The 72,089-nt window shown below is 37.8% G+C and overlaps 1 protein-coding gene across 1 annotated transcript; it reads left to right on the forward strand.

Moving 5' to 3' along the window:
* Nucleotides 1-17,709: 17,709 nt before the first annotated feature.
* CUNH13orf42 (chromosome unknown C13orf42 homolog) lies at nt 17,710-45,795 on the forward strand. Its single transcript, XM_045821183.1, has 4 exons — nt 17,710-18,126; nt 42,344-42,491; nt 44,498-44,738; nt 45,621-45,795. Exons 1-4 carry the CDS (start codon nt 17,710-17,712, stop codon nt 45,793-45,795), a joined length of 981 nt encoding a protein of 326 aa, XP_045677139.1.
* Nucleotides 45,796-72,089: the final 26,294 nt, after the last annotated feature.

Raw genomic sequence — 72,089 nt, forward strand, 5'->3', positions numbered from 1 at the left:
GATCCACAACCATAGCTAGTGTACCCAGTAATGATATCATTCAAAATTGAAGGAGAAATAAAGAGATTCCCAGACAAGGAAAACATAAAGGAGTTTGTTAACACCAAACCAGTATAGCATAAGAATGTTAAAGGGTAGTAAAAATGGATCTGCCTTTTGACCCAGCAATTCCATTGCTAGGATTATATCCTAAGAATCCTGAAACACCAATCCAAAAAAAACCTATGCACCCCAAAGTTCATAGCAGCACAATTTACAATAGCAAAGTGTTGGAAGCAATTTAGGTGCCCATCAGTAAATGAATGGATCAAAAAACTATGGTACATTTACACAATGGAATTCTATGCAGCAGAAAGAAAGAAGGAGCTCCTACCTTTTCTGACAGCATGGATGGAATTGGAGAGCATTATGCTAAGCGAAACAAGCCAGGCAGTGAAAGACAAACACCATATGATCTCACCTTTAACAGAAACCTAATCAACAAAACAAACAAACAAACAAGCAAAATATAACCTAAGCCACTGAAACAGAGAACAGGCTGACAGTGACCAGAGGAGAGAAGGGAGGGAATTTCAGGGGAAAAGGGGAATAGTATACAGGAACAAGTATAAAGGACACATGGACAAAAACTAGGGGGGTGGAAATGGGAGGGAGGTGGGGAGGGATGGGTGGGTGGGCTTGGAAGGGAGTAAAGGACAAAAAATTGTACTTGAACAATGATTAAAATAGAATTAAAAATAAAAATAAAAAAAGAATGATAAAGGAGAAGAAGAAGAAGAGGAAGAAGAAGAGGAGAAGGAGGAAGGGGAAGGAGAAGGAGAAGAATCTAAAAATAAAATGGTACCGAAAACATATCTATCAATAATTACCTTAAATGTAAATGCCTTAAATGCTCCAAACAAAAGACAAAGTGTAGTGGAATTGATAAGAAAACCAGACTCATATGTATGCTACCTTCAAGAGACTAACCTCAGATCGAATGATACACACAGACTAATAGTAAAGGGCTGGAAAAAGATATTTCATGAGAATAGCAAGGAAAAAAGATGGAGTAACAATACTTATACCTACAAAATAGTCTTTAAAATCAAGGCTATAGTAAAGGAAAATAAGGACCCTACATCATGATAAAGGGAATAGGGAACAATACAAGAGGATAAAATCCAAGTAAACATTTACTCACCCAACATAGGAGCACCTAAATAATTAAAGCAAATCTTGATGGACATAAAGACAGAGATAAACAGAAATACAGTCATAGTAGGAAATTTTAACACATCTTTGACTTCTATGGATAGATCTTCCAGGTAGTAAATCAACAAGGAGATAGCAGTTTTGAACAACACACTAGATCAAATGTATTTAATCAATATCTTCAGAGCACTTCACTCCAAAGTAGCAGAATACATATACTTTTCAAGTGCACATGGAATGTTTTCTAAGATAGACCATATGTTAGGGAACAAAACAAGTCTCAATAAATTTATGAAGATTGAAATCATATCCAACATCTTCTCTGACCATAATATGATGAAACCTGAAGTCAGTCATAAGAAATTCACTGAAAAAAAACACACAAAGACATGCAAGTTAAATAACATGTTATTAAACAATGAATAAGTAAGCAAGGAGGTCAGGGAATTAATCAAAAGATACCTTAAAAAATAAAATGAGAACATAATCCAAAATATATGGAACACTAGGAAAGCAACCCTAAGGGGGAAACTCATAGCATTGCAGGCATATCTATAAACAAACAAACAAACAAATAAATAAATAAATAAAATAATAAAAAAATTTTAAAAACCTCATGACAAAGCTCAAATAAACAATCTAACTTTACACTTAAAGAAACTTGAAAAAGAAAAACAAATAAAACCCAAAGTGAACAGAAGGAAGGTAGTAATAAAGACCAGAGGAAAAATAAATGAAATAGTGTCTAAAATATTATACAAAATATCAATGAATCCAAGAGCTTGTTTAAAATGTTAAACAAAATTGATAAACCTTTATCCAGACTTATCAAGTAGAAAGGAGGGAAAGTCAAAGATGGCAGCTATGTAGGTGGAGGCTGAGCCCACTTGCTTGTGCACCCAACTGGAACACTTAGCTGATCTGAAAAACAAAGTGAACAACCAACAGAATCATAGCTGATATGAAGTTTGGAATCCAAAATGTGCAGAGGATGCTTTCAAAGGGGCTGTAAGAAGGTTTTATAGGCCAATGGGAAAGTCTGCTAGAGATGGTGGCTGCTGCAGGTACATTGGAGGAGAGCCAGGTCAGTGATAACAGCCTAGCTGCTCCCCCCCCTCCCAAGGTATGGAAGTCTCAGACCCATGTCAAGAGCGACCTGGATGCATAAAGTCACTTATTCTTATTATTTCTCCTCCATCCATTTTTGCATAAGCGCTCTTCTTTCTTAAGTCAGCTCACATTCTTTTCCCCCTCTAATAAGAGTCCTATCACCTTTCCACCTTTTATAAACAGTTGCTAGTTGGGTGCACTAACATAGTTATTGCTGTACTACTTCAAAGGAAATCCTATTTCTTCACTATTTGTTTGTACTTTAAATCCCACACAATACTCTCTTGCTGTCTTACTTCATTTCACCTTTCACCCTGCCCCTCATCAGTTGAATGAAGAATATTATTTCATTGTTTTTTCTCTCTCTCTCTTTTAACTTCTCTCAACCTGAGTTTTATTTTTTACTCTTATTGGGTAGCTTTCCCCATCCTGTCAAAATCACTTTTCTTTACTGTAGACATCTCATATTTACTTTCACTCTTCTAAAATATTCATATTCTTGTTCCACCTTTGTTACCCTTCTTTCATCTGTTGTTTCTATAGACCTCACTGTAGTTTTTCTGTAACTTTGTTCCTGTTGGTCCAGTACTTTTCAACTTTACTTCAAATCTCATAGTATACACAACGCTTTTCATATCCCATTGTTCCCATTGCCCTTTTGTATTTTATTTACATTATAAATTTTGTCCTATCCCTTTCTTCACCTCTTCACCTATTCAACTCTTACTAATTCTCTTCCATCTTACCACACAATAACATTTTCCCCTCCTTTGGTCATTTTATGTTCCCTTTGATATACCTCATAATAACTGCAATCTCTTTTCATCTTTATTAATCTTAGTTCAATAGCAATTGAAATTACTGATGTGGTCAAAGGAATTCTTTTTGTTGGCATAGGTTTGGTTATCTGCTAATACTGCTTTGTTAAACAATTCCTGTACAATACCATACAAGACAAGGTAGGAATTGAGATCGCACATAAGCCTGCTGGAAGGAAGAACCTACCAACAAAGAAGCCACCAACAGGTAAAGCCCATGTACAACAAGAGAGCCCACACACATGGAGGAAAGGGCAACCCTAGAGCATCCAGATAAGGAGATCAAAGAGACTGCATCACTGAGCCCCTCAGAACCCATACTAGAAAAAATTACCCAACAAAGACAACTGATAAACCATAGAGTACAGAATTGCAGGAACAACAAAAAAAGAGTCACCTAAAATGAGGAGACAAAGAAAGAACATGCAATCAAAAGAAATGGAAGAATTCTCAGTAAAAGAGCAAAAGGAAATGAAGTCAAGCAAACTATCTGAAATATAGTTCAAAAGACTAGTTATAAAGATGCTCAAAGAACTCAATGAACACTACAAGGAACTGAGTGGAAACTACAATGGCATGAAAAAGGAAATAGAAACTATAAAGAGGAACCAGAAGGAATTAATAAAATTCCTAAAATAAGAAAAATACACTTGAAGGAATTACAAGCATCTGGAATGAAGCACAGGACCAAATTAGTGAGCTAGAAGACAGGGTAGAAAGAAATACTGAGGTAGAGGGTCAGCACAAAAAAAGAATAAAAGCATATGAAGATAGTGTAAGGGAACTGAAGGACAACCTGAAACACAACAGCATTCAAATCATAGAAATACCAGAAGGAGAAGAAAACAAAAATGGAGAGAAATCCTGTTTGAAAACATAATGACAGAAAACCTCCTGAACCTAGAGAGGAGAAAGTTATGCAAGTTCAGGAAGCACAGATGAAACCCAAAGAGGCCTACTTCAAGACACATCACAATTAAAATGTCAAATTTGAAACACAAAGGCAGAACCTTAAAGGCACCAAAGGAGAAACAGAAAGTAGCATGCAAGGGAGCTCTAATATGGCTAGCAGCTGATTTCTCAACAGAAACACTACAAGCCAAAAGGGATTAGCAATAAATATTCCATGTAATGAAAAACAAAGGCCTGCAACCCAGACTACTGTAACCAGCAAGGCTATTAGTTAAAATGAAGGGTGAAATAGGGAGTTTTCCAGAAAGGAATGCTACAATGGTGGAATACACTTCCACCAAACCAGCATTGGGAGACATACTAAAAGGACTGCTTTAAGAAAATGAAGGAAAAAAGTGAGAAACAGAGGAACTAGTATGCAAAGGGGGAAAATGATAATTAATTAGTTCCTATCAATAATTAACTTAACAGTAAATGAATTAAATGTTCCAATCAAAAGACATAGGGTGGATGAATGGATAAGAAAACATGACCCACACAATGCTGCCTACAAGACACCCACCTCAGAACAAAAGATGTACACAGATGGAAAGCAAAGTGTTGAAAAAAAATTCCAAACAAAGGGACAGGAGAACAACTTCCATAGGAATATTTATATCACAAAAATAGATTTCAAAACACAGGCCATAAAAAGAGACACAGAGGGACACTTCATAAATTCAAGGAAAGAATCCATCAAAAAGACACAAACGTTGCAAATATATATGTACCTGTAGGGAGCCGGCAAATGTGACTCAGCTCTGGCAAATGTGACTCAGCTCTGTATAGAAAACCTACAGAAGCAAGGTGGGGGGCAGGAGCCAGACCCTCAGACCAGGTTTTCCCATGAGAATCAGGCCTAGAAAATTCATACAGACTGTTATGGCTTGCTCTTGCTAAAACTCCCTCACCCTAGTCTAAAACAGTAGATGTTTATTGTCTATCTTCAAGGTAATTTCCAAAGCCTGTGTGAATTTTCCCAAGGATGGAGCTAATCAGATTGTTGTCTTTCTCTTCTGCATTTGTTATTTTTATTTCCTTGATTGTACCTAAAATGTAGACAACAATATTCTATGTAATAGATAATAAGTCCTGCTTTGATGTAAGACCCAAGAAAAATGATAAAAGCCTGTCCAGGCAAGGGTTGAAGCCCTCTCCCCTTGAAAGAGTGGCCAAGGTACTCTCCACTTGAGAGAAGTGGCCATAGGACTCTCATCTTCAGAGAGTACCATACTGTCCCTTTTACTCCACAGGATTGCTGTAGCCTGTGCATTTGTTTTCATTTTTAGTCACAACACATGGAATCTGCCGGCTAGAGTCTGCCACATGCACCCAACACAAGAGCACCTAAATATATAATGAGAATCTTGGAGGACTTCAAGAAAGATATCAACAGAAATATAATTATAGAAGGTGATTTTAATACCCCACTGTCAAAAATAGATCCACCAAACAAAATATCAGCAAGGCTATAGCATCACTGAACAACACCCAAATGGATCAAATGGACTTAACTGACCATATATATATATATATATATATATATATATATATATATATATTCTTAAAGAACAAAATACACTTTCTTATAAATGCACATGGAACATTTTGAAAGACTGCATCATAAGACACAAAACAAGCCTCAACAAATTCAAGAAAAAAATGAAATTATATCAAGCATTTTTGTGGACCAAGAGGGCCTGAAATTAGAAGCCATCATCAAGAAGAAAACTCAAAAACCACTCAACTTCATTGATACTGAATAGCATGCTATTAAACAACACATGGGTTAATAATGAAATCAAGAAAGAAATCAAAAGGTTCTTAGAAACAATGAAAATGAACCCACAACAGCCTAAAAGCTATGGAAGATACCGAAGGCAGTCTTGAGATGGAAGTTCATTGCAATACAGGCATACCTAAAAAAGATAGAAAGATTTCAAATATTCAACCTAACATTACATCCACAAGAACTGGAGGAACAAAAGCAAAGCCCAACTGAGCAGAAGGATGGAAATAACAAAGGTCAGACTACAATTAAATAGCATAGACTAAAAGAATAATTCAAAGGATCAATAAATCTAAGAACTGGTTCTTTGAAAAAAATAAACAAAATAAATATGTCTTTTACAAGACACATCAAAAAAAGGGGGAGAGAGGATCCATATAAGTAAAACCAGAAATGAAAGAGGAAAAATTAGCACTGATACCACAGAAACAAAAAGAATTGTAAGAAATTACTATGAACAGCACTATGCCAATAAATTTATAACTTGGTGAAATGGACAGATATACAGGAAAATATAATATGAAATGAATCAAGAATCAAAGATAGCCTGAACAGACTGATAACAGCTAATGACATTAAAGCAGTGTTCACAAAAGTCACAACACACAACAGCCCTGGACCGGATGGTTTCATTGGAGAATTTTATAAAACATTTAAGGAAGAGTTAACCCATATACTTCTCAGACTATTCCAAAGGTGCAAGAAGAGGACAGGCTCTCAAATATTTTTATGAGGTCAGCATCATCCTAATCCCAAAATCAGCTAAAGGCACAACAAAGAAAGAAAACTACAGACCAATATCTGTGATGAACATAGACACTAAAATCCTCAGTAAAATATTGGCAAACCACATCCATTAATACATTGAACAGGCCATACATCATGATGAAGTGGGATTCATACTAGGAATGCAAATAGGTTACAATATTTGCAAATCAATAACTGTAATATATCACATAAACAAAGGAAAGGCAAAAAATAAATGATAATATCAATAAATATGGAAAGGGCATTTGATAAAGTAGATTACACATTTATGATAAAAATACTAAAAAAAAAGTGTGAGTAGAAGGAGCATATCTCAACATAATAAAGGCCATACACAAGAAACCTACAGCCAACATCATATTCAACCTGAAAAAAATTTAAACTTTTCCCATGAAGATCAGGAACAAGACAGGGATGTCTGCTTTCACTACTTCTACTAGTATTGGAAGTCCTAGCCACAGCAACCAGACAAAAAAAAGAAATAAAAATCATTCAAATTGGAAAGGAAGAAGTAAAACTGTCACTGTTTGCAGATGACAAGATAGTGTACATAGAACTCCATCAAAAAACTACTGGACCTAATAAGTGAATTTGGCAAAACTACAGGATACAAAGACAACATTCAAAATCAAAGGCATTTTTTCTACACCAACAATGAAATATCAGAAACAGAAATCAGGGGGAAATTTTCATTTGATAAAGCAACGAGAAAAATAAAGGACCTAGGAATAAACCTAAGCAAGGAAGAAAAATACCTGTACTCAGAAAAGTACACAATATTGAAGAAAGAAATTATGGAAGACACAAATAAATGGAAGCATGTACCGTGTTAATGGATTGGAAGAATTAACATCATCAAAATGTCCATACTACCTAAAGCAATTTATAGATTCAATGAATCCCTATTAAAGTACCAAGGACAGATTCCAAAGATATAGAGCAAACATTTCAAAAATTTATGTGGAACCATAAACAACTATGAATAGCTACAGCCATTTTGAGAAAAAAGAACAAAGTAGGAGTGTTTACAATACCTGATATCAAAATGCATTACAAGGCCACTGTAATTAAAACAGCCTGGTATGGATGTAAGAACAGACACACAGACCAATGGAACAGAATCCCAATAATAAATCAAAGGCTCTACGGTCAATTAATATTTGACAAAGGGGGCAGAAGCATAAAATTGAGTAAAAATAGCCTCTTCAACAGATGGTGTTGTGAGATCTGGAAAGTCAAATGCAAAAAAATGAAACTTGATCACCAAGTTACACCATTCACAAAAGTAAATTCAAGGTGGATAAAATACTTAAATATAAGTTGTAACAGCATGAAAGTTCTGTAGGAGAACATAGGCAGGAAAATCTCAGATATTCCACACAGCAATATTTTCACTGATATGTCCCTTAGAGGAAGGGACATAAAGGAAAGAATAAGCAAATGGATCTCACCAAAATAAAAAGCTTCTGCATGGCTAAAGAAAACAGCATTAAAATGAAAAGAGAACCAACTGTATGGGAAAACATTTTCCAATGACACCTTGGGCAAGGATTTGATCTACAAAATAAATAAATAACTCACATGACTCCACTCTAGAAAGACAAACAACCCAATTAAAAAATTGGCAAAGGACTTCAACAGACACTTCTCCAAGGACAACATATGAAGGGTCCAGAGACATATGAAAAAATGCTCAGCATTGCTAGCCATCAGGGAGATACAAATTAAAACCACAATGATATACCACTTTACACTGGTAAAAATGGCCATCATAAACAAATCAACAAACAAGTTTTGGAGAGGATTTGGAGAAAAAGGAACCCTGGTGCACTGTTGGTGGGAATACAGACTGGTACAGGCACTGTGGAAAACAGTATTGAATTTCCTCACAAAATTAAAATTGTAACTGCGTTTTTACCCAGAAATTCCACACAAGAATTATGTCCTAAGAACCCTGAAACCCTGAAACACTAATCCAAAAGAACCTATCACCCCAATGTTCATAACAACACAATTTATAATAGCCAAGTGCTGGAAGCAACCTAAGTGCCCATCAGTAAATGAATGGATCAAAAAAAACATGATACATTTACACAATATAATACTATGCAGCAGAAAGAAAGAAGGAACTCCTACCCTTTGCAAGAGCATGGATCGAACCAGAGAGCATTATGCTAAGTGAAATAAGCCAGGAAGTGAAGGACAAATATCATATGATCTCACCTGTAAGAGGAACCTAATAAACAAAACAAACAAGCAAGCAAAAGATATCCAGAGACATTGAAATAAAGAACTGACAGTAACTAGAGGGGAAGTTGGAGGGGATAATGGGGGGAAAGGAAAGAAGGGTTTTCAGGAACAGCCATAAAGGACACATGGACAAAACCAAAGTAGGATGGAATCAAGGAGTGAGGAGGGGATGGCTGGGGTGGGGAAAGAGTGGTGGTGGTGGTGGTGGGAAAGAGACAACTATACTTGAACAGCAATTAAATAAATAAATAAATAAATAAATAAATAAATAAATAAATAAATAATAGCAATGACCTGAACAGATACTTCTCTGAAAAGGACATACAGATAGTTCAGAGACATATGAAATGATGTTCAGCATCACTGGCCATCAGAGAGATGCAAATCAAAACCACAATGAGATAGTACTTCACACTTCTGAGAATAGCCATCATAACCTTTTCAACAAACAACAAGTGTTTGAGAGGACGTAGAGCAAATGGTACCCTAGTGCACTGTTGGGATTGCAGACTCGTACAACCACTATGGAAAACAGTATGGAATTTTCTCAGAAAACTAAAAATGGATCTGCCTTTTGACCCAGCGATTCCACAGCTAAGATTATATCTAGGAATCCTGAAACACCAATCCAAAAGAACCTATGCATCCCAAAGTTCATAGCAGCACAATTTACAATAGTCAAGTGCTCAAAGAAATCTAGGTGCCCATCAGTAAATGAATGGGTCAGAAAACTATGGTACATTTACACAGTGGAATTCAATGCAGCAGAAAGAAGAAGGAGCTCATACCTTTTGTGACAGCATGGATGGAATTGGAGAGCATTACACTAAGTGAAATAAGCCAGGCATTGAAAGACAAATAGCATATGATCTCATCTATAAACGGAACCTAATCAACAAACAAGCAAGTAAAGTATAACCAGAGACTTTGAAATAAAATCAAACTGACAGTAATCAGATGGGAAGAAGAAGAGGGATAATGGGGTAAAATAGGGGAAGGGTCATCAAAGAGCATGTATAAAGGTTTTGTGGACAAAGCTAAAGAGGGGAAGAATTGAGAGTTGGAGGTGGTTGTGTGGCATGGGAGAAAATGGTTTCAGCAAAAAGGAGACAACTGTATTTGAACAACAATAAAAAATAAATTCAGAAATATAATAATAAAAAATCCAAATAATTTAAAACCACATTCTATAAAACTTCTAGGAGAAAACATATTCAGTAAACTCTTTGAATAGGTCCAAGAAATATATTTTTGCATGTCTTCTCAGTCAAGGATAAGGATAGATAGAATAAAGGATAAAATAGAAAAATAAGCAAATGGGACTAATTAATCCTAGGAAGCTTTTGCACAATGAAGGAAACCACAAACAAAATGAAAAGGCAATATTCTGAATGGGAGAATACATTTGAAAGTGTTATAGTTTATAATGGATTAATATCAAAATTCTATAAAGAACTGCCCAGGCCAACATGGTTTGTTTGGTTTGGAATCAAACCAAAGTGAAAGTGTTTGGTTTGATTCCTGGTCAAGATACATGCCTGGTTTGTGGGCCAAGTCCCTTGTTGAGGGCACGTGAAAAGCTATGAATCTGTATTTTTCCCAAGCATCATTTCTCTCCATCTCCATCTTCTTCCTATCCATTCTCACTAAAAATAAATAAATAAAATCATTATACATATAAAGAACTGTATAAAGAACTCATACACCTCTACATCAAAAAAACAAATAATCCAATTTAAAAGACAGAAAATATGAATAAACACTTCCCTAGAGAAAACATACAGGTAGCAAATAGACACATGGAAAGGTGATTAACATCAGTAATCATTAGGGAAATACAAGTAAAAACCACAATGTCAGAAAGGCTATCATCAAAAAGACAAGAAACAGCAAGTGTTGGCAAGGAGATGGAGAAAAGTGTACCGTTGTGCACTGTTGGTGGGATTGTAAATGGGCAAAGACACTATGAAAAACAGTACGGAGATTCTACAAATACTAAAATAAAACTACCATACAATTCACTATTCCAGTTCTGGGCATTTATTTGAAGAAAACAAAAACCCTAATTTGAAAAGGCATATGCATTCTTATGCTCTCTGTAGCATTAATTACAAAAGCCATGATATGGAAGCTACCCAGAAGATGAATGGAATAATGAAGATTAAATATATAATTCATCAATGAAAAAGAATGAACAATCTAGCCATTTGTGATGACATGGATGATTCTAGAGCAGCAGTCCCCAATCTTTTTGGCACCAGAGACTGGTTTCATGGAAGACAATTTTTCCATGGATAGGGTTGGGTGGGGAAAGAGGAGGCAGAGCTCAGCCAGTAATGGGACAGCATTCACAGATGGAGAGGAAGAAGTTTAGGGACCCATGATCTAGAGGGTATTATAATAAGTGAAATAAGCCAAAGAAATGCAAATACTGTAACATTTCATTTATATGTGATATTTAACAAACTAAACAAATGAACAAACAAAATGGACTCATAGATACAGAGAACAGATGGTTGCCAGAGGATTGAGCAGTGAGAATGTGGATAAAACAGGTGACGGAGATTAAAAGGTACAAACTTATAACACTGATGCAGATACTGGCCAGCAGTATCCGCGGTGCTGTGGATGGACAAGACGTGAGAGAAATTCATATGAACTACCGAGTCCTATGGAGGAGAAAGGATGACACAGCTACCCTCTCAAGGGGAGGGTGACTCGGAGTGGCTTGGCAACTCTCAAGAGGAGAATGCGCTGCGACCCTGCCTGAACAGGCTTTTATTAGGTTTTGGGAGTAGGAATACAGATACAGCTTATTAATCATTGTCTGGCAGTTAGGATCAAATGAACAGATAATGTTGAAAGAACTAAAAGGGCTCATCCCGAGTCAGGGTCTATGACCTAAAAAGCTACAAAACTTAAGAGACTAAACTCATTTCCTGCCCTGGCATTTATAACCTAATTAAGGGCATCCTCCACAAAGCAAGTTTCACAGTATTTTACATATCCTTCCTCAGGCCTAATTACCCTGGGAAGCCCGCTATTTCCAGAGCAGGGCTGCACCACCCCTTGTCATTGTTACAGGCTTGAGTCAGGCAAAGGAGACAAGGCAGCTGAGAGATTTGGAGACTCCTCGAAGGCAGAATGAGGACTCAGGCTTTGTCAAAGCTGAGGGGCAAGAGTTCATCACCCCCTTTTTGCACAGCCCCCCAAGGCTTTCCCTAAGGGCCTTCCCACATGATTGTGCCTGTCTTAGATGGCCCCTCCCATGAGGGATCTTACCCGTCATTGGCTAACCGACCAAGCAATGGGGGCCAGGCAAGGAGCAGAAGCAACGTTCCTTCGAGGGAGATAAGCTTATCTCTTTAGTGGCTTCTGGTCTTGAGGTTTCTCACTCAGCCTTAGCCATGGGGAGTTACAGCTCCTGAAACAAGGCAGGGTGGTTCTCAACATAACACAAATAAGTCATAAGGATATAATGTGCAACATAGGGACTATAGTCAATATCACAGTAACTTTGTATGGTGGCAGATGGATACTAGACTTCTCATGGTGATCTCTTAAAAAGGTATATAAATGTCAAATCACTATGTTGTACACCTGAAACTAGTATAATATTGTATGTCAAGACTATCTTTTTATCTGAGAATCCTGATACATGCTGCAGTATGTCATTATGAAAATAATTCAGAATAAGATTGTGTTCCTAAAATGATCTAAGTATTACATAATTCACTTTTAATTATCCACATTCCTTTTATATTTTGGCAAAAACAAGACCTATTCTTATAGTGATTTATGACACTTGTTTGGGAGTGATGCACTCTATTTTGCCATTAATTTTAACTGAATATACTTAGAAAGATAACTCATGGGGTATATAATATATTCCAAGTCAAATGTAAATAATTTGGAGATCATCCTTAAAAAGAAAAATCTATTCACTGGTTGCCCTCAGTGAGGTCCTCAACACTCCACCTTGATGGCCTCCATATCTTTTTAACAGACTGTGGTCCCTTTACACTGGTGGCCTCAGTAAGCCATGTCTTCTAGTATTCATACCCTGTGTAGTTCCCTCCCCTTATTCTGGTCTTGTAATTTGACTAAGTCAATAAAATGGGCCAGAAGACTAGGCGTCTCATTCTCAACTTAAGCCTCAAGGCTGGCAGTTTCCATCTTTGCACTGTTGGAAGCCCTAAAGAGCCATGTGAGAATTCTGGCTACTCCAGTAGAAGGACCATGTTGGAGAGGGGGAGTCCTGCTGCCCCTGCTCTCTAGCTGGGATGGCTTTGCCTACACATCAGTTCAATGCAGGCACAGGAATGCCACTTACATGTCCAACACAACCCCAGTTACCTTGTAGAATTTTGAGCAAAAAAGTGACTGTTGTTTTTAACCATTAAATCTTGAGATGGCTTGTACATAATAATAGATAAAGCACTAATTTCATTAAATCTTACAGAGCTCCTTTTTAAGGTTTCTGAGTGGAATTTTCTTCTTGTCCCATTTGCCACACTATTCTCTGCTCTGAAGTATTAACAAGTCAGGGTTGTCATATATAGTTATAAGGGTTGTGCACAGTACCAGGGCACCTGCCAAGGCAGTCAATGTAGACTCCTTACCTGTCCTTTGCCTTGAGGGGACATTTTTTATAAATTGCATAAATATGCTTAATTGTCTCCCAGAGCTCTTACAAAAAGTATTCAGTTCAATCAAATCCAAAGTGTTTATCTGTCTTCTAAGCTTCCTTTAACTAATTGCCTGATGCCACCTTTGCTTCCCTTCCAACTCTCTCCAACCCAGTCTCTCATTACAGATCTCCAGTCTTGGCCCAGTGAGGTTATTCTTTCCCACCCACAGAAGCGTCCATTCTTCCTTCCAATCAGCAGCAGTTCTTAAACTGGGCATGTGTTTTCTAAAGAAGGATACAAATGAAGCCATCAGGGTTCTGTATACTCAGGCACCAGGACAATTTAGTCTAATAAACCTCAGATGATCTGATATTTTCTTACAGGTACATTTGTGCATGTGGGTGGGTGGATTTCCAAGGGTGTTAAAATAAGAAGGTGGGGGCTAAACCATCTGTTATTCTATTTTCAGTCTCTAGATATGGATGGCAAAGCCCATGGTATGTGAGTTACTCTGCCCCAGGGAGGCTGTGCTTTATTAAACAAAGGTACAAAGACATAAGACACTGTGCTTGAGCCAGGGAAACTGGTCTATAAGGGAAATTCTTTTCCTCACAATTCATAGCACAACCAGAAAGCAAAATGCTCCAATATGCTGTGCAAATGGACCAACATGACATGAAATACATGTTGTCGAATTTTGTAATCTTATTCTTCATTAAATATTCAACACAGAAAATTTGATCTCTCCCTTTTCTCTTTTCTCCCTTCTTTCTCTATATTCCCTCCTCCATCATGCCCCTTCTCCATCTTACCTGCCTTCTTGGAAATGATGACTCAGAGTTGTTTTCCTGTCAAGGACACAGCCAACAGGATTTCTAGATGCAGATGACTGCACAGATTGTTTTCTTTGACTCTAGATTATTTACGGTTAGTACAGGTGTGGCCTAGTGGGTCTGAAGGCAGAACTACCTTGAGATGGGTGTCCTTCTGAGACTACCCCAGGTTATACCACAATAATAGTCAATGTGCCATTGTGAGGGAGAGAAATAATTACATTCTCACTTGATTTCATGCTGGAAGGAATTGAAATGCCTGGCCATGTGCCCTCTCAGCAGGTCGGCTATTCAGGACAACCAGTATTTCAGGGAAACTCAGAATCATGCAGGGCAGTGGGCTAAAATGGTCATTTGTAAACTACCTACAAATATTGAAAGATGAGATGCTTGGATGCAAAACATTTGCTTGGGACAATATTTTAGCAACCATATGCTGGGAGCTACAAAATAGAAGTAGTAGTAATAATATTTTATATTATTATAAAATAATAACTGGTATTTTGATTAAGCTAATCTGACATGGTAAGCACTATTACCTCATTTAATCATCACAATTCTATGAAAATAGCTAATACTTTTGAAGAGGAGAACACAAAAATTCAGAGTTTAAATAACTTTCCTAAGCTGATAGGTGACATGTCACTCTGCCCTGCCCACCAGACCCTGAGCATCACTGCAGCTCCAGCAAAACAGACCAGGCTCACCTAAGAGCAGACAGAAGTGTGATCAGCCTGCTCCAACCCTACTGCTCATAGCTGTCAGTGCCTGGCATCACTACAGAGCAAATTCCCTGGCCTGCTCTGTCTGTGCCATGGAGCCTGCCCTTTAAATTTGAGAAATTCTGTAATAAAGCAATATTTGTTATGTTGATTCTCTGGGGTCCTGCTCAAGCCTCAAGGCTCTTAATCTACACAAACCAGAGGTCTGGTCTGTGTAAGTGAGAAGATCTCCATAAGCAGCTTTCTTTCAGTACACAGTAAGGATGGTGTTGGAGAGCTGGGCTGGAGGTGGCAGTGAGGATGAAAGCCCTTCTCCTTTCCCCATCTAGGTGCTTACCCAACATTCTCCATGAGATAAGGAAAGAGGCAAGCCTGAGTGACCATTTTGGGAAGTAATGGACATTTGTAGTGTTCTTGAAATCCGACTTTTTAAGACCACAAGTTGACTTCCCATGTGTTCCTTCTAGAGAAGCCATGCAAAAATCTAAATAAGGTATAAAGGCAGTTGCCACTAGGAATAAATTTTCTTGAGCAGAGATGACTAGTAATTTTACAGGGAGAAAGTATTTTTTATCTTCAACTCCTTCAGTAGGAGCTCTGGGCTAGGCTGGTACAGCAGTTGAAAGAGGCAGTGGGCTGGCTTAGTGTTCATGAAATGCTCTGCAAGTGATGTCACTAAAATTGTCTTCAAAAGTCTGGCTCTCTGGAAGGCTCCAACAGGGAGGTAAGGGTAGAGTGGAAAATACACAAGAAATAGTTTTATTCTCTTTGAGATCAAGAGATTAGGTTCTTGTGACATTCTGCATATGGTATGTTAGATTTTAGTTTTTTTATCTATTTGAACTTTTTCTAAATCTATGTAGAGTAAGTATCATTATAAGTCCACTGGCAAAGCTACAGAGAAAGGCTGTGTGGTCACAGTTCCTGGATTCCTCTAGGAAGAAATTCAGTAAGCTTAGAATTCTGGGTGCTTAAATATTGTGCTCATGTGGAGACAAAGAAATTGGCTGGATAGAGGACCTCCAGGAGACTTCAGAGCACATGGCTTTATATGTCCAAGACATCAAGTTGGCAGTGGGACCAGTTTCCCTGGAAACTGGAACATTGGTCTGAGAACTAATTTCTCACTCCGATTTAGACCTTACGCAAATCTCCTAACCTCTCCAGAGCTACCTTCTTCACTAGTGAATTCAGGATTGATAATGATGACAATGAAAATGATGCTTCTCTTCCAAGAAAGCCATAATGTTTCAATAAATTAATTTATGTGGGGAAGTTCATCACCCCTAAAGCACTCTGCAAATGTAGAGTTTAAATGCTTCTGCATATTTGCAGCCATCTTGCCACAGTGACTAAGAGAATGCCCCATGCAAAGAACGTGCTCAATGCAGATGTATTAAAAATGTCATTTTTATTTTATATTTTAAAAGCAAGGTTAGTGTTCTGGAATGGTATATAAACATTTTTTAATTTAATTTTGTAATTATAGACCTCTGAATTTCTGATAAAACCATGGACTCTCTAAAAAAAGAACAAAAATAAATTATGTTAATATATACATCCAATAACATTTCACAAATACTTTCTGGTGGCTCATATCTCCTTTAACATCCACCACAACTTAAGAAAATGCCTATGTGAGAGATATGCAGGCTTCACCTTTCTGAGCAAAGAAATAGACAGTGTAGAAAATATTAGAGAGAACATCCCTGAGATTCTAATGTATTCAAATGGTGCTCTTGAAAAGGAAAAAATAATTTGTGCCTGATCACAACTAGTCTATTTAAATGAAAATGTACTCCAACTGAAAAGAAGAGGTCTGCCCCATATACGTGGCAGCACTCAGCTCACTGATGCTTTTATGAAGAAAGTTGCGGTCTGGTTACCTGAATCCTTCCATTTCCACAATGGGCTGCTATCTGGTGACAGCTGTGAGGTCTTGTTACTTTACAGTGAGGCATCTGCAGGGCGCTCAGATGCCTGCTCAAAACCCAGTTTAACCAGTATCTGTGAGCCAACTGCCAATGGCCCTGGCTTTGTGCATACAGGCCCAGCTACAGCAACTGGATTCTACCTCAAGTAGCACACTGTTTTTGGCTGAGTGTGTTTGGCTGTGTCCTTGCAAAGCAGGATTTCATCTGGATACAGGAATTCAGGATCAGGGCTAGCTCAGCAGAATTGGAAAGGTAAAATTTCACAGCAAGATCAGATCAAGCCAAAATCACATCCAGAAATGGAAAATGAAAAGGAAAGGAAATAGTTGAGTGGGAAAAGAATTGTCTTGCTTTCCCCATCCAGCCAGGGCCTTTGAAAGAATAGCACAGAAGGTATTTGCACCAAATGGTGCTTAGAACTAGCCAGGGTGTTTGCTTTTAAGTTGACAGGACACTCACTGTCTCTTCTCCTCAGGTAGTTTATGGCATCTTGGTTATTGGGTATAAATGTATCCCTCCCCACACATAAGAGATGTCCTTGTTTTCTGCCTGACTGAGCCCACACTTGCTATTGGGATTCCAGAGATCAGAGCCCTCCTGGAAGGCAGATGGCCTCTGCAGGCCTGCATGTTGGCTTCTCCACCCCCAGCTAGATCAAGTGGCACAGTGCAGGCAGCTGGAAGGTACTCTCGGAGAGAAATCGAGCACCATGTTCAGAAAGCTCCACTCCATCTTTAACTCCAGCCAGCAAAGGAAAGCAGAGGTGGCTGAGGGTTCCTACTACAGTGGAGCCAGCCCCACAGTGCAGCTGATCCACAGCAGCTCCATGTATGTGGTGGGGGACTACGGGGAGAAATTCAGTGAGTCCTTAAATAAATACAAAAGCACCAGCAGCATGGACACAAGCCTGTACTACCTGCAGCAGGAGGGAGACCGGGTATGGATGTTTTCACGCACTCAGGACTGTCTACAATACCTACAGGAGCTTCTGGCCCTGCGGAAAAAGTACCTGAGCAGCCTCAATGACTTGAAGGCCAAGCCCACCCAGGGTTTCTCCATCACCTCTTCCAAATCATCCAAGGGAGAAAAAAAGGCCCGAGGCCAGTCCACCACCAAAGAAATAAAGGTAAGTTCCATGGAGAAGCACAATTGAGATGGGAGTTGTTCCAAGAGCCTTTGATGCCTCATTGAAACCTAGCTCATCCCTGAACAGCTTAGTTAATGTGCATGTTCTAAGCAATGGCTCAGTTGTCCTCACTCTCCATTGCTATCTGTCAGCCTGGGAAGAGTGATTAGTCCCATGCTGATTTTCTAGGTTGAAGCAATGGGAAGGCCAGGTTCATGATCCCAGAGAAGCCTGGCGGGGGGGAGGGAGGGGTACAGTATCAGGCAGCACTGTTATTGTATGGTGCATCTATTTTAATTTAATGCCCATTTCATGGATGCGATCATGCTTGTTTGATGTTTGGGTGACAGCAAAATCATTTCTCAACAAATTATTGCTGTTATTTTTTATAATTGCAATCACATCTAAAAATCCCAGTAAAAGTGAAATCTTCATGTGAACAAGATGTTTTCAAATATCTGGCTGCTTAGCCCCATGTGAATCAAATAACTGGAGGCTTTGCTCCATCAGGACCCTGGACCCTGATATTTTGGAGACTTAGGCACAGCCACAGAGAGTTTATACCTTGACAGAGATTGCACAACAGATTTGCTGGCATTGGAAGCTTCAAGCCAAGGGAGACTTAACAGGAAATTAGCAAAGTAAATAACTTGAATTTATCTGATCATTTTTACCCATTGCAGTGTTTGTGTACAGTACCTTTCTTTGAGCATTTTAATGATATCGGAAAAGAAGTGGGGAATGGCTCCCTCTGTATCACAGAATCGCAAGCTGAGGCCCAGTGACCTGATTCAGACAGCACCCCTAATTCAGTCAGTTACTCATTTCTATATTTACTCAATATTTTTAATGCCTGAGGTTTGAGGTTGTTTTTTTTTAATATATTTCCATCAATCATTTTCCTGATGACAGGACTCTAAAGTGTTCAAAAAAGGCCTGTCTCTCACATTCTGGCTGTCTTCCCAGAGGATTCCTCGGGCCATGCAAGCCCGATTAACTTTGAATGACTGACTGACCTACTATCAAATCTCCAGGGCTTGGCCTTATCCAACTCGTTTCAATTCTTGGCATTCCCTCCCAAGTGAGGGCAGTTTAAGTAATCAATTTACCTCCAAAAGTGTGTCATGTTGGGGCCTATACAAAGGGTCCTACTCTTAAGTACCAGTACTGACCCTGGGCCAGCTAACTGTAGATTTGTGAGTCAGTCACCCCTCTTTTGGGTCCACTTCTGATAATGAGGAGGCAGCAGTGGCTTCTGGACTCCCTTCCAGCTTGAGTTTCCTGTGTTCCAGGCTCTGGTTAGATTCCCTCTAAGCACTACATTTTCCTGAAAAAAATGGAGTCTCTTTTGTAAAACTGAGCTTCCTTCTTCTATGCTCCCTTCTTAGTTCAGTTGTCTAAAGACAGACAGGGTTAGAGCCAGAACAAAGAGATCTGGCTGAGTAGGAATGGCCATGAAGAGGGTTACAGACACAATGCAGTGTAAGAGTTTCTTCTCACCATGGTATAACTGGAAAAGAGTTTCAAAAGGACTTCAAAGTCAGTCAGAACAAGATCCACATTTTAACTCTTTATTTATAAACAAAAACTTTGTGCCTTTGTCAGACTAAGTTTACTTCTCTGGTCTTTTATTTTTGTATCATATAAATGGAAATAAGAATCTACCTTGTGAGAAGAAAGCAAGATCCTGCCTGTGGTAGGACCTGGTACATATAGGTAGTCCAGTGTTTGCTGACAGTGAAATGTAAGATGCAGCCTTTAGACAAGAATCTCTCCTTCATCACTTCAAAAGAAAGAGCTGTATGCTGAATGTAGCCTGAGAAACATTGGGCACAGGCTCTATATCTTCAAAAGGACAGTCTGGCAAGGTGGCTTGTGCCTGCCTGACTGTCTGAGCACAGAAGGGGCAGGGAAACAGGAGAGTTCCTTCCTTCTGGAATGTTATCACCTTTCTGCATTGGTATAAAATGATGTTTAGTGCTAACAATATATTTTTTTCTTGACCTCCTCTTATATGCTGAATTGTGTCTCCCCAAAATCAAATGTTTAAGTTCTAACATCCACTACATCAGAAGGTATCCTTATTTGGAAAAAGGGTGATTAGAGATGTATTTAGAGAGTTAGGATGATTGCAAATTATTAGTGTTTGCCCCTAATCCAACATCACTGGTGGCCTTATAAAAGGGTACACTAGGACCCACGCACATTCACAAGGGAAAATGCTATGCGAAGATTGTATTTATGCTGCCACAAGCCAAGGAACTACCATAAGCTGGAGAGGGGACTAGAACATCCTTCCCTAGTACTGTCAAAGGCAGTATGGTCCTGCTGACACTCTGATCTCTGATCTGACTTCTGACCTTTAGAACTGTGACAGAATAAATTTCTGTTGGTCTAAGCTGCCCAGTTTGTGGTATTTTGAAATAGCAGCCATAGGAAATGAATACGCCCCTCTGTAGAATCAGCTTTGGTTCTTCTCAAACATTAGTCTAAACGCATCTTTATTCTACCATTTGTCACATCCTATTGTGGTTGTTAGCATGTGCATCTCCCTTGGTGGACTGCAGTGAGCTTGGTGAGTCTGATGAAGCTGAAACAGTATCTTTATCATTTTCTGACCCCCAAAGCATTACAATGACTATGGTCACTTATGAATGCTTTATAAATGTAAAAGTCTGCTGTTTTTTATGCTGTAGAGCATGGGAGAGCTGGCCTTCATGTAGAGAGTGAACAATGTTCCCTGTAGTTCTGGACACTATGGCAAGCCCTCTCTCCCTCCCCACAAATACCAGCTACAAAACCCAAGTTTCCCTGTTTCTTTTTGGTGGAAAAGATAATGACTTTGAACCTTTTTAAAAGTGGTGGAGGGTGGAAGAGGGCAAATGGGGATAAAATGTAATGGAGAAAGATTTAGGGTGGTAAACACACAATACAACATACAGATGATATATTGTATAATTGTATACCTGAAAACTATATAATTTTTATTAACCAATGTCATCCCAATAATTCATTAAAAAGTAAGTTAAAACAAATTAAAAATAAACTTTTGGTTAAAATTCTCGGTAAGAAATAGATTTTATATATTAACCCAGTTTACAGAAACATATAACCAAAACAGAAGTTCTCTCTTTGGTACTCTAATATTTTTCAAAAAATATTCTGTTTTTTGTTTTAGTTGTTATACCTTACAGCTTTAAGGCCTTAAATTTATGTATGTATGTATGTATGTATGTATGTATGTATTTATTTATATTGTTGTTCAAATACAGTTGTCTCCATGTTTGGTCATGACACACTAAATTGATCTCATAAACCACTACTAGGTCAAGACCCATAGTTTCTCATATCCTCAAGTAAGGCATTAGAATAGGTCCAAATGAAATGTTAATATGTACTAAGGCATGATGCACTAGGATGACAAATGGTATGTTACCCTAGCACTCCAGAGATGCTGATAACCTGGAAGAGCACCTACATGGGATGATGGAAAGAGGAAGTGAGGTGAGCCTGGATTGGATGTGAGAAGACCCCTGGGCCCTGTATGGTGGGTCCTGGCCAGGCCCTGTGACAATTTGCTTCTCCATCAGAATAATGGGTTATTATAAAAACAAATAAAAACAAGCTTTTTGTAACATTTTAAAATCAAAACAAACAAAAATTTCATATTTGAAGAGGTTTGTATTTGTCAGTGTTGGACATGAGCTATAATTTGGGACTCATTGTTTGGATGACCAAATGTTATAATTTCTGACACAGTAAAAAATTCATGTGGAAGAAAGATGATATATTTGAAATGATCCTGTCCTAGAACATATAGTTTCTGAACCTATAGGGAAAAGTAACCTGATTCCCTTGCCCTGAGCACCTGGGGTGTTTCTTCCATCAAAAAGGAATGGTGGGTCTCTTTCACACTTATCTCCTCCCGCCCCTGAGCTGCAGCCCAGGCACAACGAGGAACAATCAATAGTTATTCCTGACTTCTAATCATTTTCCAAACCAATGTATTGACTATTAACCCCACACTAGAGATTAAAAAAAAGCTGGGGCTCAAAAATATTAAGTGATGTATGTAAAGCTATGCACCTGATGAAGAGAGAATCAGTCTCTATCATGCCAGAACTCATACTCTTCTTGTTCATGGTACCTTTCAATTGGACAATATATTCTGAGCTTGTATAATATATCAGATGTGGTAGTGTGCAACTCAGGCTGCTCTATCCTGCATATCTGGGCCAGGGAGAGTCATTCTACCCTGCATGGATTCTGTGGTTGGGTTAAGCTCCCACATGAGGTTGCGTGGCTTGGGCTCTCCTTGTCCAAAACAAACCTGAACCAGAAGCATGACTGGAAGACTCTCTCCTCTCCACAGTTCTTGAGTAAAAATTCCCTATGTCTTGACACTTTCTCTTCACATGGCTAACTCAGATTCCACTTTTACTCTTGGTATCCTTAGAATTTAAATATTGAGTTTCCACTACCTACTTTTGCATTAGGAAAAAAGCTAGGTAGTGAATGGTGTGAGCACTGCTGCAATAGAAACTTGGTAATGAGTGGGTATTGTGTCCTCAAATCATTTCAACAGAAATATTTTTTTATACTTCCCAATTCATTCTACAGAATATCTGAGTGAATCATACACTAGCAGAATAAGGTAGCAACAGATGTTGGAAAACAAGAGAAAAACCATCAACAGAAAATTAAAAGAATATGCAGGTCATGCCACTAATTCAGCTGCTATAGATGAGTTTAGATTTGGCTCTGCACTTTCTGGAAGCTACAATAAAAATAGAGCTGGGCTTGTTTCAACATTTTGATCTGACACAAAGAACCATAACCATTGCTTAAGGAAAGTAATATTTTCCCCAGTTTTAAAATTTAAAATTTCTCTTATGAAACTTGATGCAGAGAACCATGCATTATGTGGCTGGTAATTTCCTTAATAATATTTTAATAACAATACATCATTAATTCATTCTTTGTTCACTAGCATATTTATTGAGTATATACTATGTGTCAGGGACTATTCTAGATAATGATAAGCAAGTTAAAGTTGTCCTCATGGGTGATCATTCTTCTGGGAGAGCAAGACAGTGCACCATAACACAGATTTCTAGTTCCATTATCTTAGAATTCCTGCTGTGACAACCAGGATGCAGCATTACACTGGGTCTTAGTGAGGGCCTAAGGAATGGCATGTAGTAGCTTCTATGAGTGAATTCAGATGTCAGAGGCATAGATAGACCTTATGCTCTTCCAAGATCTTTGTCAAAATCCTCTGAATATGTAGCTCATCCTTTGAGAGTAAAAAGCCTGTAAAAAGTAAAAAGAAATACTTCCTGTAATTCCTCCTCACTCCATCCTAGCATCTCAAAAAGATATAACTGGTACTTGACTGGCCTTGGCCTCAGTGTGTTTTTCCATCACCTTTTTCTTTCCATAGTAATTTCTTCACACTACTGGGAGGCGTTGTGGGCTATCTCACTGTTCTCTTTTCATTCCTCCTCATGAACATCACTTCTCTCAGCTGGGCTTTCTTTACTTTTTTAAATAACATGTTTAATTCACATGTGATAAAACTTACCCTTTAAAGTGTATACCTGAGTGGATTTTAGTATATTCAGAATTATGCAACCATCAACACTATCTAATTTCAGATATTTTCACCCATTTTAGCTTATTTTTGTTGTTGCAGTAAAATAAATATAATATAAAGTTCACCACTTTAAAGATAGCACTTGAATGAGTGTTCCTTAAAGATAGTTCCTTGAATGAATACTGTTTGGTGTCTCCAGATTATGGGTAATTAAGTTCACCACAGTTTATGAATTCTTAAGAAATTAAGTATTGGGAGATCTGGACACCCAAATGCAAAAAATGAAACTTGATCACCAAGTTACAACATACACAAAAATAAATTCAAAGTGGAGGAAAGACTTAAATATAAGTTATGACAGCATGAAAGTCCTATAGGAGAACATAGGCAGGAAAATCTCAGATATTCCATGCAGTAGTATTTTCACCAATGTGTCCCCTAGGGCAAGGTACATACATAAAGGAAAGAATAAACAAATGGGGTCTCATCAAAATAAAAAGCTTCTGCATGGCTAAAGAAAACATCATTAAAATTAAAAGAGAACCAACCATATGGGAAAACTTATTTGCAAATGATACCTTCAACAAGGGTTTGATCTCCAAAATATATAAAAATCTCACATAACTCCACTCCAGGAAGGAAAACAACCCAATTTAAAAAAATGAGCAAAGGACCTCAGCAGACACTTCTCCAAGGAGGACATACAGAGGTCCCAGAGACATATGAAAAGATGCTAAGCATCACTAGCCATCAGAGAGATGCAGATTAAAACTGCAATGAGACACCACTTCACACCAGTGAGAATAACCATCATAAATAAGTCAACAAACAAATGTTGAAGAGGTTGTGGAGAAAAGGAAACCCTAGTGCACTGTTGGTGGGAATGCAGACTGGTACACCCTGTGAGGAAAACAACGTGGCACTTCCTCAGAAAACTAAAAATGGAACTACCTTTTGACCCAGCAATACCACTATTGGGATTATACTCTAAGTATCCTGAAATACCAATTCAAAAGAACCTGAACACCTCAATGATCACAGCAGCACAATTTGATCTGAGACAAAGAACTATAGCATTGCTTAAGGAAAGTGATACTTTCCAAATGTTGGAAGCAACCTAAGTGCAGATTGCTAAATGAATGGATCAAAAAACTATGGTACCTTTACACAATGGAGTACTACACAGTGGAAAGAAAGAAAGAGCTTCTTCCCTTCACAACAGCATGGGTAGAACTGGAAAGCATTATGCTAAGTGAAATAAGCCAGGCAGTGAAAGAGCAATAGCATATGATCTTACCTATAATTGGAACCTAATCAACAAAACAACAAGCAAGTAAAATACAACCAGAAACATTGAAATTAAGAACAAACCAACAGTAACTAGAGAGGAGGGGGGAGAGGGATAATAGAGGATAAAAGGGGAAGGGTGATCAAGGAACATGTATAAAGGACACATGGACAAAGCTAAAAGGGATAGGTTAGAAGATGGGAGGTGGAGGGGTGGGAGTGAGGAATGTGGTGGGGTGAAAATGGAGACAACTTTACTTGAACAAGAGTTTTTTAAAAAATAAATTAAGTGTTTTTCTTTGAATAATTTTATGTAAATTGTTAAAGAAAAGTATGTCTTTTCAAACTGTTAATTGGCAGCTAATAACCAGTTCTTCATACTAGCCTTTTGTGAACTTTTCCAAATTACCACTTATGTAAACCAAAAATAATTCATTCAAAAAACTATTAGACCCTAATTAATATATTTTAGAACTTTATGTAAATATATATGTATTTAGAACTTTATGTAATATATTAGTAGTACACTAGAAAATAAGTTTCTTAAGAGGTCATGGAAGCTCTAAAAATACTTTTTTTAGAAATTAGGAGAATATTTTCAGTAAAGGTTTGACAAGTTTTAATTTTTTAAAATATAAAATAATCTTAAGGACACTTAAAACTTAAATATAAAATAGTCTTTAAGAACACTTAAAACATTTTTAAATCATTTTAAAGTATATGCTTCAGTGGCATTAAGTACATGCACAATGTAGTGTAACTCACTACTATTTCCGGAACGTTTTCATTAGCCCAAACAGAAAATTTGTATCTATTAAACAATAACTCCCCACTTCTCTTGCCTCATCCCTGGTAACTTCTATTCTTCTTTCTGGCTCTATGAATTTGCCTATTCTAGGAACCTCATATAAATGGAACCATACTATATTTGTCCTTACATGATTGGCTTTTTTCACCTAGCATAAAATTTTCAAGGTTCATCCATGTTGTAGCATGTGTAAGAACTGCCTTTGTGTGGCTGATCACTTTGGGTATTTATGAAAGGTGAAGAGGAAATGTTTCAAATTATGCTCTGACTGAGAACAAATACTCATTGACATTTGGGGTCCTTACTGAGGATAGTTCCACATAGAAAGGCAGGTGAACTGGTAAACAGCTAGCATCCTACCAAGTGAACCGGGCTACATAAGAGATGATCCCCAGGGAGGCTGGCCATAGAACAAGAGCTGGTCTAGTGAAGATTCACTTTTAGAAAATCTTTATATACAAATAACTGTGTAAGAAGGAAAAAAAAACAACTAAAAACAACACAACCACCAATACAGTAGCCCCTGATGGCAGGCCAGGTCAGTGTGCAGATCTCGTGAAAACAAGCTGCTCACATTCCCAGAACCACGATCCCCCAGGAGAAATCCTGTCCTCATCAACTTGCTGGGTGGCAGAGCCCAGACGAATTACTCAAACGGTGAAAATCTCAAAGCATGGTCACCTAGAGGGAAATGAAGAGACAGAAATGATGACTTGAGCATGATAATTATTTTCTTGTAGTAACAGTAAAGAAAACAACCTTAAATAGTAATGGTTGCATTAGCTCTGACTTCAACAGGTAGATGTGTATGTACTTACCAACCATAGCATTTGTTGGCCAAGGTGGAAAACACAATGTATGCTTGCCACTTGTCTGTAAAATAATATTGTCTAAAGCACTCACCTTTATTGATTACAGATACATGTATGTAGTATTTAAAATAATAAAACAGAGCAAACATTTGAGGGCTTACTGTGGACCAGACATACTATTCTAGGTACTTCATCTGGTTTATTTCTCTTAAAACCAGGTACCTTGTCTCCAGAGGTCTTGCTTTTAATTTAGCTCCAGTTTTGTAATGTAAAGTTGGATTTTTAATTCCATAATCACACAGAACAGTTCTTTCAATACTGTAAATTCTATTTTTTCTCTGTGAACTTCCACCTCTTTGATTCATCATTCACCTTCTGCCTCCCAATTCACCTTCTGGTTTTACCTGCTTCCCAGTACAAACTGGACCCCTAGTCATTTCAATTATGCCCCAAACTCCTGCCCAGGCTTCTCCTGCTGAAATCAAATGAGGTGGTCGCCTGCACCAGCAATCTGTTACTACTACTGCTTCCCAGCAGTGAAACATGACTGCTGATTTAATCCAAGAAAACTCATGCTGCCTGTTGTTAAGTGGGCCTTCACTACTGCTCAGCAATCCTCTCACAACACACTGAAGCATCCACAACAGCTGCTCTAAACTTCTTCCAGGATTAAACTCCCAAATGCCCCCATCTATCCCTTTGTTAACTATCTTACCATGGGTTTATCTAAAGTCCACCCAAAGTAGGATTGCCAGATAAAATACAGGATGCCCAACTAAATGTGTATTTTAAATAAGTAAGGAATCATATTTTAATATAAGTATGTCCCAAATTACTGCATTTCAGAAATATTTAAATGACATTTAAAATAATAGACAGCAAACTATATACTGGGAGCCCACCAAATATTGTACAGAGCATACTTAATACTAAAAACTTATTCGCTTTTTACCCAAAATTCCAATTTTACTGGGCATCTTGTATTTTAATCTGCTAAATCTAATTCAGTCAGATTCCCTTCTCTCCATTTTCAGAAGTGTCCTTTCTTTTCAAAGGTTACCTCTCTGACCTACAGTAATGATCTTTCTCTTTACCTCATTTTCTTCATTCTACACATTCCTTCCCTTTTACTTTCAACCATTAGGTCATCCTTACTATGATTTAATGGTCCCAATTCTTCACCCTTCCATGAACCCATGCCTTTTGACATTTCTCTAAGGAGGTGAATTCTATTTCCCTATCCCTTGAATCTGGGCTTGGCCATATAAACTGCTCTGACCAACAGAATGAGGCAGAAGTGCCAGTGTGTCTGTCTGGAGTCTAGTTCTGTTTGTCTTCTTAAAACTGTTCGTCTATCTCTGTGACAAAGGTATGCCCACACAAGCCATATAGTCCTGGGAGGAGGATTATAGGTAAATAAAACAGAGCCCAGGCTAGTAGGTTTGCAGATGCACGAGCAAGGCCAACTGACATCAGTCAACTCTCAGACATGTTAATGATAATAATTACTCTTTTAAGCCACTGTGTTTCAGAGTGTTTGTTATGCACCAAAAAGTAAATAAAACATCTGAAAGTTGTTTTAAAGCTAAATAAAACACCTGAAAAACCTCTTCTTGACCTTTCTACCCCAACTTTCTCTCTTGCACTTCCAACCAGCTGCAGAAGATGGCCTTGTTTTTTGGCCTCTGCTCTCTGCTACCTATTCTTGTTATCTAAACCACTTATCTCCTAAATGACATCCCAAACCTCCCAGTGGTCAGTCGTTTGTCTTTAGCTCTGTCCTCATCCAACTTGGCCTCTGTACATCACTTGATACTGTAGAATCATCTGGCACTTCAGTTTAATCCCCCCCCTCACTATACTGTACTCACCTCAGTTTCTCTGTTTTGTCTTTTTAAGAGGCTCACCTTCTCTCTTCTGCTCTTCTGGGAGTTTATTTATTCTCCTAACACCAACTATCATACATTTGACTCACACATCTTTATCTCCACTCCCTATCTCCCTTCTAAACTCTAGTTCAGTTGGTTTTCAAACTATGGCATGTGTTAGAATTACTCAGAGGGCTTATTAATATTCAGGCTGCTAGGGCCCCACTTCTCAAGTTGCATATTCAGTAAATCTGGGGTGAAGCCTGAGATTTTACATTTCTAAGGAGTTCTCAGTTGATGCTGATGCATCACTTTAAAAACCACTATCTTAGTTTCATATTTCCATCTACCAGTCTCCACCTAGTTATCCACAGATGACTCAAACATCACATACAGGGCCAGTCAGGGATTTTTGGTTGTAAGTGCTAGGAACCAATTTGGGCTAACTAAAGCAAAAACAAGATTTTATGAGTGAGCTCACAGAATCTATGTGAAAGCTACTGAACTATGCTCCAAATAACAAAGTAGGCACATTACCTCTAAGTCTGACAAGGTAAGCAGAGTTTTTTTGTGTTTTTGAGTCCCTATGTTCAAGATTCAGTTCTAAACAAGTGTCCCTTACTCACAGTTGTGCCAGAGCTCCTGGTTCAGGTCCTCAGAATCAAGCAGGTGGATTATTAAAATAACCTCTTAACTGATTTTCTTGCCCTAAGCTAACCTCCAATTCTTTCTCCACATCATATTCAGTTATCTCTTTAAAGCACAAGCCATCTTCTTCTTTGCCTTGTCTTGTGTCGTGTTCCTGTCTTATCTTGTTTTAAGTAAAAAAAAAATTGCTTATAAATGCAAGTGGTTGGGATACTTTTGCTTTAGCAGACTCATAAAATGGGAAAGTAGTTTTAGAAGGTGGGGAATACTTTATATTGTTATGAGAGAACCTTAGTAACTGGGCAAGGGTCAGAGTGGTTCCAAAATTTTGCATAGAAACCTCTCTAGGAGCCTTTAAGAGATCAACACCTCACTGGACTAAAAGTCCCTCAATGACAAGGACAACCTAGTCCTCATTTTATCACCAGTTCCTAGTTCATAGTAGGCACCTAAGGAAATGAAGAATGTCTTCACCTCCAGGCCCTCCCTACTTTAGATTACAGGCATACTGCAGAGATATTGAGGGTTGGGATCCAGACCACCACAATGAGATAAGTATCACAGTAAAGCAAGCATTAACCTTTTTGCTGGTGGAGGGTCCAGCCTTCAATTTTTTTTAATTGAAGAAAAAAGCAACATCTGTGAAGCTCAATGAAGTGAAGCCCAATAAAACAAGATATACTTGTACTGTATTGTCTCTTACTTGATTTCCTTGTCTGCAGTCTCTGCCTGCAGTCTCTGCCTGCCTACCTCCTCACTATCAGACCTTCCTGTATGCCATACTAAATCAAGCCAACTGTCACATTCTGCTCAAAACTTTCTGACTCCATTGTACATGTTTGCCAACTCTCAACTCCGAAGTGTTCAAAGCCTTCCATAACCTGGTTCCAACCATTTTCCTAGGTTTTCTTCCACTCCTTATATTGTCAACCAATCTGGATGAATATTTCTTTAACATAATTTACTTTTTCTGCTCTTGTTAGTTCAGTTCCACTTTTTGGAATGTCTTTCTTCCATGGAGTACATCCTACCCTACATTCAAATGCCTGGACACTTTTTGAGGCCAGGTTTACCAGTCACTTACCACAGCCAGAAGAAACTTTATTAATTCTCCTGTTGATCATTTGGTTCTGAGCAGCTTGGATTCCTGATTTGCCTGCCTGGATGAACTAGCTACAAACTGTATACCTCTCCCTGCACCCACCCCATCCTCTGTCCCAACTAAAGAAATTCACCTGCTACAAGAATGATTTAAAAGAAGCCAATGGAATTCTGGAGAATGCCTGCCAAAAGTGATTGAGAGTAGTTTTGTTCTGACAATAGCTTTCAGAATCAATTTTCTATAGTGGTCATTCATCCTGTTTAATGAAGTAAGACCATGTCAACAACTAATAGAAGATTCTTTCTCCTCTATGGCAGGAGGGTCTAAATTCTAGTCATCTTCCCTGACTAGTGTGACTCAGTGGATTGAATGACCACTTGCAAAGCAAGGGATTCTCAGTCAGGGCACATGCCTGGGTTGTGGGCCAGGTCCCCAGCAGGAGGAGTGTGAGAGGAAACCACATATTGATGTTTTTATCCCTCTCTTTCCCCCCTCCCTTGCCTCTAAAAATGAAAAAATAAAAAATCTAAATAAATGATTAAAAAATAAATTCTAGTAATCTAAAATTATTCCAATGATTCCAATTATATCCATGCTGTTGCCAAGGGAAAGGGCTCCTTCTTACTTTCTGCTGTGTAGTATTCCATTGTGTAAATGTACCACAGTTGTTTTTTTTCTGATCCACTCATTTACTGATGGGCACTTAGGTCGTAAATAGTACTTCCAGCACTTGCCTATTGTAAATAGTACTGCTGTGAACATTGAGATGCATTGGCTCTTTTGAATTGGTGTTTCTGGATTCTTAGGGTATAATCCCAGCAGTGGGAAGGTCAAAAGGCAGTTCCATTTTTAGTTTTAGGAAGAAACTCCATACTGTTTTCTACAGAGGGTGCACCAGTCTCCATTCCCACCAACAGTGCAGTCGGGTTTCCTTTTTTCCACAGCCTCGCCAGTACTTGTTGTTTATTGATTTGTTTATGATGGTCATTCTGAGCAGGATGAAGTGGTATCTCATTGTGGTTTTAATTTGCATCTCTGTGATAGCTACTGATGCTAAGGATCTTTTCATATGTCTGGGCCTGCTGTATGTCCTCCTTGGAGAAGTGTCTGTTCAGGTCTTTTGCCCATTTTTTATTTGGGTTGTTTGTCTTTCTGGATTGGAGTCATGTGAGTTATTTTATATACTTTGGATATCAAATGCTCATATGAGGTATCATTGGCAAATATATTTTCCCATATGTTTGGTTCCCTTTTCATTTTGCAGGTGTTTTCTTTAGCCTTGCATAAGCTTTTTCATTATGCTAAGTGAAATAAACCAAGCAATGAAAGACAAATACTATATGTTCTCTCCTATAAGTAAAACCTAATCAACAAACAAATGAGCAAGCAACATATAACTAGAGACATTGAAATAAAGAATCTATTGGCAGTAACTAGAAGGGAGAAGAAGGACACTAATGAGGGAAAGAAGGGGAAGTGTCATCAAGGAATATGTGTAAAGGACCCATGGACAAAGCCAAAGGAGGGAAGGATTGAATGAGGAAGGGGTATGAGGTAGGGGAAAGTCATGACAGGAAAATGGAGACAACTGTACTTGAACAACAATACGAAATAAAAATGAAAAATGAAATTATTCCAATTTACCCATATATAAATCACATGTGGGAAGGGAAGCAGGTTCTTAATTTGTTTCACATGGATGAGAAATATTTTTTAGATATGTTCGGTAGACTTTCTACAAACATAGTGATATTTAAATGCAAGTTTTCTGTGACCATCAGTTGCAAGATGGGAGTGGTGGGGTGTCACCATCACATAACCTGTATGTGGTTTGCAGAACTGAGAGGCAGTAAAGTTCTATATGAACTGCAAAAAATATTCCATTATGCTTGGCAGAGCTCTCCATAACAGACAATGTAATAATGATTGATAACAGAGCATATGATTTCTGTAGCCCCTCTCAAACTGCTGGATGGGTAATTATGTTTTCCAATCTATCTTCCAGGCATGTTCTGGAAGCAATATTTCCTCCTCCCTTTTTCCTCTCAATCACAGTCTGGTCACCTGGCTAATGTGTTTTTTAGGCAGCAGAGAAATCACTTCCTCAAGAAGCCATTTCTTATATCAATAATCTACAATAATACATTGGATTTCTCTCCTCCCTCTCTCTGACCCCCATCTTAGTACTCAGTACTTAGCAGATAGCACTGAAATTTTCTGTTCATTTGCTATTTCTGCTACTGGCCATCAGTTCACTGAGTGGGGGGACCGTGTCTTTTTTTTTTTTTCATCTCCAACCTCTGGCAAGGCTCCAGACACATAGTAGATGTCAATAAAGCAATAATCTGATAAACTCCAACTGTAATTTAAGAAGTAAACTTACCAAATTTAGTGGAGGATCTGGAAAACTAATAGGTTTGTAGCTTTTGGTCAGTCAAAAGTGATCTTTTTTTCTAAAGGAGAATACAGTTTGAGTATATTCATATGAAATCAGATCCTAATAATTAAAACATCCAGTGTGTGATGGCTTAGAGCTCACATCAAAAGGACACTTTTTTAGGTAAACATTTTTCAGGTGATTTTAGTTTTGTGAAAAAACAGAAATCACAGGGTGCCAAGTCTGGGCTGTAGCAGAGATGTGTCACCTCAGTGATTTGATGTTTTGCCAAAAAAGTCTGCATGAAATGTGATATGTGAGTGGGCATGTTGTTGTGATGAAACTTCCAGTCACCAGTTGCCCATAGCTGTGGCCTTCTGAATCATCTGAATAGTTTCCACAGAAGAATATTCAAGCTTAAGGCAAAATTTGATGTGGATTCATTGCTTTACTTGCTCAGTCATTTTGAATGCAATAGCCACACAGTACACATGTTCACTCAATGGCATCTACCACCTCCAATGACTAGCACAATGAAATTGTCATTGTCCACACATGCACATTCCAGTCCACTCCCCTTGGCTGCAGGTTACATCAATGTTGCACAAACCACTCTCATCATATTAACAATGGCTGGACTTTTTCTGGACAGACTTTGTCATATTTATACTAAAAAATTACCTATCATTTATTTGAAATTGGAATTTAAATGCTATTCTATAATTTTATTTTCTTAATTTGACAAAACTAATGTGTATGTATGTATATATATATATATATATATATAAAATGTCTAAATTGACTAAATTTGGTTCATACCATGTACCTTTTAAATCTTTTTTCAGTTAATATTGTGTATTGTCAATTCTTTCCCATCTCATTAACTAGTTTTTGCAAGCTCAAGTTTTAATGGCAAAAATGTAATAATCTACAGTCTTTGAACTTTGTTAAAATTATAAATACATACATCTTACTGTATTTAGAAATGTGATTAATGGGTCAAGAATTAAAGGTCATACATTTTTAAAGATTCTTCTTCATATTTCAGAAGCATAGTTCTTCATTCTTCTTTCAGAACAATGTTATAATTATACTTTCCTCAATAGTGACTTAGAAAGCACTTCTTTTTAATTTTTTAAAATTTTTTCATTTATTTATGTTTAGAGGGGAAGGGAATGAGAGAGGGAGAGAAATATCAAAGTATGGTTGCCTTTCATGCATCTCCCACAGGGAACTGGCCTGCAACCCAGGCATGTGCCCTGACTGGGAATCGAACCTGCAATACTTTGGTTCGCAGGCCCGCGCTCAATTCACTGAGCTACACCAGTCAGGGCTAATTTTTTAAAATTACATTTATTGGGGTGACATTAGTTGATAAAATTATATAGGTTTCAAATATACAATTCTGGGTACATTGCCTAGAAGTATAAATCATCTGTATACTGTATTGTTGTTAACCACTCAAAGTAAAATCTTCTTCTGTTAATATATATTTGATCCCATTTACATTTTTTTTGCTTCCTCCACTTCCCTTCCCCCTGTTTATAAGTTTTTGTTCTCCAGTTTTCCATTTGATATATGTTGCTTAGCATGATATTCTCAAGATTCATCCATTTGTCAAAAATAAGAAAGTCCTTTTTATTGCTCTTTATGAACACCAAGTATTCTCATTAATTTAAAAAGTTTACTGATGTAACAAATAAACTGAAGTATTTTATGTACTTTTATTATTGCTTAAGCAAAGAATTACCCTTTTATTTTATCAAATCTATGTGTGTTTCTTATTTAATGGATTGGCCATTTACATGTTTATAAATTTTCTTTTGGCTTTATTAAAGATTCCTTTATTTGCTTCATTTATGTATATGAAGTATTATTTTTAAAATATTTTATTTATTTATTTTTAAAGAGAGGGGAGGGGAGAAAGAGAGGGAGAGAAACATCAATGTGTGGTTGCCTCTTTTTCACCACCTAGTGGGGGCCTGGCCCACAACCCAGACATGTGCCCTGACTGGGAATCAAACCAGTGACCCTTTGGTTTGCAAGCCAGCACTCAGCTCTACTGAGCTACACCAGCCTTTCTAAAGTAGAATTTCCTGTGATATCTATATTAAGGATATGAATACATTATCTGCCATGTATGCTAAAATATTTTCACTAAGTTATGAATCTTTAATTTTATTTGACATTATTTGATGTACAAATACTACTGATTTTTAACCAGATATGTCAATTTTTGTCTTTGATAGTTCTTCCATTACTTTCATGCTTAGAATTTGCCACTTTTCCCATTTTAATAGTTCCATTAAAAACCTATTCTTTTTTCTATCAGTATTTTATTTTGTTATGTAGTGAGAAGTAAGTATTCAAATTGAATTTTTCCAAGTAGCAAAATTTTCCAATACCTTTATTGACAAATCCATCTCTTCTCTCATTGGATTGTGATGTTTCATTTATTAGATGTGAAGATTTTATACTATGTTTCAAATTAATTATAGGACATTAATTATACATTAATTATATTCTATCAGTTTTGCTTCTAACAGTTTCATAAATGTGATACATAATTTTCACTCAGTGTTTTGTTAAAGTGAAATGATCCATTAGATGACACTTAAAATGGGGAGCTACCAGGTCTTAGCAAATAAGAATTATGACAGTGATAATAATAATAGCAATAATAACCTTAAGATTATAAAGCTGGGAAAAAAGACTAAGTCTGTCAGCCTGTGAGCCTAGAACCTCTAACACCAAAGACAGATGTGCAAGCTATGCTTCCAAAATGACTAATATTTAGTTATGACAGGTAACACCAAGGTTTTGTTACACTAGAGTTTGTGACAAATCTCTTCCTTTTTCTTACATGTTTTGAGCTGATTTTTTTATCTCCATTTTCTGCTCCACTGGTGTTTAATTTTTTTTTCCTTCAGCTCTGGCTAATCTACCATTTAGCTTATCTATTTGTATGTGAGTATGTGTATGTATGTATTTAAATTTCAGTGATTATACCTTTTTCCAAGTTCTTTTTCCTATCTATAATTCTTGTTTCATAAACTTATATTTAAAAAAACTTCTGTTTGTTTATGGGTATGCATTTCCTTAGGTGCTCTAATATAAACAGGATAAGGTAAATATCTATTTGTACTCAGACTTGAGGATCAAAAGGATGGCAGCAGACAAAGTGGATGAATTAGTCAAAGCTCTTAAGCTTTATCTTTAAAAGCTCTTTTTAATATTAAATTGCTTGTGGGTAAATTTGAAGTGTTTTGTGTTTAATTTCACCCAACTGAATGATCCAAGGGGAAATGATATGTCCAATCCAAACTAACTCCATATTTGATACTAGAAATTATACCTCAATTATATTGACATTCATATTTCCAGGTATTATTAGTTCAGGAAAGTATTATCAGTACTCCATGAAGACAGGAGTACAGAGTTCTCAGAAATTATCAGATAAAATCCAAAAGTATACATTGGCAACATGTAAACTGGTTAGAGAGTAAAAACATTAGGTAATGGCATGTGTACAGCACACATTCATTCATTCAACAAATAGTTCTTACTCCATGCCAGCCTCCAAAACAGGTGCTTGACATTCATAGACAAAAAGATAATTCATCTGCCCTTATGCAGCCCATACCATAGTCTGAAGCTACAAATCTCAGCACCACTGCTGGTACCACACTGGTGCATTGAGTTTCCTTGGAAGAGAAAGAGGTAGAATTACAACCAAGAATACTGGGATTATGTATGTTGTGCAACCTATCTCATGAACGCAGAGACTGGCAGTGAGTATCAACTCAAAGTCTTATTTGTCAGAGTCATTTGCCAAGTCTATCTCAAAGAAAAGGTCTGCTGGGAGCTATGAGAGTATAATACCATGTGCTGTGGTGGATTATTCACATAAGGCAGAATGTGAGCTCAGAGGAGAAGTGCTCAGAACTATTTGCTGCAATGAGTAAATTGGCCCTCTGAAAAAGTAAAAAGGATTGACAAGTAAGAGATGAGAAGAAGGCTGGATGTTTACTGGTTGTCTTCTTGGCTTTGAGTGTGTTCAAAATGTCCCCTTACCTTAACCTCTGAAAAAATATATATTTCTGCTTACAACTGGAAGTTTATTTTGTCAAATCCAAATCTCTTGCAAAGAAATATTGACAGAGCCCAGACAAAAAAAAAAAACTAGCAGATTGGAGAAGACCACATACCCTGAAGATAGGTGAAACCAGCAGGATGAGGGACTCAGAAATTAAAATGAGAAGTACAGTGAAGTTTGGTTTGAAAAAATTAAAGGTTTCTATCTGGTCAAAGTAATCTGAGACCCCCAACTGGGGACAGGGAAGCTTGGAAAATGAAAACCCTAAGGCTACTGAAAGTGAATGTGAAACACAAACTGGAGTAGAGTTGGATAAGTAATACAGATGTTTTCAGAGGAAGTTCCTTCTCCTTAGGGATGCTATAGGGCTGATGAAGGAACACAAGCCCTGTGAAACTCAGGTCTGAACAAGTGCAACAGGATTGCAGGCTGCATTACATTCAGACTTTCCAAGGGAGATGTTAGAACATTCTGGGCTAGAAAAAAATCAAAGTTGGGAGGGAAGCAACTAATTTACACCTGGAGATCTGAGTTTAGAGAGAGAGGACTATTTTGGATCTCTTTCATGAGTACTGATGGCATCCATTTTATACCACCATCTCTTTGTAAAGAAGAATTTCCTGTGATATTAGCCTGAGTCCTTATCTTTGAGCCTCAGTTGATGCAGCTTTTGTGCTGGTGTTCTTTGTGAGAGTCGACCAAGAGAATGTCCTTGTAGAGGTGGGAAAAGCCCATGGCAGCTGAAGGAAAGCTAAAAAAATCTCAGCCATGGGTCTCTCCCCCATGCCAGGGTTTCTACACACTGGTGGTTTACAACTGCTGTGCATTAGAATCAGTTGATTATCTGAACTAATTGGTCTGGGAAAGGGCCAAGTATAGATATTGTTTAAGAGCACCCCAGATTCTGATGCCTAGCTGGGATTGGGTTGGACCGTCAAAGAATCATCATGCCGGGCTGAGGGAGAGGCATCCCCTCCCTGCCTCCCAGGCTGGATTCTTAGACTTGGTCAAGGACTGGTGCTTTCATTTACAGAGAAGAAAACCAGGGCTAAGTAAGAAGGAAAGCAATTATTTATTCATTCACCTATCTCATTTCATGAAGGGTTTGATGAGAACTGGTAAGGGTAGTTGGGGCAAGGGAGTAAAGGAAAGCCTCATTTTATGATGAGACTTGCTCACACAAGTATGTGTGGATCAGCCACAAATAATGTCACCAGAATGCCCCAATATCTCACACTCCAGCCATACCAGGATCCAAAAGCTCTTAACAGAGACAAGTTTTCTAATGCTAATTTATTGACTTGCCAGGGTCCAGCCTCAGCGGGTCTCAGGGTCCCTGAAGGAGGAATGGCTAGGTGAAGGAAACAGACACAAAGTGGGGTTCTAGAGGGCAGCCAGGTTCTTTAAGCCTGACTGACTCCCCGAGAAGAATCAATCTTTATTTTTATAGGGGAGGTTATACAATATTTTATGGAGCAGGTACATAGTGTGATTATTAAAACAGAAATGGTTACCATAGAAATAACTTTGAAAAGTACAGAAGGTTTTACAGATCAATCATGTTAAACAAAGAAATAGCCAAAAAGTACAGGAGGTTTTACAGATCAATCATGTTAAACAAAGGTTATTTTGACCAAGAGGGTTATCAATCAGCTAGCTAACAAAGCTATACGGGCACAAACTTTTAAGTGCCAATTAATAATTAAATGTCTACTAAGGTTCTATAAATTGGCCTAAATTAAAAGGGTGCAAGGGGTGATTTAAAAGTCAGCTATTGTTTACTGAGGTTAGATTGTCTAAGTTAGATAAATGGTCTTTTGCCTAGGTCTGTTGACTTATACATCTTTGGGGGGGCCATGTTTTGTATTTGTTTCCATGTATTGTGATTATTATATTTAATTTAAACTCCTTCCTTCTTTACCCACCTGGTCCCATCAATAAACATTCCTGTCTAGGGTATGGGAGGGGCAGTGGCTTTAATAAATCTTGAGCTTTTAAGTGGTGACTCCTTAGGGAGCATTCCTAGCAACAGCTTCCTCCAGCATTCTGGCAGCTGGTCTGTTCATAGTTTAATTTTGTCCTTAACTTTCCAGATGGGGGAAGTAGGCAGCATTAGGGTTGTTAGGGAATTCTATTCTGTGGTCAATAAGTCATTTCATGCAGAACCAGAAGCATCATGCAGATTTTTTGTTTTAAAGCACAGGTGTCCAAAAATCCCACCACCTATTGCTATCAGGGACAGGTATACAGGAAGAGATAGACAGGAGATCCAGCCACAATCTCCTCTGCTGTGCAGATGTGTCTCATCCATCCCAACTGTGCCAAGGGTTGGCTGTTGGTTGGCTCCCAACATTGACTGACTCAACAGAGACCTCAGATGTGGGACCTAGAAAATGAAACATTTCAGTGTTGTCTAAGGTGCTTGTCAGTATCTCAGGATGTTCCCAAGAAGGCAGTCTCTGCTGAGTAGAAAGGGCAAGACATAGGAGGAAGATATGAGTCTTGAATATTAAAGCTTGAAGTTTTGGAATTAATAATACATTCAAATATTTGTAATAATTAACAAGTTGCTACTGAAAGGGTCTTTGTCCGCTAGTTTTGATGGACAGAGAGTTAAGTGGCTAACATGGTGATGTATATGCTAGTGGTTTATTTTTTTAATTTGTAAATATTATTCTTGGAGGATAATACTTGAGGAGGTTCAGGAGATTCATAAGAGGCCACAGTAAAGAGCTCATATTAACTTCACTAATGGTAATGTGCTAATTTTTCCCTAAGCCTTTGATAGTAAAGACACCAAAGACCCTTCTTAATCCTCCTAAATGAAAGCAACTGCTTTGGGCTGCTCTTGCTGATTGCCAAAGTCTACTTCCTGGAGACATTGAGGAATGAATAGCTTACATCAATTATAAAGTTACTCAGATGAAAAAAAAATATGATATTCACATGCAAGACTGAGACTCACATTGTATTAAGCCAAACAATGATGGTAGTTGCTACTGGAGACTTAGAGACATCCTCTCCATGTTGAGATGGATTTTGAGATGCAAAAATTTATGGACCTAGCATTCCTCTTAAATAATATTTATCCTTTTAGGGGGGCTCAGTCTAGATTGTGTGACTTTCTCCATTCTTTCTCTCTCTCTTCCACTTCACAATAATAAAATCTCAAAAATGATTTGTGTGATAGTAGAATGAAGAGAGGGTAGTATTCATGGAGAAAGAATTGTGTCAGCCAATTCCTTTTTTTTTTACATTTAGTATTATTTTTCATTTTTAAAAGAGTTTATTTATTTATTTATTTTAGAGAAGAGAAGGGAGGGAGAGAAATATAAATGTGTGGTTGCCTTTGACACACCTCCTACTAGGGATCTGGCCCACAACCCAGGCATATGCCCTAGACTGGGAACTGAACTGGTGACCCTTTGATTCTCAAGCCAGCACTCAACCACTGAGCCACACCAGCCAGGGCCACATTTAATATTATTTTTATTAGATTCAGGTTTACAGTACAGTGGTTAGATAATCATATACTTTATAAAGTGTTCCCGCTTGATATTTCCATTATCCAACTGACACCATACAGAATTATTACAATATTATTAACTATAATCCCTATGCTGTACTTCACATCCTCATGACTATTTTGTACTTCTTAATCTCTTCACCTTTTTTACAGAGTCCCCTAACTACCTTCCCCTCTGGCAGTCATCAGTCTGTTCTCTATCAGTCTGTTTCTGTTTTGTTTGTTCATTTATATTGTTCTTTAGATTCCACATATAAGTAAAATCATCGTATTTGTCTTTATTTGACTGACTTATTTTACTTAGCATCATACACTCTAGGTTCATCCATGCTGCCACACGTGCTAAGATTTTATTCTTTTTGTGAACAAATTATATTCCATTATATATATGTACCACAAATTTTTTATTCTTTTGCCTATTGTTGAGCACTTGGGTTATTTTCATATCTTGGCTATTGTAAGTAATACTCCAATGAATCCTAGGGTGTACATGTTATTTCAAATTAGTGATTTGGGTTTTTTTGGATATATATCCAGAAGTGATATTGCTAGGTCATATCAGCCAAGTCTTCATAGATGAATAGGAGTGAGCCAGAAGAGACATCAAAGGCAGAGGGATCAGCAAGAAAAAACACAAGGAGGGTAAAAGAATACTGACTTGCCTATATTGATGAGCCCTGTTGTCATCTGACTGCAAGGAAGATGCCTGGTGGCCTGGCATGCTGTGCTCATATGGACTTTCAACTAGTCCTTCATCAGTCCTTCATTCCACTCCCAAATCTTGATATATTTGCTGTTGTCAAATCTGGAGAATTTTCAGTTCCCAAAGTTCAAAATGTCCCTTTCCTCTGCTGCTTTCTCCACCATTGAAGCTCTGGGATGTCAGTCCCTCTGCTCTGTTACATCAATTACCCTTTTCCTATTGCTTTCTAACTGCTGTAAGCTCTTGGAAATCTTTCACTGATGACCTCTTTTGTTCTCATCATTGGGGTTTCTACTTTTCTCCCTTCCTCGCTTTCAGTTTAGTGGGCTCTTTGAAGAGGGGATAATAATGGCATTTGGATACTTTTCCACTTTAAAAAAGAAGATTCAGATGTGTTGTGGTTCTTTAATATTTTCTGTAAGAAAAAAAAAACTCTTGCTTTAGAAGTGCTTTCTAATAGTACAAAATGCATACATCACACCAAAATCTTATACATGCATTTCCCTATATGCTAGTCTGTGGTTAATTCATATTTATTATTAATAACATTCTACTTTCAAAATGTCAATGTAAAACTTAAAAACTATACAACTCTACATATTGTCAAAATAGCCAAGGTTAACACATATTGTCCCTTTTGAGTTCTCTATTTCCTAAATTCCTCAGAGAACTTTTCATTAGCCCGTGCACTGATTCTGTTCCTTTCATTGTGAGTTCTCATCAAAGTCCCCCATGGTTCTTGAACTTCTATGATGTCAGTCACTTGTGACCATTGGTGGGCTGTTGTAAAGATGATGATGAAGAATAAAATCCTGAAGAAGGAAACAGGACAGAACCCTGAACCTGGTTAAGCACTCAGTAGATTTTTATTAACTATATATTTTATTTCTTATACTTTTCAAACAATTATACTAATTTCTCTACAATTTTTTCCATGAATTGAGCCCAAGTTTGTCTACTTTAGGCATTGACAACTTTTAGTGAGTATTTCCAATGTATCTTGTCCTCTCTTTCCTGCTGTGAACATCTCATCATCTACCTAAGGAACTGTATAATTACCAGATTAGATGTTTATCATTAGCTAAAAAGGAAGGCCAAAGATAGACTAAGTATTTTGCCTAATGGTCAATAATCATTCCTAACCAAGAGAGAAGCAGGTCTTTTCATTGTTTCTCTCTTCCTCCTTAAGATAATAGGAAATCCATTGACCTACAGTAATGTAGATGTGGAGTATCTACCTTATTTCCACAGAGCACTTGTCAAATTCACCTTTTAAACCCTGCAGATTTATAACTTCACGTGCATTTAGTTTCAGCAACATTTAATTATTTTTGGCAGTTATGGCTATGAAGGTGACTCAAGCAACTCTCTTTCCTCCCTTTCACTTGTAACAGAAATCAACCCCTAAGAAATACTCACAGTTTAGCACGGACGTGGCAGAGGCCATTGCCTTCTTTGACTCCATCATTGCAGAGCTGGACACAGAGAAACAGCCATGGGCGGCTGAAGCAGACACCATGAATGAGGATGTGGACGTTGATGGTGAGTGCCATTCCTGGGGACAGAAGGTGGGTGGGTTGTCATCTCTGGAGTAGATTTATATGATGGGCTATCAAGAATCCCATCTCCTGATAAGAGGGAAACTCACAGCTGCAAGTCAGAGCCTGGCCCTGAGCTTGCTCTTCTATTGGTGGTTCCTTAGTTTAGTTGTCTCTGTTGCTACTGCTTCAGCCTGCCCCTTTAACACATGAGGCCATATTTGGGCAAAAACTTCCCTGTGGTCCATTGCCATATCTGAGAAAGGGTGAAACTTTTGTAGGACTCCATGAGGCAAAACAACAGAAAAATGTTTAAACAAATGCATTAGATAGAGAATTGTTGCTAAATGGGTATAGAGATAGTTCCAGTTTTGCAAGATGAAATGTTCTGGAAATCCATCACTTAACAAAGTAAATATACTCAATACTACTAAACAATACACTAAAGCATCATTAAGGTAGTAAATTTTGTTATCTGTATTTTACTATAATTTTTAAGAGAAAATAGGACAAACTATATTTTAAAATTTATCTTCAGACCCTGCCTGAGCTAGGTTGGTTTTAGGGCAGTACCAGCTGTTGGACATAGCGCTTATCCTTCACCTACTTTGTCATCCCTCTGCACCCCTTCCTTCAGCCCTCCCTCTGTTTCATAAGTCATTACTCTGAAAGGATATGTAAGGCAGGAGAGGGTCAGGGTGCTTCCCTAGGCCCAGCATGGACAGCTGGAGAGGGAGTGGGGTGAGGGTTGAGAGTAATAGTTTTTTCCTTATCTAGGTATGTCATGGCTGTGGTGTGGAGTGAAAAATTCAACATATTCATGAGTTGAGCCACTTATAAATTCCATTACTCAAATGTCAGCTTTTTAAATCTTTGACTTGCCCCTGCATGGTATAATTAATGACAATTTTATTCAGGGATTACTGAGGTAACAACTTTTGGTAACAATATTAAATAGTTTTTTAGTGTTTTATCTAATGATCAAAAGGTTATATTCTTGTTGTTGTAGTTCTGGCCTTGACTGCCCTTAATCTGTGAGATTTCAGATCTCACTGGGTTCTGCAGAATTTCACAGGCTACTGCTCCCACAAGCTCATTGTACCCTGCAGGGAGGCTGCCTCCCCCTCCCCTCCCTCCAAGCCCCTTCAGTCCCTGACAATGAACACCTCTTTCCCCAGGAGCAGAGCCTTGGAATCCAGGGTATTGATGAAAGGATAACAAAACCACTGAGGATGCATGTCATCTTCATAGTTATAATTTTTTAAGACTTTATGGTTTTTCTCTGATAACAACAGGAACATACATACTATATGATTTATAGTAACATACTATAAATCAATTGAACCAAATGACACACAAAAACATAAAGAAGAATGTGATCTGTAATACTACCACACAGAGAAAGTAATTACTGTTAACATTTTGGCATTTGTCCTTTTACAAAGGTTTTAAACACAAACACTCAAACTCAATTTATTTTTTTAAAACAAAAACAGGTATTTGTCTCTCACCACCTGGCTTATTTCACTTAGCATAATGCTCTCTAGTTACATCCATGCTGTCACACATGGACAAAACCAAGGGGAATGGAAGCAGGGGAGGGAGGTGGATATAGCTGGGGTGGAGGGAGTGGTGGGGTGTAAATGCAGACAACTGTACTTGAACAATAAAATAATTAAAAATAAAAAATAAAGCTCCATTGCTTTATAGCAAAAAAAAATAGGATCTCTTTTCTATTTTGTCATCTGCTATTTTCACCTTAGGCATCTTTCCAATTAGTACATATAGACATATGTTTTTATTTTTAATTGACACACAATTTTCAATTGTATTCCTACACCATAAATTCAGAGTCAAATCAGCCTCTTTGATTCTCCAGCACTTTCTAGGAATTTGCTGCTATATATATGCATTTGTTGTAGGTTCTCAGCTCTGTTCATTCTCTCCATTGCATTCTTCTCCTCCCAATGATGAGTACTCCTTTACGAGGGCCCTGCTTCTCTCTTTCAGTGGCCACCAGCTCCCAAGAGCATTGCTTACACTCCAACTGGATCCTGCGGGTGCCACGCCAGCACTCTGAGGATGTGGCTGTGCACTGCGTACACATGACAGATGGCCAGTTTCAAAGAAGCATGGAGTGCAGAACCATTGGCACTCAGAGGAGACTTGAGAGGCACCCCATTTACTTACCCAAGGCTGTGGAAGGAGCATTCAACACCTTGAAGTTTAAGCCCAAAGTATGCAAAAATGAGTAAGTGCTTGGGCTACATAGTATAATTAAGATGTACTCAAATCCTCCAGACTCTTGGGATGTGCTTTAAGGTGACTTGAGCTGCCATCCTACACACCAAAAATTATTCTTGTGTATTTTGGAGGATGAAGGTCTTAGTTTAAAAAAACTTTTCATATTATAGACACTAACTTGGTTCACTGCTGTCACCACTCCTAACTATTGCTTCCACTCTGTATCTTCCCCCTCTTTCCTTCTGGCCCATTTAGTCCTCATGCTTTGTGTCATCCTCTTTTCTTATCCCCCCTAAGTGTCACAAATACATTGTATATAATGAATTTTTAATGAGAGTTCATGCTTTAAGAGTGCATAGCACCAAGTGGGAACCAACATCAAACCAATTAAATGCCCATGCCTTAAAAAGATATTGGCCAGGCTCAGGTGAAGAACTTGCTGGCTATACGCCTCTTGCCATCTTTCCACCATGTTTTGGGCTCTCTCTCTCTCCATATCCTTCTCTCACAAGACTAGTGACTATCCCTAGCCCAAAATTCCTGTAACCTATTCATTCAGAACAGTAAGTGCTCTCTTGTTATGGCCAACTCAGGCCATAACTGGGAGAACCTCCCTGTTTATACAAAGGCCATTCAATTCTGATGGATTCAGGAGTTTTCTAAATAGCATTTACCTCCCATAACAATGAACCAGGATCCAGCCTTCATCATCTTCTTTTCTCCTTCAAGCTCAGCTTGAGGTCCAGCTGAGGTCCATCCACAGCCCCTATGATAACACTGCTTTGTCCTCCACAAAGCCCAGCACTGGTTTCCATTGGAGTGGTAAATCAGAGCACCCCTTCTCTGAGCCAAACTGAACTTACTCTCTCTTCTGTCTCCCTCCTTCCAGCCTAGGAAGCTCCAGGCAGATCCTCTTCAACTTCTCTGGAGAAGACATGGAATGGAATGCAGAGATCTTTGCACTGGAACCACTGGCATTTCCAGGGGAAGACTACTTCGAGACAGAAAACCCCAAAGGGCAGTGGCTGCTTCGAGAGAGACTCCAGGAGCGGACAATGCCATGATTCCCTCAATGATTCAGCTTGGCTCAGGCTGGGGCTCTGAGATAGTATTTGCCTTCAGTGCAGAATGGGGTGATTGGTAGAGTTAAAAATGGAAACCATAACAAAGTCAAGTCCATGAACACACTGCTGGTGCTCAGTTAGTGCCAATAATACCCACAGCCTCTTAGAGAACATGCTTTTTGATACTTTGGGAGCTGGGCTTTCCCCACACAGGCTGGTTAGCAGGTAGTAACAACCTCACTGGTAGCAGAAGGAATGGAAGACTTTGGGAGTATTCAGGCTCAACTCCTGGCCTTCCCTTGCCTGTTCCCAGCTCTCTGTACATCTGTACAGGTGGCTGCCAGCATCATGCTTTGTACAAAAAATGAACTCACCCAGAAATTTCTGGGCCAAAGTTTTCAATAAGAAAGTTCCTCTCTCTACAGGTCTGTACATACTGAGGCTGACTTTTTTTGGTGCAGAATTCAGTTCAAGAAGCAGCTCCTTTCACCCTAACACTTTTCAAAATGTTCTGGAAACTTCTGCTGGATTAGGCTAGAGATGAGGTCAGTGCCCTGGCCATGGAATTGGACAAGGAATGTGTCAGACACTCTCTTGGGACCATGCTATTGCCCCCTCAGACCCCAAACTGAGCTTCACTTCTTATAGACATTTGGCTGGGAAAGGAGAAAGATAAAGTGGTGTTTTTTCCTAATTGTCACCCAGAAAATCCTTATAGATACCCATGCAACCAAGTTATGGACAGATCATGTCTCTCCCTTTCCCCAATTAAAAAGTCAATAAAAATCATTAAGTTCTTTTGGACTACAAAACATTTTTATGTATCAGCAACTATCTAAATCAGAACTACATTTTTAAACTCACCTGAGGATATGTTTATTGATATTTTAGAGAGAGAGGAAGGGAGATTAGGGAGAGAAACATTGATGTGAGAGAGAAACATTGATTGGTTGCCTCTCATATGAACCCTGACGGAGAACTGAAGCCACAACCTAAGCATTTCTCACATACTTTTTGCATATACTTATGCCTGCCCAAGTTTGAGAACTGATGGTTTGGAGAATATGATGCACTTTGTCCATCTTCATCTGATTTTTCAGTTTCTTTAATTTATTGAATTTATTGAGCTGATATTGTCTAATAAAATTATATAGGTCTCAGGTGTATAATTCCATAATACATCATCAGTATATTGTATTGTGAGTTCACCATTTAAAGTCAAGTTTCTTTCTATCACTATTTATCTTTCCTTTGCACTCTTCCTCCTCCCACCTCCGGCCTTTTCCTCTGGTACCACCATACAGTTGACTGTGTCTATAAAGGTTTGTTTTGGCTTAATCCCTTCACCTTTTTCACCCAGTCCCCCAACCCACTTTCTCTCTAACAACTGTCAATCTTTTTTCTCTATTTATGAGTCCATTTCTATTTTCTTTGTTTATTTCATTCATTAGACTAAACATACCAAGGTCTGTCTGGAAAAAGTCCAGCCAATGTTAATATAATATGAACAGTTTGAGTGACACCAGTGTAACACGGCAGCCAAGGAGAGTGGACTGGAATGCACATGCATGAACAATGATGACTTCACTGTAATAGTCAGTGGGGGCAGTAGGTGTCATTGAGTGAGAATGTGTACTGCATGGCCATTGCATTGAAAATGGCTGAGCGAGTAAAGCAATGAATCTGCATCAAATTTTGCATTAAGCTTGAACATTCCTCTGCAGAAACTGTTTGGATGATTCAGAAGGCCGCAGCTATGGACAACTGGTGATTGGCAGCTTTATCACAACAATGTGCTCCCTCATGCATGATGTCTCATGCAGTTTTTTGGCAAAATCTCAAATCAACCAGGTGACTCAGCCCCTGTACAGCACAGATTTGGCCCCCTGCAGCTTCTGACTTTTCCCCAAACTAAATCACCTTTGAAGGGAAGAGATTTCAGACCATCAATGAGATTCGGGAAAATATGACAAGGTAGTTGATTGTGATTGGGAGACTGTGTGAGGTCCCAAGGTGCCTACTTTGATGGGGGCTGAAGCATCATTGTCCTTTGTACAATGTTTCTTGTATCTTGTATGTTCTTTAATAAATGTCTCTATTTTTTCATATGATATGGCTGGATACCTTCTGGATACACTTTCATATAAGTGAAATCATGTGGTACTTGTCTTTCTCTGACTGGCTTATTTCACTTAGCATAATATTCTCCAGATTCATCCATGTTGTCTCAAATAGTAAGATATTCTCCTTTACATCTGGGTAGTATTGCATTGCGTAACCATACCACAGCATTTTTATCCCCTCATCTAATTATGAGTACTTGGCCTGCTTCCAGATCTTGCTAATTGTAAATAATGTGACATCTATTTTTTAATTACTATTTTGGATCTCTTCAGAGATATCCCCAGAAGTAGAATTGCTGGGTTATAATGCAGTTTCATTTTTAGTTTTTTGAGGTAACTCCACACTGTTTTCCACTGTGACTGTACCAATCTGCATTTCCACCAACAGGACAAAACGGTTCCCTATTCTCCACATTTGTTGTTTGCCAACATTTGTTGTTTGTTGATTTATTGATGATAGCCATTCTGACAGGTGTGAGGTGATATCTCATTGTGGTTTTAATCTGCATTTCTCTGATTATTACTAATGTTGAGCATATTTTCATATGTCTATTGGCCATCTATATATCCCCTTTATAGAAGTGTCTATTCAGGACCTTGGCCCATTTTTAATCGGATTGTTTGGTTGTGTGTGTGTGTTGAGTTTTATAAGTTGTTTATAAATTTTGGATATTAACCCCTTATCAAATGTATCATTAGTGAATATATTCTCCCAGTCAGTGAGTTGTCTTTTTATTTTGTTGATGGTTTCCTTTGCTGGGAAAAGCTTTTTAATTTGATGTAGTCCCATTTGTTTATTTTTTCTGTCATTTACCTTGCCTGAGGAGACATAACAAAAAATACATTGCTATGAGAAATTTCTGAGATTTTACTGTATGTTCTTTTAGGATTTTTATAGTCGAGTCTTACATTGAATTCTTTGATCCATTTTAAATTTATTCTTGTGTATGGTGTAAGAAGTCAGTATAATTTCATTTTTTTTTTGTTTATACACATCCAATTTTTCCAACAAAGTATTTTGAATAGGCTATCTTTACTCCATTATAAGTTCTTGCCTACTTAGTCAAATATTAACTGACTAAAAAGGGCATGAATTTATTTCTGAGATAGCTATTTATTTATTTATTCATTTACTAGTTTTTTACTATTGTTTAAACTATTACAGTGGTTCCCCTATCCCTTCCCTCACCCAGCCCTACACTTTCCCCATCACAAGACAATCCCCACTTTGTTGTTTGTCTCCTTGGGTTGTGTATAAATGTTTTTTGTTCAATCCCTTCACCATCTTTTATCGACCCCCTTTCCTCACTTCCAGCAGCTGTCAGTCTGTTGTATGTATTTAAGCGTCTGTTACTATCTTGTTCATTAGTTTATTGTGTTTATCAGTTTGTATATATAAGTGAGGTCATGTGGTATTTTTCTTTCACTGACTGGCTAACTCACTTAGCATAATTTTCTCCAGGTCCATCCATGCTGTTGAAAAGTGTAAAAGTTTCTCCTTTTTTGCTGCTGTATTGTATACCATTGTGTAAATGTGCCAAAGCTTTTTTATTCACTCATCCACTGATGGGCACTTAGGTTATCTCCAAATATTGGCTATTGTAAATAGTGCTGTTATAAACATAGAGGTATATATACACACACACACACACACACACACACACACACACACACATATATATATATATATCTCAGAAATATATATATATATTTGTATTGGAGTTTCAGGATCCTTGGGTTATATTCCCTGAAGAGGAATCATTGGGTCAAAAGGGAGTTACATTTTTATTTTTTTGTAAAGATTTTTTAAAAGATTTTATTTATTTATTTTTAGAGAAAAAAAGGAGGGAGAAAGAGAGAAGAAAGAGAGAGAGAGAGAAAGAAACATCAATGTGAGGTTGCTGGGGGCTGTGGCCTGCAACCTAGGCATGTGCCCTGACTGGGAATCAAACCTGTGATGCTTTGGTTCACAGCCTGCACTCAATCTACTGAGCTATGCCAGCCAGGGCACATCTTTATTTTTTAAAAGATATTCCATACTGTTTTCCACAGTGGCTGAACTAATTTGCATTCCCAACAACAGTGTAACAGGGTTCCATTTTCTCCACATCCTCACCAATACTTGTTGTTTGTTGATTTGTTGATGATAGCCATTCTGACAGGTGTAAGGTGATATCTCTTTGAGATTTTAATTTGCATTTCTCTGATGATTAATGATGTTGAGCATCTTTTCATATGTCTATTGGCCTTCTGTATGTCCTCTTTGAAGAAGTATCTATTCAGATATTTTGTCCATTTCTTAATTGGGTTGTTTGTTTTCCTCGTGTTGAGTTGTCTTAGCTCTTTGCATACTTTGGAGATTAAACTCTTGTCAGATATATCATTGGTGGAAGTGTTTTCCCTTACAATGGGTTCCATATTCATCTTTGATGCAGACCCTGGCCCTCTGGAGTCTGTATGTTGTGAATTAGGTAAACAAATTCACAGAGACTACCAAGTCCTGTGGAGAAAAAGGGACAGCACAGCCACTCTCTCAAGGGGAGAGCACCCTGACCCTTGCTTGGACAGGCTTTTATTGCTTCCCAATCACATTACATCGAAGAAGGTTCTCATTATTTCTAGATTTAGTTAAGTGATTATTTCTTACAGATAACACAAAAAGAAAAAGAATTGCAAATGCAAGGGAATGATAAAAATGATTGATTTGGTTACATTTCTTCCTTGGGACATCTTAGCACAGATTTTAAAGAGTTGCTTTATTAAACATCTGTAGTCTTAACTCAGAGTGAGGGAGTTTCAGCAAAAGTAAATCTCATAGCAGCCTAGGTACAATGCAGGCCTGATTCCCTGTGGGAAAGCAGATCTGCACACCTGGTTCCTGGGTGCGGCCTCGCATTTATCAGTTTTCTGGATCAATACTGGGCCACATTTGCCATTGCCATGCTGATTGGTTCCCTGTAATCTTGCTTATGGTTTCCTTAGATGTACAAAATATTTTTAATTTGATATAGTCCCATTTTATTTTCTGCTTTGTTTGCAGTGTCTTAGGAGATATATCATAAAAAATATTTCTACATTGACTATCTGAGATTTTACTCCCTATGTTTTCTTCTGGGATTTTTATGGTTTTGTGACTTACATTTTAGTCTTTCATCCATTTGGAATTAATTTTTGTATATGGTGTAAATTGGTGGTCTAGTTTCATTTTTTTGCATGTACCAGTCCAGTTTTCCTAATACCATTTATTGAAGAAACTGTCTTTGTTCCATAGTATGCTCTTGCCACCTTTGTCAAATATGAATTGCTCATACAGGTTTGGGTTTATTCCTGGGATTTCTGCTCCATTCTATTGATCTATATGTCTGTTCTTGTACCAGTATCAGGCTGTTTTTATTACAGTGGCCTTAAAGTATAGTTTGATATTGGGAGTTGTGATACCTCCAGCTTTGTTATTCTTTCACATTTTGTTAAGGATATTGAGGGTCTTTTTTAGTTTCATATAAATTTCTGGAGTATTTGATCTAGTTCTGTGAATTTTGATATTGGTATCTTAATAGAATTGCATTGAATCTACAGATTGCTTTGGATAGTGTGGACATATTAATGTTAATTTTTCATATCCATGAATATGGTATATGCTTCCACTTATTTGTATCTTCTTCAGTTATTTTTTTCAGTGTCTTATAATTTACCAAGTTCAGATTTTTACATCCTTGATTGATATATTCCTCAGTGTTTTCTTAATGTAATTGTAAATGAGATTGTTTTCTTATTTTCCCCTTTTGAAAGTTTATTATTATTGTATAAATATGCAACTGATTTCTGGATATTTATTTTGTATCTTGCTACTTTATTGAATTCATTAATCCATTCTAGTAGGGGGGATTTTTTGGAATTCTCTACATACAGTATCATGTCATCTGCAAATAATGACAGTTTTACTTACTTCTTTCCAGTTTGAGTGTTTTTTACTTCTTCTTCTTGTCTGATTACTATGGCTTGGAATTCTAGTACTATGTTGAATAAGGGTTCTAAAAGCAGATGTCCTTGTCTTGTTCCTAATGTTAAAGGAGATACTTTTAGTTTTTGCCTGTTGAGTATGATGTTGGCTGTGTGTTTGTCATACATGACCTTTATTATGTTAGGTATGTTTCCTCTAGTCCCTCTTTGCTGAGAGTTTCTATCATTAATGGGTGCTGGATTTTATCAAATGCTACTTCTTCATCTATTGATATAATCATGTGACTTATATACTTAATTTTGTTTATGTGCTGTATCACATTACATAATTGATTTGTGGATATTGTACCAACCTTGCATCCCCAGAATAAAGCTCACTTGATTATAGTGTATGATTTTTAATGCATTGCTGCATCTGGTTTCTTAATAATTTTTGAGGATTTTGGCAACTATGTTCATCAGTAATATTACCCTATAATTTATTTTTCTTTGTAATTTTTCTTTGTTCTTATCTGGTTTTAGAATTAGGATAAGGCTGACCTTATTAAATGAGATTTGGACTCCTTTCCTCCTGAATTTTTGGGAATAGTTTGAGAAAGATAGGTGTTATTGCCTTTTTGAATATTTGGTAAAATTTACCCATGAGCTATCCAATTCCACACTTCTGTATTTTGGTGGTTTTTGATTACTGCTGTAACTTCAGCAGATGTAATAGATTGATAGATGTGATCAATCTATTCATATTTTCTGATTCTTTGTGATTCTGTTTTGAAGTATTGTATGGTTATAGAAATGTATACATTTTGTTTAGTTTGTCCAATTTGTTGGCATATAGTTGTTTGTAACATTTTCTTATGATTCCATTTATTTCTTGGTGTCAGTTGTTACTTCTCCTTTTTAATTCTGGTTTTATTTATCTGGTCTCTCTATCTTTTTTCCTTGATGAGTCTAGTTAAAGGTTTGTGAATCTTGTTTATCTTTTAATAGACCCAGCCCCTGGCTTCATTGATCATTTATTTTTTTATTAGATTTCTATTTCATTTAATTCTGCTACAGTCATTATTTTTTTTTCTTCTACTTATGAACTTTGCTTGCTTTTTCTAGTTCTAGTTCCTTTATGTGTAAAGTTATATTGTTTAGTTGAGATTTTTCTTGTTTCTTGAAGTAGGCATGTAATGCTGAGTTTCTCTCTTAGGACTCCTTTTATTGTGCCCCATAGGTTTGGGATTTTTGTGTTCTCATTTCATTTGTTTCAAGGTATCTTTTGATTATTTCTTCTGATTTTTTCCTCAATCTCATTGTTAACCCATTCATTGTTTAGTATTATATTTTTTAGCTTCAGTGTCTCTCATTGTTTTTCAGGGTGTGTGTGTGTGTGTGTGTGAATGATTTGTAGTTACATACCATTATAGTCAGTGAAGATGCTTGATATGATTATTTTCTTAAAACTGAGACTAGTTTTGTGTCCTAACATGTGGTCTATTTAAACAAATGTTCCATGTGTGCTTGAAAATAATGTGTATTCTGCAAATTTGGGGTGAAATACTCTAGATATATCAATTAAATCCATCTGATCTGGTGTGTCTTTTTTTTAAATTTTATTTTAATCATTGTTCAAATACAGTTTTCTCCTTTTTACTCCCAATCCAGCCCCCCCACTTCCCTCCCATTACCACTCTCCCCCTAGTTTTTGATCATGTGTCCTTTAAGTTTGTTCCCGTGAACCCTTCCCAATGTCCCCTGAAATTCCCTCTACTCTTCCCTGTGGTCACTGTCAGCCTGTCCTCTATTTCAGTGTCTTTGGTTATATTTTGCTTGTTTCTTTGTTTTGTTGTTTAGGTTCCTGTTAAAGGTGAGATCATATGGTATTTGTCTTTCACTGCCTGACTTGTTTTGCTTAGCATAATGTTTCCCAGCTCCATCCAACCTGTTGTAAAGGATAGGAGCTCCTTCTTTCTTTCTGCTGCATAGAATTCCATTGTGTAAATGTACCATAGTTTTTTGGTGTGTCTTTTAAGGCTGCAGCTTCCTTATTGATTTTCGGTCTGGGAGATCTATACGTTAATGTCAACTGGATATTAAAATCCCCTACTATGAATATATTAGTCTAGATCTCATCCTTTTTGCCCACAAATAATGGCTTTATGTATTTAGGTGTTTCCATGTTGAGTGCATGAATTATTGCTCCCTTCATCATTATATAGTGTCCTTCTTTGTCTCTTACCACGGCCTTTGTTTAAAAGTCTACTTTGAAATATAAGTATTGCCATCTCAGGTTTTTTTAAAATTTCCCTCTACCTAAAATATCTTTTTCCATTCCTTTACTTTTAGTCTGTATGTATTTTTTATTGTCAGGCAGGTCTCTTGTTGGCAGCATATATTTAGATCTTGTTTTCTTATTCATTCAGCTACCCTATGTCTTTTGATTGAAGCATCCAAGCGTTGTATATTTAAAGTGAATATTGAGGTGTACATATTTGTTGCCATTTTTTCTCTATTACTATGTTCCTGTTTTTTTCTTCTTCTTCTTAAAAAAGACTCTTTAAAATTTCTTGTAATACTGGTTTGGTGGTAAAAATCTTCCTTAGTTTTTTTTCTTGTCTGGGAAGCACATAATCTCTACTTACATTTTAAATGATAGCCTTGTTGGGTAAAGTAGTCTTGGTTGTAGGTCCTCACTTTTCATCACTTGGGATATTTCATGCCAATTCCTTATGGCCTGAAATATTTCTGTTGAGAAACCCATGACAGTTTTATGGGAGTTCCCTTGTGAGTAACTTTCATTTTCCTAAAGATTTTGAGATTTTTTTCTTTGTCTTTAACTTTGTCCATTTTAATTATGATGTGTTGATACAGGTCTCTTTAAGGCTGCTGTTTCCTTATTGATTTTCTGTCTGGAAGATCTATACATTGATGTCAATTGGATGTTAGAATCCCCTACTATGACTGTATTACTCTATGTCTCATCCATAAACAGATGGGCCTCTTTGGGTCCATCTTCTTTGGTACTCTCTGAACGTCTTTAACTTGGGTATCATTTTCTTTCACCAGGTTAAGAAAGTTTTCAGCCATTATTTCTTTAATAGGTTCTTGATCCTCTACTCACTCTCTCTTCTCTTTCTGGTGCCCCTATGATGCAGATGGTATTACATTTCATTTTGTCTCATAGGACTGTTAAATCATCCCTATTTTTTAAATTCCTTTTTTTTCCCTGCTCTGCTTTGGGCATTTTCTGCAACTTTTTCTTCCAATCACTGATTCAGTCCTCTGCTTCATTCAACCTACTGTTTATTCCTTCAACTTTATTCTTCATTTCGGATACTGTATTCTTCATTTTCAGCTGTTTCTTTTCTGTATTTTCTATGTCATTTTTAATGCTTGCTAACTCTGTTGAAGTTCTTACTGAGTTCCTTAAGTATTCTTATAACTGTTTTTTTTTAATTCTATATGTGGTAAAATGTTGACCTGCATTATATTTAGTTTTTTTCTTGAGTTTTTTATGTTCTTTGTGGGGGGGCATGTTTCTTTGTCTTCCTCTTTTGGCTGCCTCTTTGTATTTGTTTTGTAGGTATTAAGTAGGCCTTCTATGACTTCCAGTTCTGGTACTGTGGCCTTATGTAGTAGGTTTCTTGTGGGACCCAGTGGTGCAGTCTCCTTGATCATCTGAGCTGGGTGCTACAGGAATGTCCCTTGTGTGGGTTATGTGGGCCTTTTGTTGTCATTGAGTCTTGATTGTTATTGGCCCATTTGTGTGTGAGGCCAACCCACACACTGGTTGTCTAGGGGGAACAACCCCACCTACAGTGAGTGTATGAGTGTGCAGGTGCTGACCATATAAAGTGGAATTCATCTCAACAGGGTCTGGTACCTGTCAAGATCTCTCTTTGGGTGTGCCCTTCATGAAGCTAATTGGATCCTGCTCTGACATTGTCTGAAGCTGGCTACTAGATGTGTTGGTTTTAAGGCATCTTGGGATGGTCTCTGGTGTAAGCCAATATCAGATGCTGTCTGTGACTGGCCCTGGGCAACCTGTTTGGAGCTACAAAGAGATCCACACTTTGTGACCGCTTCTGCTGGCTTTGGGTGTTTCTAGGAAAGACCAAGATGCACATCAAGGCCAATTTTTTCTTTACCAATATTAAACTTGGGGGAAGATCAGCAAAAGTCCTAAGTAACCCTGAGATTTGTCTCTGCTTGCCTCCACCTGCAAGCTGCCTGATAGTCTCAGTAACTGAAAGAGCCTCTAGCAGTACTCAGTTGCATGAGATAGGTTTTCTGTGAGTTACCAGAAAACCAGATGTTCACCAGATTGATACAGGTTCAAACTCAGCACCAGTGCTGGGTCTGAGACCACTCAGCAAATGTCTCAGAATATATACAAAGTCTATCTGCCTCCCACCTGGTTACTACAGAGTTTTGTGGTGGAATGGGCTCTCATGGAGTCAGCAGAGTGAGGCTGGCAGAGTTAATCAGGTCCAAGCAGAAGAAGATTTGACTGTGTGAAGGGGAAATTCTGCACTGCTTAAGCATGCAAAGAAAAAATGACCCTCAACCTTGAGTGACACAATTCAGTCTGTCCAAGATTGTTCCATGAATCATAGCTCAACAAGGAGGGGCCATTAGAAATTGGAAAGTGGAGCCAGTGGGTCCCCATGAGAGGGGCATGTCAGTTAGGCTTGGAGGAAAGTGGGAAGAGTAGCCCCTGCTCCTAGAGCCATACCACTCAGTCTGTCCCAGATTATACCCAGTGCTTGCCAGTGTGAGGCCACCAGGAGTTAAGAGGGTGGGGCCACCTGGAATCCTGGGTGAGGCTAGAGGATCTGCCATGATGCTAAGGTACCAGCCAGGTTCTCAGGACAGTTGGGGATATTGTCCCAACTCCAAAGCCATACCACTCAGTTACTGACAACCCATGTCTTCCTGGACATCTATACCACAGCACAAATAGCTGACACCTAAGCAGAGCATGAGCTTCATAAGGTGTGGCAATAAGGAGTCCAAAGGGTGGGGTTATTATATTTCCCTAGACTGATGCCATAAGAAGGGGAGTGCTCTTCTGAAGAAAATTATGTCTGTGGTATAGGGGGGTGACTCAACACAGGGGCCCTATGGCTTTGCCCTTAGCTCTCTCTCCAGAGTCAAAAATCCCAGTTTCTTTTCACATGACTCCAGTCTGTTCTGACCTTTCTCTACTGAAGCCCACGGTGAGTAGTTGAGAATCGGATTTTGTTGCACTTGCCTTTTAAGAGGACTCCTGTGTTGCTAGCAGAACTTTGTTTCTCCCTGGAGACAGAATTCCCACTGATTTTTCAGAGACACATATAATGTTGGTTCCTCCTCCTAGCTCTGGTGTTCTGGGCTGGGGAACCTGGAGTAGAGGTTGCAACTGAGATATCCCTCTAAAATCTCAGCCACTGCATTTTTGTGTATTTGCCCTCCCTCCTAGTCTCAAGGTGGCTTCTTCCAAAAATCTTTGGTTATAAAATTCTACTCAACTACTCTTCATTTGGTTATTCAGGTTGATTATTCTGTATTTTAGTTACAATTCCAGCTCTGTTAAAGGAGGATGTAGGTGCAACATTCACTGAAACTGCCATCATCCTGAAGCTCTCTCAGTTAAAAAGAGATCATCTTGACATTCTCTTATTTTTTAAAAAAGGAAGTCATGGTAGGAAGATAGGTAGGTAGGTAGGTAGCAAGGTAGTTGGAAACTGAAACCACTTGATTGTGCACCCAACTGGGACATCTAGCTAATCTGCCTAGGAACAGAGTGAACAGCCAACAGAATTCCAACTGATATGAAGTTTGGAAGTCAAAGGTTGTAGAGGGCAGTTAAAAACAGATGGTAAGGAGATTTTGCAAGCTGATGAGAGGGTCCCAAGGCCCTGTGTCATAGACCGTGACTGCTACTCAGCTTTGAAGGAGAGCTGGCTCAGTGATTGTGACTTGGCAACCCCCTCCCCTCCAAGGGCAGTGAGTTTATAGACTCCACCAGGAGAGACCTGGACACTTAAAGTCTCTGGTGGGGGATAAAGATGCTACACATAGGTAGCAGTGTAGCCCAGTTGGAACTGTGGTCACAGACTAGGACAGTATCAGAGAAATTGGGGAACCAGGTGACACTTGGAGATGGGAGAAGTGTTTGGTTATGAATGTCAGCGGCCCAATAGTCTCTGACTTGGTCAGAGAGTTGGTCTGAGTGAAAAGATGGGTGCTTGTTAGGAACGGCCTGCCACAAACAAGCGGAATTTGCTCAAAAAGGTCTCTCAGCCACTGTGCAAAAACTACACAAGTGTAGCAGCTGGGACAGTGAAAAGGGAAGGGGGTGCAATTAGTTCCCACTCAGAACACCTCAGGGTTGATCAAAGTAGGTAGCAGGGCCTCAGAGAGGTAGTGGCACCCAGAGAGACCTAATTCAATAGGAGAACTAAACTGCCCTGAAGGGACTTTGAATATGCTCAGGTCCAGGTCAACAAAGATAGAGAAGGAGGGGTACAATTTGCTACCAGTCAGTGCACCTCATGGATTAATCAAAGGGTTGCACAATGAGGTGGGCCATAGGCACCAGCTTGAGCACATGCACAGTGGACAGTGTGGGCTACACAATGCTCTGAGAGTATGAGCTAGAAACTGGACAGCTGTGAAAATTATAGCCCACACCAAGCTCCCATCCTCACAAAACCACAGGAAAGGAAAAAAATGGAACCCAGACCCTCTCTGTCCACAGCATCCAGGAAAACCAGCAATACCCACTTGCCAGATTTAAAGTCAGCAGGAGGTTCATTTTTTTTTTTCAAGTGTAACACAGTAAGACCTGGAGCTGTGAGAAAACCAAAGCCAAATTCACAAAGAAGTCTAAAGCTAACACCAACAGGTGACACAAATTCCACTTTGCTAGCCATCAGAACTTGTATTTTTTTGTTATTTTATTTATTTATTTTTCATTTTCATTTCATTTTTTTTATTTCTGTTCTTTCCATTGAGTTGTTTGTTTGTTTGGTTGGTTGGTTGTTGATTGGTTGGTTGGTTGTTTGATTTCATTGTCTGATTGGTTTTCTTTTTTTAATTCATTTATTTTTAGATAGAGGGGTACGGAGGGATAGAAACATCAGTGTGTGGTTTCTTCTCGAATACCCTTTCTGGGGACATGGCCTGTAACCCAGGCATGTGCCCCGACTTGAAATAGAACTGGTGGTGACCCTTTAGTTCATGGGCCTGCACTCAATCCACTGAGCTATGCCAGCTGGGCTGATTGGTTATCTTTATTTTCAATTTCATACTGCATTTCAATATTTCTTCTTTCAGTTCACTCATATTCCAATAAAAACTAACACTTTTTATTCTTTTTATGCAGATTACATATTTTGTATCATATTATTGTTATTCCAAATCTCACACAGCACTCTTCAGGTCTAAATCCATTTCACAATCTTTCTGAGCTTTACTACACTTGTGGTTAACTTTATTCTCTCACACACTATGCCAAGTTTCTATCCCTTACTCTCACAATATCTCATCATCTAACTTTGCATGAGCTCTCTGTTTTCCAAAGTCAGCTCACATTTTTCCCCCTTCTAATAAGAATCTTATCTTTTTTAACCTATTTTAAAAGGTGGCTAGTTGGGTGAAATATCATTATTGCTGTACTTCTTCAAAGAACCTCCTATCTGCTCTCTACTTGATTAAAGGACTACCTACTTTAAATCCCATAGAATACTCTCCTTCTGTCTTACTCTATTACACCTTCACCCTGGACTTGATCACATACAAGACAAGGTGGGATTTACTGGCAAACCAGTAAACTCTCTGGGGAGTAAAACCTACCAACAAAGGAGCTACTAACAAGAGGTAAAGCCCAAGGATAGCAATAGAGCCCACACAAATGGAAGGAAGGGCAATGTCTGGGAAGGGCGCCCAGACAAAGAGATCAGAGAGACCATAACAATGAGTACCACAGATCTCTTCCACATAAGTTCACCCTAAGAAGACATCTGGCAAGCAGAGCATCAGGAATCAAAAAAAAACAAACAAAAAGAGTCACCTAAAGTAGGGAAACAAAGAAAGGACCCAAAATTGAAAATAATGCAAGACTCTCCAGTAAAAGAGCTAAGTAAAATGGAGGCAAGCAAACTATCAGATACAAAATTCAAAAGAGTGGTGATAAGGATTCTCAAGGAACTCACAGACAACTACAAGGAACTGAGTGGGAACTACAACAGTATGAAAAACAAAATATAAAATATAAAAAAGAACCCAGGAGAAATAAAGAATACAATATCTGAAATATAAAAATATACTAGAAAGAACTACAAGCAGGCTAGATGAAGCAGAGGACCAAATTAATGAGCTTGAAGACAAGGAAGAAAGAAACACCCAGTTAGAGAAGCTGCATGAAAAAAGACTAAAAAAAAATATGAAGATAGTTTAATGGAACTACAAGACAACACAAACACAACATTTGAATCATAGAAATACTAGAAGGAGAAGAAAAGGAGCTAGGGATAGTAACATGATTTGAAAAAATAATGATAGAAAACTACTCAAACCTGGAGAGGCAAAAAGCCATGCAAGTTCAGGAAGCACAGAGTCCCCATCAAACTGGACCCAAAGAGACCTACTCCAAGACACAACATAATTAAAATGACACATTTTAAAGACAAAGACAGAATCTTAGAAGCAGTAAGGGAGAAATAAGTAACATACAAGTGAACTCAGATAAGATTAGCAACTTATTTCTGAACAGAAGCAATATAAGCCAAAAGTGAATGGCAAAAAATTTTCCAAGTAATGAAAACCAAAGGCCTGCAACCAAGACTATTCTACCCAGCAAGGGTCTCAATTAAAATGGAATGGACAAATAAGAGTTTCCTAGACAAAAGGCTGAAAGAATACATCTCCACCAAACCAGCATTTCAAAATATGCTAAAGAAATAGCTCTAAGAAGAGGAAGGAAAAGAGTGAGAGAGAGGAACACAGGTACAAAGGGGGAAAATAAATAATACCTATCAATAATAACCTTAAATGTTAATGGGTAAATTGCTCTAATCAAATGCTCCAGGGAAGCTAAATGGATATGAAAACATGACCTGCACATATGTTGCATACAAGAGACCCACCTCAGAAAAAATCTACAATGACTGAAAGTGAAGGATTAGAAAAAATATTTCAAGCAAATGTGCAGGAAAAAAAATCTGTTATAGCAATACATCAGACAAAATATACTTAAAAAAAAAGCCTTGAAAGGAGACACAGAATGGCATTCCATAATACTTAAGGGAAGGATTTATCAAGAAGACATAAATTTTGTAAATATATATGCACTCAATATAGGAGACACAAATAATAGGGAAAATCTTGGAGAACTTCACAAAAGATATAGATAGCAACACACTTATACTAGGAGATTTTAACACTGCACTATCAAAAAATGGATAAATCTTCCAAACAAAATATCAACAAGGATATCATAGCATGAACGATCTCTAGATCAAATAGACATAACTAATACATGTAGAACCTTTCATCCCAAAGAAGCAAAATACACATTATTTTCAAATGCACATAGAATATTTTCAAAGATAGACCACATGATAGAACAAAAAACAAGCCTCAACAAATTCAAAACAATTGAAATCATATCAAGCATTTTCTCTCACCACAAGGGACTGAAAATGGAAACCCATCTCAAGGAAAAACAAAAACACTCAAATTTGTAGAGATTAAATAGCACGTTATTAAACAACAAATGGGTTAAGAATGAGATCAATGAAGAAATCAAAACTTTTTGAATACAAATGAAAATGGAAACACAAACATTTAAAACTTATGGGACACAGCAAAGGCAGTCCTGAGAGGAAGTTTCATAGTGATATAGGCCTACCTAAAAGTGATGGAAACATTTTGAATAAACAACATAACCACACATCTATAAGAACTGGAGGAACAACCACAAAAAAAGACCAGAGCAAGTTGAAGGAAGGAAATAATATTAGAGCAGAATTAAAAAAAAAAACATAGAGAGTAAAAGGACAATTCTAAGGATCAACAATTTCATGAGCTGGTTCTTTGAAAAGATAAATAAAATTGATAAGTCTTTCAGTAGGCACATCAAGAAAAAAAGAAAGAGGACCCAAATAAACACAATCTGAAATGAAAGAAGAGAGATTACAACTGATATCAGAGATATATCAATGACTGTTAAACATTACAACAAATGAATATATGCAAAAAAATGTGAAAATCTAGGTGAAATGGACAAATTTCTAGAAAAATATAATCTTCCAAAACTGAATGAAGACAAAGAAGAAAACCTGAGCAGACCAATAACACCTGCTGATATCAAAGCACTAATCAAAAAACTCCCAGCACACAAAGCCCTGGACTGTGTGGATTCAGAGAAGAATTTTACACATTTAAGGAAGAGGTAACCCCTATCCTTCTCCAACTATTTCAAAAAATCCAAGAAGATGGAAGACTCCCAAACTCTTTTTGTGATGCCACCATCATACTAATTCAAAAACCAGATAAAGATACAACAAAGAAAGAAAACTACAGGCCAATATAGCTGATGAACATAGATGCTAAAATCCTCAAGAAAATATTGACAAACCACATCCTGCAGCACCTTAAAAATATCATACATTATGATCAAGTGGGATTCATCTGACAGATGCAAGGATGGTTCAATATTCACAAATCAATAAGTGTAATACAAAACATAAGAAAAAGGAAGGCAAAAATCACATGATCCTATCAATAGATGTGGAAAAAGCACTTAATAAGGTACAGCACCCATTTATGATTAAAAAAAAATCTCTCTGCAAAATGGGAGTAGAGGGACTATACTCAACATACTAGGGTCATATAAAGGAAACCCACAGCCAACATCATACTCAATCAGCAAAAACTGAAAGCTTTCCCAGTAAGATCAGGAACAAGACAAGGATATCTGCTTTTACCACTTCAATTCAAAATAGGATTGGCAGTCCTAGCCACAGTAATCAGATATGCAAAAATAAAATTTAAAATAAAAAAATAAATAAATAAATAAATAAATAAATAAATAAATAAATAAATAAAATGCAACCAAACTGGAAAGGAGGAAGTAAAACTGTCAGTTTGCAAATGACATGATAGTGTACATAAAAAACCTGTAGACTCTACCCAGAAACTACTTGACCTAATAAGTAAATTTGGCAAAAGAGGGGGATGTAGTCAATATTCAGAAATTGAAGGCATTTTTGTACTCCAACAATGAAATATCAGAAACAGAAATCAGGGGGAAAATTCCATTTTCTGTAGCACCAAGAAAAATAAAGTACCTGATAATTAACCTAATCAAGGAGGTAAAAGACCTTTACTCATAAAACTAAACAACACTGAAGAAAGAAATTAAGGAAGACACAAATAAATTGAAGTATATACCATGTTCATACATTGGAAGAATTAACATCACCAAAATGCCCATACTACTCAAAGCAACTTATACACTTGATGCAATCCCTGTTAAACATCAATGACATATTTCAAGAGATAGAAGAAAACAATTCAAAAATTTATATGGAACCATAAATGACCTCGAATAGCTGCAGCAATTTTGAGAAAGGTGAATAAAGTTGGGAGGACCACCATACCTGATATCAAACTATATTACAAGGCCACTGTAAACAAAAGTCTTGTCCTGTTATGAGAACAGACACATGGACCAATGGAACAGAATGGAGAGCCCAGAAATAAACTCAATTTTCTATGGTCCATTAAAATTCAACAAAGAGTGCAAAAGCATAAGAGGGAGTAAAAATAGCCTCTCTTAAAAAAAGGTCTTGGGAGTTCTGGACAGCTACATACAAAAAAATGAAACTTGATCACCCACTTACAATATACAAAAAAATAAAATCAAGGTGGATAAAAGACTTAAATATAAGTCATGACAACATAAAAGTCCTTAGAGGAGAACATAGGGAGGAAAACCTTAGATATCCCACACAGCAATATTCTCACCTGTATGTCCCCTAGAGCAAGTGACATAAAGGAAAGAATAAACAAATGAGACTTTATTAAAATAAAAGCTAATGCCTGTCTAAAGAAAACATCAGCAAAATAGAAAGGGAACCAACTGTATGGGAAAACATATTTTCAAATGATACCTCAGTCAAGAGTTTGATCTCCACAATATATAAAGAACTTACATGACTCCACTCTCAGCAGACAAACAACTGAATTATAAAATAGGCAAAGGACATAAACAGACACTTCTCCAAGGAGGACATACAAGGGCCCAGAGATATATGAAATGATACTCAGCATCACTAATTTGCATCAAAGAGATGTAAATTAAAAAGAAAATGAGAAACCACTTCACACCATTCAAAGGTGCCATCATAACCAAATAAACAAAGCCTAAATACTGGCAAAGTAGTGGAGAAAAGGGAACCTTAGTACACTGGTGGTGGGAATGCAGACTGGTACAGTGACTGTGGAAAACAGTATGAAATTTCCTCAGAAAAGTAAAAATGGTATTGCCTTTTTACCTGGCAATAACACTTCTGGGATTATACCCTAAGAATTCTGTAACATCAATTAAAAAGAACCTATGTGCCCCAATGTTTATATCAGTACGATTGACATAGCAAAGTGTTGGTAGCAACTTAAGTGACCATTAGTAAATGAATGGATCAAAAAAGCATGGTACATTTTCACAACAGAATACTATGCAGCAGAAAGAAAGAAGGAGCTCTTACCCTTCACGACCACATGGATGGAACTGGAGAGCATATGCTAAGTGAAATAAGCCAGGCAGTGAAACCAAATGCCATATGATCTCACCTGTAAGTGGAACCTAATCAACAAACAAACAAGCAAGCAAAACATAACCAGAGACATTGAAATAAAGAACAACTTCCATCCAAGATGGAGGCATAGGTGGATATACTTTGTCTCCTTGCACAGCCAGAAAAACAATAACAAATATAAAAACCAAAAATAACCAAACTGCCAGAGAATTGAACTGTATGGCAGTCCAACAACCAAGCAGTTAAAGAAGAAACATTCATCCAGACTGGTAGGAGGGGCAGAGATGGGAAAACTAGGATGGAAAGCACTCCTGGCAAGGCTGAAGCAGAAGGACTGGGGCAGGTGAGGTGGCAGCTGGCCCACAAGGCATGGCAGTGGTTGGTGGCACTAGTGGTCCCACATTTGTGAGTAGATAAACTGGGAAGAACAACTTGGGAGTGAGACAGACAGAGCAACTCAGGGTTTCAGTGCAGGAAAATAAAGCCTCAGAACCTCTGACTGAAACAACCCGTGGGTGTTGAGGTGGCAGGAGAATCTCCCAGTATCAAGGAACTGTTCTTTCACAAGAACCACAGAATCCTAGAATGTACACAAAAACACCTACTTGGGAATCAGCACCAGAAAGGCCCAATTTGCCTGTAGATAGTGGAGGAAGTGACTGAAAGCCAGCCAAGAGCAGAGGGGGGTTCCCTCTCTGACCCCTCTCCCACATACAGCACCACAACAAAGCAACCTGGGTTATCTCACCTTGGCAAATGCCTAAGACTCCACCCCATACTATATAACAGGCTTGTCAAGACAAAAAAAAATATGGCCCAAATGAAAGAACAGATCAAAACTCCAGAAAAAAAAAATACAACTAAGCAATGAAGAGATAGCCATCCTATCAGATGCAGAGTTTAAAACACTGATAATCAGGATGCTCACAGAAATGGTTGAGTATAGTCACAAAATAGAGGAAAAAGTGAAGGCCATGAAAAGTGAGATAAAGGGAAGTATACAGGGAACCAACAGTGATGGGAAGAAAACTGGAGCTCAAATCATAGGTTTGGACCAGAAGGAAGAAATAAACAGTCAACCAGAACAGAATGAAGAAAGAATTAAAAAAAAAAAAACGAGGAGAGGCTTAGGTATCTCCAGGACAACTTTAAGCATTCCAACATCAAAATCATAGGGGTGCCATAAGGAGAAGAGTAAAAGCAAGGAATTGAAAACATTTTAAATATAATAAAGAACTTCCCCAATCTAGCAACAGAAATAGGCTTCCAGGGAGTCCAGAAAGCTCAGAGAGTCCCAAAGAAGTTGGACCCAAGGAAGCACAAACCAAGGCACATTGAAATTATATTGCCTAACATTAAAGGAGAGAATCTTAAAAGCAGCAAGAGAAAAGGAGACAATTGCCTATGAAGGAGTTCCCATAAGACATCAGCTTATTTCTCAAAAGAAATCTTGTGGGCAAGAACAGGCTGGAAAGAAGAATTCAAAGTCATGAAAGACAAGGACCTACATCCAAGATTATTCTATCCATCAAAGCTACAATTTAGAATGGAAGGGCAGGTAAAGTGCTTCCCAGATAAGGTCAAGTTAAAGAGTTCATCATTACCAAGTCCTTATTATATAAAATATTAAAGGGATTTATCTAAGAAAAAGAAGATCAAAACTATGAACAATAAAATGACAACAAACTCACAACTATCAACTACTAAACTTAAAAAAAAAACCCAAAACACAAACTAAACAACTAGAACAGGAACAGAATCATCAAAATTGAGATCACATGGAAGGTTATCAGTGCATAGGGAGTGGGGAGAAAATGGGGAAAAAGCTACAGGGAATAAGAGGCATAAATGTTGGGTTAAAATAGATAAGAGGAAGTTAAGAATAGTATAGGAAATGTAGAAGCCAAATAACTTAAATGTATGACTGCTGAACATAAACTAAGGGTGGGGGGGGGGAGGATGGTGAAAAGAGGGGATTGCAGGGCAGAGGGGAATAAAGTGGAGAAAAATGCTACAACTGTAACAGTATAATCAATAAAATATATTTTGAAAAAATTGTTTAAAGAAATAACAAAATGACACTAACCAGAGTCGGGGGAGAGGGATAATGGGGGAAAACAGAGAATGGTCATCTTGAAACTTATATAAAGGACACATGGACAAAGCCATAGGGGGTAGGATCCAGGGTGGGAGGTGGGGAGTGATGGGACATAGGGGAATGGTGCTGGGAAAATGGAGACAACTATACTTAAACAACAATAAAAAATTTTTAAAAAATAAAATAGTCAACCTATTTTTGGACAATTTAAATATATTATTTTGAAAAAATATATTCAACAGGAAAAGAAAGGCCCTAAATGTCTCTGCATAGTTAAGGGCAGTACATTCCATGCAGGACACCCTACTTTCCACAACACAGGCACTGTTAGCTTAGGTACTTATGGGTACTTGGTTTATATCTGAAAACACCAAGGGAGTTCAGTTTTAAAAAGGTATTTTCATAAAGTAAGAAACATTGTCTCACAAATTTCAGGCTCAAGATGTGTAAGTTTTGATTTTGATATATGACAAGAGCAGAGAAAGGAGTAATATGGTAAAATAGTGGAAGAATAGTCAAGGAACTTATAGAAAGGAAACATGGACAAAGCCAAAGGGGGTAGGTTCAATGGTGAAAGGCAGGGATGGGGAGTGGGGAGTGTGATGGGGTGAAAATGGGGACAACTGTACTTGAACAACAATAAAAAAAATACCAAAAATAATAAAACACTTGACCCCTTTAAAAAAAAGGAAGTTACATGAAATACTACTCAGCCATAAAAATTATGGAATTTTTTTTCTGTATTTGCAACAGCATGGATGGACTTGTAGAGTATTATGCTAAGTGAAATAAGCCAGTCAGAGAATGAAAGTATCATATGATTGCTCTTACCTGTGGAATCTAATGAACAAAATAAGTAGACAAACAAAATATAAATGGACTCACAGAGCTGTCAAGGTGAGGAGTTTGTGGGGGCTGGGTAAAATAGGTGAAATTATCAAGCAAAAAAAAAATAAACAAAAACAAAAAATCCTCATAGACCCAGACATTGGCATGTTAATTACCAGAGAGAAAGGTGATAGATTCAGGTAGAAGAAGGTAAAGGGGAAATACATGATGACAGAAGGGACTAGACTTTGAGCAGTGAACACTCGATACACAGATGATAAATTATAGAATTGTACTCTTGAAACCTATATAATTTTATTAACCAATGTAACCCCAATATATTTTTTAAAAAAGAAGTCACCTGAGTGGGGAATATATGCCCATGAATGCAAGAGTGCTAGTGGACATAAGGGATGTAGACAGAATAGGAAAACCAGTAATCCAAATCAAGTCAAGCATACTCTAGGGTAAGATTACTTATTTTCTGCCAGACTCATGTGTTTATATTCTTATTGTTTAATATTTTAACAAAGAACTTTTTATTTATGTGGACCTGATCACCTGAACCTAAGTATGTATAACTTCTACAGAAAAAAAAATCCTTATAATTGTGTGGAATTTTTGGAAATTTTATATAAATGCATTTTCAGAATGAAAATATACTGGAAAAGTTTTAGTACCTGTACTTATTATTTTTTGAGCGCCAGTGTCAGTGTTTGGGAGGCTTCATTCATTTTGTTTCTTATACAAAGCTCACTACAGCCAGAAGCTTAATTGAAAAATAAATGTTTGGGAGATTTGTTTTACAAACTACATTAAAGAACAACAATTTAACATCACCATGTATCTTTCTTTTCCTCAAATGTAGCTTTGTTTAGAAGCCCTGCAAATGAAAGTTCACTGCGGAGGGTAAACTCAGAATGACAGTCTCTTTATCTCTTATCAGACCACAGTTTAACATAGATGGGCCTTAATGTTATGTGGTGAATACACTGTATACATTTTGCTTTAACAGATAAAAAATAAGCATGACAGAATGTTTGGAGTCTTGATTTTTTTAAAGCACTTATCGCTATGGGACAGAAAGCTATACTTTTCTCTTTTCCTTCATGTTTTGTATATTTTTGTCTTCAATGAGACTATAGACAAATTGCCTGAAAAATTCTGTAATTCAGAAACATAAGGCTGGATTGTCATTGAGTTACTTTTAGGTCTTTGAAATTGGTGATAAACCCCAGGATCTGGGCTTTGCCTGGGGAATCATGAGATGGTGTCTGCTGGGGGTTTGAGATAAATAAATAAATTGATTAAAACAGCTGATTTAATTGATTTTTTTTCATCTTTCAATTACCAGTTATTTGATCAGCTGCTTCTTGGGACACTATGTTAGTGGCTCTAGTTTTTCCAGAACTATCTCAGTTAGATAAATGAAAATCTAGAGAGAATGTCCAAAAAGAGGATATGACTCCCTGGTATCTGGCTTGTTTTTTAGCCTTGGTTTCTAGCTTTTACCACAGAATGTCTTCTCCTTCATGGAGAAATATACATGGAAGCCTTTTGTTTGAAGCATATGATAGTATGCTAAGCCCTTTTCCTGATTCCTAGGCAACTGAGAACATGGTGCCTACTCTTAGACACAGATCGGTTGAACCACAGATTGGTTCTAATATGAGATTGAATTCTCTTTAAACATTGATGTCCTTTATATGGTGGATTAGTTTCCTGTTGCTGCTGTAACAAATTATCACAAATTTAAGGTCTTAAGAAACACAAACTTATTCTTTTACAGTATAGAGATCAGAGGGACCAAAATTAGTCTTGACTCACTAGATTAAGTCAAGGTATGGGAACAGGGGAGAGATGGGGGGAAAAGGCAGAAAACTGTACTTGAACAACAATAAAAAATGTTTAAAAAAAAGGTATGGGGAGGGTTGGCTGCTTCTGGGGTCTTTGAGGAGAGAATCCATTTTCTTGCCTTTTCCAGCTTCCAGAGGTTGCCTGCATTCCTTGGCTCATGACAGAAGGAGCATGTGTGGTGTGAGGAACAGCAGGCTAATCATGGGGAGAAAAGTCTCTGAGGTTGTGGGGACAGAGTATAAGTGGCAGAAAGTGGTGGTTCAAGTCCTACAGGGCATTCTTATCAAAGCCAGATAAAAAATGCAGTCTTGATTTTGATTCAAGTGGTATTGTATATGTCTAGAATGCTCACTGGCCCCACCCACAAGACCCAGTTCCAGTTTATTTTTGGCTGTTTTTAAAGTTTGAGTCATCCTGAAAGGTAGCTGAGTAATGGACCAGACCCATGGGGACCCTGCTGGCAGCCACAGTGAAATTAACCACCCCTTTCCCTGAGTGACCTCTGGCCTATACCAATAGGTGGTGGGGTGGGGTAGGTTCAAGCCCCTCACACCTTCTCATACAATGAGCAAACAACTCAATCTCACCTAGTGGCCCTCTGCAGACCCTGGGCAGGTGACTGAGGCTACCTATGCCTCATGTTTTTCAAATGTGAATTGGGCATGATAATAATAGTCCTTAATTCTCAGTGTTATTTAGGTGACGGTTAAATGATTTATACCTGCTTAAGTTCATGGTCTGTTGTGTTAACCATTTTCAAATGAAAGAATGATGATTTTTCACTAATTGGAAAAAAAGAGCTATAAAAGAGAAATTCTGAAATGTTTTGACCATACTTGAGAAACATATCTCCTCCTGAAAAACCTGTTTGGAAGAAGTTAGCACTGAAGTGATATAAGGTTAAGTAAGAGTAGGTTCTGCTGTCAGGGGTCTGGCTCAAAACTCAACTTCTCTACCCACTACTGGATGGCCTTAGACAGGATACTTAACCATTCTCAGCTACAGTTTCCCAACTGTAAAATGGCATAGAACCTGTGTCTACTTCATGGGTGTATGAGCACCTGACATGATGATGCTTGTACTCATCACAGTGTCTGGAACACAAAAAATATTGCAATCAATATTATTATGGGCTCCAGAAAAATGAGTTATGATCACATAATTACCACATGACAATCCTTTATCATCATGCTTCTTCTACATTGTCCCCAGATCACATGATTCATTTGCAGGTTTTCCAAAAATTAAATGGATGTATAGGTTAGGTTAGATTTGAAGTTTGCTGATTTGGTCTTAAATGATCCCTAACAATAGTGCCACAGCCACTGTTTGACCTCTCATTTCTGTATGTAATGTTGCAAAGGCAAAAGTGCAGAGGCAGTTCCTAGACTGCCTCCCCACCCCTCTCAAAAATCATAGTACCATTTACACTGAGAGATATTCCTACTCAGGGAAGACAAATGACTTTTCATGACTAATCCTGACCTCAGGTACCAACCAGTCTGAGGCTGAGGACTGAGGCCTGTGTTCTGTGATCTGAGCATTATCCACTTGGTCAGATTTTGTGGACTGATCAAAGCCACATACTGGGCCTCCCTTCTGGTGGAGGAATTATCCTGTTTGATATGTGATGATTTGGCCATGCAGTGGCACTTCATGCCTAGATATTCCTCTGGTTCTCCTTATGTATCACTGAAGGTTTGAAATTCAAGTGAAAATGACAGAGATGTACCCTGCTTGGAATGACACAGATACCAGGGACTGCTAGAGATGGTGAAGGCAAGCTGTGTTCCAAAACTGAGGAAAAGCCTCAGCTTGCTGATTTCATTAGTCTTAAGGGTAAGGCTCTGGTTTGAAATCAAAAGACCCAAACTTCCACATTCAGAGAACACTTTTTGGGTTTCTCCACAGCATTGCACCAACTCCATGTACAAAGTTAAATGGTACCTACCAGCATGGTGAATGAAAGAAAGCTGGCCCATATGAGCTAGAGTTTTGACCTTCATGGAAAAAGACTTTTCTGAAGATATCACCTGACTCCAAGAGAGGCCTCAGCTTCTTCCAGAGAAAAAGAGAGGGGTCATTACCTACAATTTTCATTTCTTCATATTTAGGACATGGGCCTGTGTTTGAATACCAGCTCTGACACTAACTAGTTTTGGAGACTTAAGGCAGATTAATTTAATTTTTATGACTATGATGTTGTCATATTTAGAGAGGATTAATGCAAATAAGACCTAATTTATAGGATTGTGGTAAGGTTAAATTAATGTTAAGTTCACTCAAATGAAATTGCCAATATTTAATGGTCTTTGACCTCGAAGAAAGATAGTTTCATGTGGTTCATCCTGCAGTGCTTTGTACCTGGCACATTAGTGAGGCTTGGTAGAAATGAGCTGTTACCACAGCAAGCATACAACAAACAGTATGAACATTGAGACAGCATGGATGGAACTGGAAAGCATTATGCTAAGCGAAATAAGCCAGGCAATAAAAGACAAATACCATATGATCTCATCTTTAACAGGATCCTAACCAACAAAACAAACAAATATGTAAAATATAACCAGAGACACTGAAATAGAGAACAGGCTGACAGTGACCACAGGGGAGAGGGGAGGGAACTTCAGGGAGAGA

This window comes from Phyllostomus hastatus, unplaced genomic scaffold (genome assembly GCF_019186645.2).
Source record: "Phyllostomus hastatus isolate PE091 unplaced genomic scaffold, TTU_PhHast_1.1 phas_scaffold_46, whole genome shotgun sequence".
Taxonomy (NCBI): Eukaryota; Metazoa; Chordata; class Mammalia; order Chiroptera; family Phyllostomidae; genus Phyllostomus; species Phyllostomus hastatus.

Coding starts and splice junctions, on each gene's coding strand:
- CUNH13orf42 (XM_045821183.1), top strand. CDS start 17,710: ATGTTCAGAAAGCTCCACTCCATCTTTAACTCCAGCCAGCAAAGGAAA. Junction 42,492..44,497: donor TGAGGATGTGGACGTTGATG/GTGAGTGCCATT, acceptor TCTCTCTTTCAG/TGGCCACCAGCTCCCAAGAG. Junction 44,739..45,620: donor CCCAAAGTATGCAAAAATGA/GTAAGTGCTTGG, acceptor CCCTCCTTCCAG/CCTAGGAAGCTCCAGGCAGA.